Source organism: Anarhichas minor, unplaced genomic scaffold (genome assembly GCF_050575085.1).
Source record: "Anarhichas minor isolate MPS153535 unplaced genomic scaffold, ASM5057508v1 ptg000033l, whole genome shotgun sequence".
Classification (NCBI taxonomy): domain Eukaryota; kingdom Metazoa; phylum Chordata; class Actinopteri; order Perciformes; family Anarhichadidae; genus Anarhichas; species Anarhichas minor.
In genome coordinates, this window is record NW_027466479.1 from 8201305 (window position 1) to 8273393 (window position 72089).

The 72089-nt window shown below is 43.9% G+C and overlaps 2 protein-coding genes across 2 annotated transcripts; both read left to right on the forward strand.

Moving 5' to 3' along the window:
• Positions 1-364: 364 nt before the first annotated feature.
• abrab (actin binding Rho activating protein b) lies at positions 365-2440 on the forward strand. Its single transcript, XM_076105611.1, has 2 exons — positions 365-1155; positions 1957-2440. Exons 1-2 carry the CDS (start codon positions 365-367, stop codon positions 2438-2440), a joined length of 1275 nt encoding a protein of 424 aa, XP_075961726.1.
• A 6051-nt stretch (positions 2441-8491) lies between these two features.
• On the forward strand, positions 8492-49569 carry samd12 (sterile alpha motif domain containing 12). Its single transcript, XM_076106263.1, is given in 6 exon segments — positions 8492-8552; positions 26695-26903; positions 36228-36357; positions 47236-47376; positions 49429-49469; positions 49471-49569. Coding segments are annotated over 6 exon segments (681 nt in total).
• The last annotated feature ends 22520 nt before the right edge of the window (positions 49570-72089 follow it).

Here is a 72089-nt window from a genome sequence, read left to right on the forward strand (position 1 = left end):
AGTGGTACATCTTTAATGGTCTTTGCATTGGTGCACTTCATGATGAAGCTTAGCACCCCCGTGGTCTACTGCCTTGTTTACCTCTAGTTACGAGCTCCGCACTCTGTGATGAAACATGAGTCCGTAGGGGTTGCCGGTGTCAGGGAAAGACGATCAGGACGGTAGCCCTGGATGACCCGAATTCTTTCCACCGTCATGTTAGGGCTCTGCTCTCCCCATTTTAGTAGCTGCAAGCGTGAGGGTGGGAAGCAGCAGAGGGAGACAACAACGATTTGAGAAGAGAGGGGATGGATATGTTCAGGCTGTTCTGACAGCTGAAGATCGTTTCGCGGGATTATATGTGCCTGGATTGACACTCATAATAATGTCTGAAAACCAGTCCGGCCAAAGGAAACCATCCACCAACAAGAACATCAAGAAGCTCCGCACTATTAGCATGGTGTGCAGCCTGGCGGGCAGCTGGCAGCAGTGGGTGACGGAGAACCAGCAGAAGCAGGCCAGTGAACCCAGCGGCTGGGCTCCATCTCCGCTGGGAGGACCAGCAGAGGAACAGACAAAGACACGGGTCCCAAAGAAGCCTCCTCTCGCTCAGAGCCAGCCAACAGGAGCTTCTCAAAATCATGTAATCGGTTCTGGAGAGACTCGAACGACCGTAACGCCCCGCAAGGAGACCAAAGATGCATCCAAGACTGAGGAGGCCAAGACCTCAGCTGAGCCCCCGTCTTGCATCAAGGTGAAGGAAGTGGTGAAGACGGTGACCAGCGGGGTTCAGGAGAGAAGTGCTGGCATCGGGCTCCTGACCGAGATGATCAAGAAGGAGTCCCTGCCATCGGGTGAGGAGATCGACAGCCTCCTGAAGAAGAAGTGCTCGCCTACGCGCCGCAGAAAATGCTCCAACATGGTATCGTCTCTGACCAAAAGCTGGAAGCAGGTGGAGAAGGAGCAGAAGCTTGGAAAGGAGGGAGGAGGAGCAGGAGAGGAATGCATCTGTGGTGGTGATGAAGATGGCAGCGGACGTCCTGAGGCAAAGGGGGAGAGACTGGACATAGAGGACGCTCAGAAACACGGGACAAGCTCTTTGAAAGAAGCAGAGCAGGAAGACTCTGAAGGAGACTCTGAGTCAGCAGTGAGGATTAAAAGACCCCCGGTCCCAACGTGAGTACGATCAGTGTGCTGCAGTCTGTTTTTCCAATAAAGAGAGGAAGTTCTTTTAGAACAGAATGGGTTTTAAAATGCTTTAAGGCTAAGATGAAACAGCATATATACATCCTGAATGTGTTACATTCGATATCCAGAGCGTTAATATAGCAGCAAACAACTATGTGCTAAGTAAAGATATATTGGAGTAATGTCTACCCGAGCAGAGAATGAAGTCGCTCTATATATATGCACAATAAACATACTCGGTCCGGCCGTGCGTGCATGTGAGTCCCAGTGTGTGTGCCCGACTGGCTAGCTAACTGTCGCCGCTCTGCGCTGCGGTCATACGGCGGTAATCGCCGAAAGCACCATCACGAACCACAGCGTCGTCGCGGAAGCGTAGCAGCCACCCTCCAGTTCCCCATCACTGTTATCACTGTTACCACACTGTTAGCGCTGTTAGCGCAGCTAGCTGCCGACTCTGCCGTCGGGCATGTTGAGAGCTGTGTGGAGGCGTTCCCTTAATCATATTTTGGCTCTGAATTTGTTTTACGATGACTGAGACAACTTTCATGTTGGCTTTTCATGTTGGCCTCCTCAGAAACTACATTTTTCTGCTTTGTTTTCTATCCCTCATGATCATCTAATTCAGAAACTTGTGAATTAGGCCTGCATTGACCCTTTCATGTGCAATGTGTAACACCTGGCCCCATGCTCCAAAGAAATAGGGAGCAGGATTTCATACTACTGGGTCAAAGTTATTGAGTGTGCTGTGTATTTTTATCCATTTATAATGTAATCTGACTTCCCTCCCAGGTACAGAAAGGAAGCCGGGGATGCCAACAAGATCAACGCCCTCTCCAAGAAATACAGCGCTGTGGGAAACCTCAAGAGCCGCTGGCAGAGCTGGGCCTCAGAGCACACCGTTAACCAGAAACTGAACCCCTTCAGCGAGTACTTCGACCACGATTACTCCATGTCCCTCCGCCTCCAAAAGGGCGAGGAGGGCTACGGACGCCCCAAGGAGGGCACCAAAACCGCGGAGCGGGCCAAACGCGCCGAGCAACACATCCACCGCGAGATAGCCGACATGTGCTACGTGATCAGGATCATGGCCGATCCGGAGCCGGACGGAAAGACCCGCGTTACGTTCGGACAGCTGTTCGACAGATATGTTCGGATCTCCGATAAGGTGGTGGGGATTCTGATGAGAGCCAGGAAACACGGGAAGGTGGCGTTTGAAGGGGAGATGCTGTGGCAAGGCCAGGATGATGGAGTGATCATCACTCTGCTGGTGTGATGCTAACACCCGGGTCAAAGTTGTACTGGAAATCCTCTTGCAGCTACTCAGTCATTATCAAGCAGGGCTGAGGATTTAAACCACAATCTGACCTGGGTCTACTCAGTGGACACTTGCAGAACCATGTGTAAAGAATACGGAAAGTCCAAAGCTTGGTGGATGAGTCGGTGTGGATTATCCAAAAGAATATTGGATATTCCGAGATATTTGAAGACTCATTCTTTCTGTTTTGTGGATATGTGAGTCGCAGCCGTCAAGGACGTGTTTTGAGAAATCTTCAATTGTTGATGCTCTAGCGTTTGGCTGCTGAAGTTTCCATTCAGAGTTGATTCTCTTTTGCACTTTCTTTATGGCTTATGTAAATGATAAACTTCCAGCCGATGTGTTAATGTACCAAATAACCAGCAGCTTTGCAGCGTAGTGCAGCACAGTAATTCACACATGGATTGGGTTTCATTGCCTGAATACCTGCAGCTCAGCAGTCATTACACTGCACCGGGCACAATGCAGAGGAACAGAGCAGACCACAGCACTTTCAAATCTTGTGGCCTTTTAGACCGAGCCTGTAAGGATTCATGTAAAGGCTGGCTATGACTGTCTGGGGAGAAAAGGAAAACTTCTCTTTTCCACATCCAGTTATTGAGTGTTTGTAGAATCTATCATACAGAAAAGAAATGATAACGGATATTTGTAAATATGGCAAACTGTCTGAAGATGCTATTTGTTTCTTTAAACCATTTCAGCAGAAAGCATGACATATTGAGCCATGGTGTACATCTTAGGTATATGCTTGCATCCTCATTAAGAAGCAATAAAGCTCTCATCTATACAGTATACAGGAAACCGGGGAAATACCGGATATCAACAAGTCGCTATACGCAATGGCGTCTCCTTACAATATGCTTGCGATGAATGCAAGCTCTCCTAAAAAGTGTACAGCTTTCTGATTTAACCTTTACCTTCTATGTACATTCATTTTGACAACGATGTCCAGAAGTTCAGGAAGAGCCTGAGCAGCTCCAAGCTGCTCCAACAGTAGGTTTAACAATTTCTGTACTTTGTCATTAAAAAGTATGATATCGCCGCTTCAAACAATTGCACACAATTTAATGATGAAAAATGTTCTCCCTCCTCCTCCGTATCTTTACATGTGCAGGCGTTTAAATGTCCTTCTCATGCTAGTGCCGACATTTTGTTTCAGGATACGAGTAATCTTACGTCGATCATGATATTCTGATTTGACCTGATAAGGACATGGTGATGTGATGAGTCTTGGACGCTGGATTATCAAGATTTGTTTTCACCTGTAACAGCGTACTGTACAGGTGACGGACCTAATAATATCCTGAAGACAGTTTATAGTCGTTAAATAGACTCCAACAACAGTCCTGGTCCTATGGCTGTTTGTTTTCATCATGCACTACATGTATCAACAAAAAAAACATTAACATTTTTAAAATAAATCTTTTCAATTTGAATTTATTTGTTTATTTTTTGTTCAAGAACACATTTTCAATAAAACAAAGTAAAAAAAATTAGAATTTATGTGAAATTGAAATTGTTTTTATATTTACTTGTGGTTTCCACTAATCCCAAAGATACAGACCATGATTATAATGCAAACAAAAGTGGTCGAACAGAGAAACTGTTATTTCCGTTAAAGATGTATTTTGATTGAGAAAGAAACAAATCCGACAGGTGAGACTCAATCATCATTTATGCAATAAAACAGTCTTTGCTTTGCTCTTTGCTCTTCATGCAGCCTCTGCTTTAACCAACTGTAAGTGTCCAGACTTCATCTCTCATGAGCTGTGGACCTACAGACAGCAGTGAGCAGGATTTGAAAGTAGTACAATTCTAGGGCACTTTATCTTATCCGGACTCCAATATGTTTGTCATTTCTGTCAGCGATTGGTCAGTCCGAGAAGTTAGTCTGCTTGTATCACACCAGGAACCACACAACTTTAAAGAGACGGTTAAATGAGAAGATTGATACCACTGTGTCCTGACTAGAGCCAGGAGATGATTAGCTTTGCTTAGCTTAGCATAACGACTGGAGGACAGGGAGAAACAGCTAGCCTGGCAACAAGTTAAAGTTAATGTGGAGTTACATGCAGCTATATCTACCCCTAGAGCACGCGACTCCTCGTAAAATCTGAGCTCGTAGTTTTCAGATTTCTGTTCGCGTACGAATTAAACAAACGACAAAGAACATAGTGAGATTTAGAGGTGCTGATAGGTGGGATTGTTTTTTTAGGCTACCTGTTTCCCTCTTTCCAGTCATTATAATAAACTAAGCTAATTGAATTCCTTTAATCTGGACTCCAATGTGGAGCTTTTCTTTTTGCGTTTTTGATATATATATATATGTTTTAGTTTGATATCAGTTTAGGGATGACAGGAGGTGTCAGGGCTCACTGTCTGTAGAAAAGAAAACCTTTCCTCCATTGTGGTCAATACAAAAAAAAACGTTTAAATCTACATTGCAACATAAGTGTTTTTGGTTGTTTAACTTCCTTACCTTTAACACAAATTGAAGTTATACTTGTTTAATAATTGCCATTTATTCCCAAAAATATAATATTCTTTTCATTTTTCACTTTGTCTCTATTTTTAGTCTGCTTGAACTCATGACTCATGATATTTCCCTCTTCAAAAACTCATTACCACAAGAATGAAAATGAAGCACACACACACACACATACACACTTACTGTACGTGATGGTTGTCAGATAAAGACAGACAAACCCCTCAGACAGGCTGAGCAGACCTTAAAACAAAAGAACAAGAACATGCTGTGGGTTTGCATACCGACGGACACACCTGTTACGCACCACACAGAAGAAATATGTGCTGGAAACAACGCTCAGACTTCCTCGTACTGTGACCTACATTATCTGTTCATCGCTGCAGGATATTAGTAATAGAAATGTCGCAATCAAAAACCATGATGCAGTTCCGTGAGCATGCTGGATCCCTCTGTCTATCCGTCTACTACCTGGCCTGTGCTCCGTGCCTTCCTCTGGACATATTCTACCCGTGACTTACTCCCAGGTGGTACACATGCTTCCTCCTTATGCTCACTTTCAATGCAATGACCTCATGACCTGGGTACACTGGCTTTGTGTCAGCAACGTCACACAGGCGAGTCACAATGATATCACACGTTACAGACAAGGAAGAGAAGTTGCTTGTTCAATTGACACAGAGTAGGTGAGTCATGTTGAAAGCGTGTAGTTCATTCAGCATACCAGAGAGGATTTACGGTCTTTAGTGGTGCTGCCAGTTTGAAGACTTGATAATTATGGTATGCCCATTCAGACACAGTCGTTGTAAAGCTACTTTCTGTTTCTCGCATTGCACCAGTGGAGTGCATAAAGTTCAACCTCCAGTAGATGGTAGACAGGTTTTCAACCTGAAACAAGTGAGGAGTGATTCAAAATAATGAGCTTTAGAGGTGTTGCCTTCAACAGAGACAGGCTATCTGTTCGCTACGCTAATCGGCTGCTGGCCGTATGTATTATATTTAAACTATTCCACCAGATGGTGTTTTTTTAACTTGGTTGGTCTAACTAACCAAGAATATGATCCAGATCTGGGTGCTTTTGGGTATTTTGGCCCTGTTGCCTTGGAGAAAGTGCTTGATGACCATCACATCTGTGTCCATGCGTAAAAGTCAAATGAAAACCTCTCTGATTTCTCTTGTTAGTTACCATGTGTGTATGTATGTGTGTAGTTTTGTTGCATTTCCTTGCAATTTATTTATTAAGCAATATAATAAATAACTGTGTCATTAGATGTTATAGTTAGCATCATTGTACTAAATATAATAAGAAAAAAAGTTGCATCTGCCTTAATTTATCCCCATGCCACACCCGGCCTGCACACTACGTGATCCAGATCGTTCAACAGCTGCATTCTGGGTCTTGCTAACATGCTAAATGCTAAAATGCTCATGGTGGACCCTCCAGTGACCATTGGTGACGTATGTGTTCACTATGGAACTTTTACCTTCAGTAAGTTAGACCTTTCTACTGATTGGAACTGTTTATGCCTGTCACAGTGACTGCAGAGCCTCACTCAGCTCAAAATATTAGAAACCTTTGAGGAGCCCAGTGGGGCAGAAAGTCTGGGACTGGTTATAGTGGGACAGGGAGAGACTACAGTGAGTGGACTGGTTATAGTGGGACAGGGAGAGACTACAGTGAGTGGACTGGTTATAGTGGGACAGAGAGACTACAGTGAGTGGACTGGTTATATTATGCTTTGAGAATGAAGGCACGGTGACCTTTGCCATCGTGGCAAAATGTGGTCCTGGAGACACCTACTGTAGGAAAGAACTTCCACAAAGGCAGTTTTCAGTAGTGCCAGGTGTTTATATTTCCGTGGACAGCTTTTAACACCACGAGCGTCACAACCATGCAAGACGCAATCATAAAACCTTAAAGGTCTGTAGATTGAGATCTAAATGAAGGCAGAGTTGGGTGTGGTCCGTGCAAGGGTGGTGAGTGGAAAGTGTGGAAGCCCCCTAACTTTACATTTATTCTGCTATTCAGGCTATTCAATTTATGTGGCTTAGCATGTTGTACCCACTGGTGATCACTAAGACACTAAGATTGTCAGTCATTTTTGTTTAATTGTCTGTTTCTTCCCCCTTATTTTCTAAATAAGTTTCATCAGGCTACACTGAGGAGGATTGTTGTATAACTGATAATCCGTTGCATGCACAGGCTGCAAAGTGCCCTCTTTAGAAATATACTGTTGGTTTGGACATACGGGCTCAATGGTGTGATGTTTAGCTTACACATTGAAATCTTTATGCACTGCATTTTAAATACTAAATGTCTTCTTTAAAAACGTAACACAGTGAAGTCATTTTACTTTTACTTTAAGTAAAATTTGGTCAAAGGAACGTTACTTTTATTTCAGTAAAGTATTCTTTTTGCCATCCCTGTGCCTTACTTATAGGATTATTTGTGTGCTTGGTGATTTTCCATGAGCGTGCTCGCGCGTGCAAACACGCGCACACACACACACACACACACACACACACACACACACACACACACACACACAGTGAGAGAGGGAGAGTGAGGTGCCTTCAAACTGCCTTCTCTGCAAATACTGACGAAACTCTCTTTCCGCTCGCATCCCCAGAAAGCGCTGAGCCTACACTTCCCGGCATCCTTTGAGGCGCGGCAGCAGCTGTGCGCTCCGGCTCGCCCGCAGCCAAGTGACAACACGCCGAACAAGGTGCGATGCGAGAGGCAGCGTTGACTTTTACATTTTCGCCTGCTCCCCTCGCGAGTGATGCTCACATCTGAGGAGTAGCGCTATGGCCGTCGAAGGTAAGGCTCCTCGCCTCGCGCCGTCCGTGACGGCACTTCCATTACTGTGTTGTGTTTTGTTAAAGATGCAGACATTAGTTGGAGTTGCCGTGATGATAGCAGGTGTGTGCACGGCTTACAGCCCAGACGCAGTCGGGTTCACCTGTGACAACCTCTGATGTAGCAGCCTCTGCTCGCTCCGCATTACGTCCCGGTCATCTTCTACTGTTGTTGTTGTTGTTACACTGCACTGTGGAAACGATGCTTGGTATTCACTGTGATGGCACACGGTCACACGGGCTCGCATGCACTGGTTAACAGGTCTGCGACCGTGGAGCGTCCACTTCTCTTGCATAATTGTGTCCGGGCGCGCCGTGCACTCTCTCTCTCTCTCTCTCTCTCTCTCTCTCTCTCTCTCTCTGTTCTCCGGAGCCCCGCAGTGTCGCCGAAATTAACATCACGGACTCTTTTTTTTCTTTCTGAGAATTTATCTTAGATAATACCCATATATCTTTTCGCGCGCGCTCAGCGTCGTTCCACAACACCGGTCTCCGGTTGAGGCTGCTCATCTGGCAGCAGGTGGTGTAACATGTGGACCGGGGAAGTCACCCGCTTCTCCCCGTGATTGTCGGGAAAACGGTTAAGGCGGTATAGGTAGGAAGGCGGTGAGGCGCGAGCTCAGGCACGGTACAGAGGTGAGGAAAGTGGCCGACAGTGACACGGGATGCTCGGCCAGTCCCCTCACCTTATCGGGGGCATCTTGTGGATCCAGAATCCAATGAGAGGTATGTTGGAGGAGGTGGAGGAGGAAGACTAGGTATGATTGGTATGAGACTGTGGCACTCCTACAGATCAAGTTATTCGAAATGTCTTATCAAGAGATGATCATCTCTTGATAAGACATTTCAGACACATTGTCCACACGTTGTCCTGTTCGACCTGAATCCGTCTCTCCTGCTCCTCTCCCGAAGGTACCCTTGTCATGTTGTGTGTGTTGTTCCGCTACTGCATGACCTCTCATGTCCTCACATGTTAAGGACCCCCCCCCCCCCCCCCCAAAAAAAGAGACAAGTGTGTAACTGCTAAACCCAGAATCCTGACATTGTCTCAGATTTTAGTGCAACCTTTGTTCCGTGGGAAAGGGCCGAATCAGCAGATCAATATTTTAACCTGAGGACCACGTGAAAGCCTCTCAAGCTCCCACGGATGTCTCTAACTTTAACAACAACTTCTCTATTTGGGCCTCTTATTTTTTAGGAGATCAAGAGATGTCTTGTGTTGCTTACTCATGGTGCTGACAGCTGACCTGCAGGTGTAAAAATATATTGCCACCTGTGTCAAAGCTTGAAATGCATCTTTAATGACGTACAGCGCGAGCACAACAGCAGCAGCAGCAGCATCTATAACACAGCCGTCCCTCTGTATGGTTTCATTCATGCATCTCTTGAGATTCGTCTTTCACAGCCCAAAAAAATGGGAAGGCGGCTGCTGCAGATGCTCTTTGTTCCCAGAGCCGAATGGTTTATCTGTTATCCAGCTTCATCCCTTTTTTCATATCAAGGCTAACAAAATAATATAAATATAATATATAAAGATAAATAAAAATGATCTCTTATATATAATAGTTAAGGATAGATATACTTTATCCTCTCCACACCCATACGATTCCATAATTATGATCGGACTTTAATCATTTTCCCTTTTATTTATTTCACATACAGAATAATCTCCCAACTACTGTAAGATAGCTGATAGAGTGTAATGCAAAGATGCCATTTTACCAGGAGAACACGATTATTGAAAGCTTTGTCTCTTTTGTCATCGCTGCGGGAAATGCAAACACAAAGCGTGGACTGCGCGCTCAATACAATTTGTGACTTCAGCAGCTCAAGGAGCTATAGGACAACCCGGTGCACTCAGTCGTGATTCACTGACTTGTGTCATTGAGAGAGATGAGTTATGAGAGTCCGTGTCCCCCCCCCCCCCCCCCCCCCTAAATACTTCGTGCTTGAAAACAGTTCTGGTCATGCTCACCACCTCAGAGAGAAAAGTAGATATAGGATTCATTGGTGGTACGTTTACTGAAGCACTGTGCTGAAATACAGTTTTCAGGTACTTGTACTTTATTTGAGTATTTCAGTGTTATGCGACTTGTCTACCTCTACACCACACCCTTTTCAGGTTTAGATAGATATCAGCATATAGAGTACACTATCTTTACAAACCCTTGTCCTGTTTCAGATGTCAGTGCTGTTAGCAGCTTCACCGAAGAAACGTTTCCTGTCTAAAGTCCTCAGAGGGTTACATTTTAAAAACTTGAGGGAACAGGTATTTTTAGGGCCCGAGCACCGACGTCGGGCCGCGAGGTCCCTATTGAAACTGTAGGAATCATTATTATTATTCTCTCGAATGAATCGCCTTTTTGGGGGCTTTATCATATCCGAAAACTCACCAAAGTCGGCATGCATATCAGGACTGCTGAAAAATTTTATATTTTATGGGTCCCACGCTCGAACATGAAAAAATTGCTCGCTAGCGCCCCCTAGAATTTAGGCCCCTTATCCCGTATGTCCAATTAACTTGAAATTTTACACAGGCATGCAACCAAATGAGGTCTACAAAAAGCCTCTTGGACCCCTAAGCTCCGCCTACCAACACTTTCCGCCATTTTGAATTTTGTGAAAAACCCATTTTTGCAACCTCCTCCTACACGCTGAGTCCGATTGCTACTAAATTTGCTGGGGATCAGTATTGGATCTATTTAACACAATTTTATCAAAAGATGTTTATCTCATTACGTTTAGAAGATATGGACCAATGAACTTCATAAGACGTGGCTTAGTTTTTCAATACTCATAACTTCACAACCACGCTGGAAAAATACGTTGAACTCCGAGATGTGTTGTTTGATGGTCAAAGACATTTGCGGCCGCGTCTGCCGGCGTCCCGCCAGTACCCCCGAGACGCGGGAAGGTGCGAGGGCCCGTACAGCGCTGCATCTAATTTCAGATTAGATTTTAGAGGAAATGGTGCATAGTTAAAATCATTTCACGACAGGTTAATAGCAGACCACCTCAATGTGTCACTCAGAGAGAACCAGGACATTCTGATGTAGCATTTCAAAAATTAAAGCCTTTCAAAATCTCATTCATGAGCTAACTTCAAATCACATTCATCAGACAATTTGTCTAATTAGGGCCCGAGCACCGACGTAGGGCCGCGAGGTCCCTATTGAAACTGTAGGAATTATTATTATTATTCTCTCGAATGAATCGCCTTTTTTGGGGTTTTATCAAAACCCGAAAACTCACCAAAGTCGGCATGCATATCAGGACTGCTGAAAAATTTGCCACAGTTAACTTAAAAGTCCCGTTTCATTTTTTCTTTTTAAATTAATCTGTAACTAAAACCGGTCGTGTTTGTTTCTCTGCACTACAAGCAAAGCTCTCCCAGTGGATTCGTCACAGCTGCCGGCAGCACCATGTCTTTTAATATAAGATGTGACGTTTGAGAGAAATCACAACAAGTCTGCAGTGTCACCGTTTCCTGTTCCAGTGCTCCACCAACCCCCTCTAAGACAAGAGAATATAGGTCAAGTATTTAAGAATTTATAACACATGAAAAGACAATAAGCTCTTTGAGAAACTAGCACTTTGGAGAGTGCCTGCCACCATTTGAGCGTTATTTTGGAGGGCACTTTCACTTAGCTGTTTTCCATTTGTGCGAGACGGCAAAAAAAAATAACACAAATATCCACAAAGCTCCGTACTGACGATACTTACCCGAGAGCTGTTTTTAGTTCAAACTCTACAGCAATCTGTTTTTTGCTTCTTTGTGCACGCATCTTTTTTCTGCTTGTGTAAAAATGAATACCAAATTGCATATTCTTTTTGAAGTCTGGCCCGTAAATTAAATGCTTGAAGAACACTTCACTTGTTTTACAGTCCTGTTATCTGTTTTGTTGTGCACTTTATTTTATATTTTATTGTAAATTTTAATATGTTTCTATTTCTCGCACTGTGTTGATTGCTGATAGTTTAATGTTATTGTTTATTGTTAAATGTTACGCACCAACCGCCACGACAAATTCCTTGTAGGTGCAAACTTCCTTGGCAATAAATGGTTCTGATTCTGATTCTGAAAGTGTTGTGCTGGCGTGTCAGAAAATGTGTGCCTCTCCCTGACACATGGCTCTCTGCCTGCAAGAGGTGTGACACAAGAGTCTTGGGGATTGTTGCATCATGTCGTACGGTAAATCTCTTTTCATTCGGATTACATCATCGGTAAGTGAAGGCGCGTGGCTTGGTCAAGCCCCCCTTACCCAGCAGTTGCACTATACATACTTGACAAAGGCTCCTGGTGACGGAGCTTATGTCCTCAGCACAGCTGGAGACATTTATAGTCTGTTGCGTCATAACAGCTAAAATCGATGACATAATGTCAGATGCTATATTTAGCTCTACCAATATTGACTGAAGGCTGGTTTGTACTACAAAAGATCTGGCATGTACCAAGTCAAAAGTGTTAATGGCTGTTCTGATTGGCCACCCTCGAAGGCGGAGAGAAAAGCCGACCGCCATGGGACACATTTTCAGATAGCAGTCTCTCCTGGGAGGAATCTTGTTGTACTCAGTTGAACACATGAAAAGTGACAGAAGCCGGTTTAGTTAAAAGGAAAAAAGAAAGCTGGAGATAGCAGTTCAAACCCCACTTCTTTCACTTCCACACGGCGGGTTAATCCGGGCGTGAGTGTCAGATTGTCCGTTTCGGAAAGTTACACAAGTTGTCCATCTGTCACTAACCCACTGTTATCCGACGTCGGAAAAGTGTGAGAGAAGCTGTTTGGCAATCAGACAAGCAGTTCAGATGGAGTATACTGTGAAGGAAAATCTGTTGCAAAGTGCGAGAGCTTTGCAGAATACGATGTGAGAACTTGCGGAACAAAAATCTTCACTTTTATTAAATATTTCCCCACATGTGAGCTGAATTTGGAGTAGCATAAAAAATATTCACAAATGTGTAGGTTGAATGAATACAACGGCAGCTTCAAACTCTTAATCCAACATTTAACTCCTATGAGACGCGGCAGCAGCTGTGCACTCCGGCTCGCTATGGGGGGGCGGAGGGAATGCGGGCTGCACTAGCTAGCTAATTCTTGTCTCATTTGTGGTCTGTTAAACAATAAATTCATCAAATTCAATGCCCCATATCACTATTTTCCAAGCTATATTAACCGACATATTTCCCGTGAGAGGCTTCGTCATATGGAAGTGGGCGTGGTTTCGTCTAAACGATAGATGCAGAGCAAAAGAGCACTACAACTTTTCAATTTCTCCACACATAAGAGTTCAGATTTCTGTTCAAGCTCTCGCATCAAGTCCACAAGCTTTCGCATTTTGCAACATATTTACTTTCACATCTGCTGGCATCGCAAAGCTGCATTCAAACCAAATATTGCATCGTGTCAAAGAAGTACTGTCCTCATCCATTCCACCGCGCTGGCATTGCCATCTGGCAGTGCACTTGGTGGGACAATCATTTAAACACACATTGCAAGTACCTTGTAACTTGAGAAGCGTAGCATAATGTTAATTATACTGTTTACTTTGAGGATGTCTGGACAGAGGAGCAAATTACTGCTGCTGTGATGTTGAAACTTTCCAGAGTTGCCTCAAAGGAGTACAATTATGTTCATGGGCACCTGTAGCAACATACCCCATTTGTATAACACGGTGCTATTTGAGGTCTGTTTTGGATTTATTGGACTCTTGTCCACATGGAGACAAGCGGGACAGAAGGGGAAAGAGAGAGGGACATGTGACAAAGGCCTCTGGTGGAATTAGACCAGACCTGGCAGAGGCCGCTGAGGTAGTCAAAAAGCTCCTCGGTGGCAAGGCGCCGGGGGTGGATGAGATCCGCCCTGAGATGCTGAAAGCGCTGGACATAGTTGGGCTGTCCTGGCTGACACGCCTCTTCAATGTCGCATGGGGGTCGGGATCAGTGCCCATGGACTGGCAGACCGGGGTGGTGGTTCCCATTTTCAAAAAGGGGGACCGGAGAGTGTGCTCGAATTACCGGGGTATCACACTACTCACACTACTAAGGCTTATGCCAGGGTGCTGGAAAGGAGGCTCCGACCGTTTGTCGAACCTCAGATTCAAGAGGAGCAATGCGTATTCCGTCGCGGCCGTGGAACAGTGGACCAGCTCTTTACCCTCGCAAGACTACTGGAGGGGTTCTGGGAGTTTGCCCAACCAGTCTACATGTGCTTTGTGGACTTGGAGAAGGCTTTCGACCGGGTCCCTCGGGGGTTCTTGTGGGGGGTGCTGCGGGAGTATGGGGTGCCGGACCCATTACAACGGGCGATCCGGTCTCTGTACGACTGCAGTAGGAGCTGTGTCCGTATTCTCGGCAATAAGTCAGACACGTTCCCGGTGGGTGTTGGCCTCCGCCAGGGCTGCCCTTTGTCTCCGGTCCTGTTCATGACTTTCATGGACAGGATATCTAGGCGCAGCCGGGGGGTGGAGAACGTCAGGTTCGGGGGTGTCGGGATCGCCTCTCTGCTGTTTGCAGATGATGTGGTCCTGTTAGCCTCCTCGGATCGTGACCTCCAGCATTCACTGGGGCGGTTTGCAGCCGAGTGTGAAGCGGCGGGGATGAGAGTTAGCACCTCCAAATCTGAGTCCATGGTGCTCTGCCGGAAACCGGTGGATTGCTCCCTCCAGGTGGGGATGGAGTGCCTACCTCAAGCAAAGGAGTTCAAGTACCTTGGGGTCTTGTTCACGAGTGAGGGTAAGATGGAGCGGGAGATCGACAGACGGATCGGTGCGGCTGCAGCAGTAAAACAGGCGCTGCACCGGACCGTCTTGGTGAAGAGGGAGCTGAGCCGGAAAGCTCTCAATTTACCACTCGGTCTACGTTCCTACCCTCACCTATGGTCACGAACTCTGGGTCGTGACCGAAAGGACAAGGTCGCGGCTACAAGCGGCCGAAATGAGCTTCCTCCGTAGGGTGGCCGGGCTCAGCCTTAGAGATAGGGTAAGGAGCTCGGTCATCAGGAGGGAGCTTGGAGTCGAGCCGCTACTCCTTCGCGTCGAAAGGAGTCAGCTGAGGTGGTTCGGGCATCTAATTAGGATGCCTCCTGGACGCCTCCCACTGGAGGTTTTCCAGGCACGTCCAACTGGGAAGAGACCCCGGGGAAGACCCAGAGCACGCTGGAGGGATTACATCTCCCAGCTGGCCTGGGAACGCCTCGGGATCCCCCAGAATGAGCTGGAACATGTTGCCGGTGAGAGGGAAGTCTGGGTCAGCCTGCTTGGCCTGTTGCCACCGCGACCCGACCCCGGATAAGCGGAGGAAAATGGATGGATGGAATGAGACCAGCACTGTTTGTGTTTGTGTGGTGTGCGTCTTAACCACCCGTTCACCAGCATGCAGTGTTATTTTCAGTCTGAATTCATGTCATATTAGACTGGATATGAAAGGCTACGTGTCTTTAGGGCCATAATGAAGAGCAGGGTTTCACATAAACATGCAGCAGAAGCATGTGTTTATACGTGTAGATACACGCGCACATAGAAAAGACCCAAGAACTGGACCCCGTGTCCAACCGCAGCAGCAGTCAGTGTTTACCCCTGTGGCAGAAGTTGTTCATTTCACTCGTCCTCTCTTGCCTCCCTTCGTCAAGCCTCCTTGATACGTCCTGCCCTGCTCTGCATGCCTGTGCACCCATTCAGAAAACTCCAATCCGGCCCAGGAATAGAATTAGCAGAATAAACGTGTTTATTCGCGTCGGTGGAATAGGATTACATTTTAGTCAGGCTAATCAGGAGTTGCTACGGCGAGGAGGAGGGGGCCATCTTTACCAACCTTACTCAGCAGGAACGGGATTAAGATGACAGAAGATGCAGCAAATGTCATAGGAGAGTGGTGTTGTGTAATCATCCCTTGGGTGGACCTACAGCCATCTTTGATGCACCGTACTAAAGTGCTGCCGTCTGGAATTTACAATGAGAGCAAAGCAGAAAATAAAAATAGAGAATAAAATGAGAAGAGAAGTAGTAGTGGGCACAGAGTTGTCCTGTAGCAATGTCAGCATTCACATATTCGACTTTCATCAACAGACTTGCATCTCCTAACTTGTACCTGGAGAGAATCTGTCTAACAAATGTCAAGGGTTTACTCATTACAGTTCTGTCAGATCTGTCCCTGGCCGGAGTGCTGAAGGCTTTCCTCGATGGAAAAGATGTTTTCGCTCTTCTCCTGACTGGCTTCCGCAAGCGTTTGCTTGACAGATGATTCATCCAATCGTCCATCCATACAAGTATCTCTTTTTTTTTTTTTTTTGAAGTGCCTGACCTTTTCTAACCAGTTTCCAACGACTGCTTCTCAGATGAAACCATCCTGCGGGTCAGGTTGGGGCAAAGCAAGAAATTTGAAGACAGCACTCTGAGCTCTCGGAAATTAGAAACAGAGTTGCTTTAATCAAGAAGGTAATCGATAGATTAATCAATAGTGTGACATTTTGGGTACTGTGCTTATTAACTGTCTCTCAGAGAGTTTGATGGAGATGATACCACTCTCATATATATATGAAGCTACAGCTAGCCATTAGCGCTTAGCACAAAGACTGGAAACGAGGGGATACAACTAGTGCCCCTTAAACATGTGATGTGCCAATAGATGGATTTTGTTTACTTCAGACAGAGCCAGGCTAGCTGTTTCCCAGTTTCTACTCTTTATGCTAAGCTAAGCTAACTGGCCTTCTGGCTTCAGCTTCATATTTAGAGTACAGACATGAGAGTGGTATCAGACTTTTCACCTAACTCTTAGTAAGAAAGGGAATTAACTTATTTCACAAAATTCCTATTCCAAAACTATTCCTCATTCTTCAGAGGAGACCGATAACGGTGTCGATACTGTACCATAAACTACAGAAGGGGCCAGTCCAAGTAAGTTGGATGTAACTGACACTGAGCAGAACTACATTTTTAGGATTCAAAAGAGAAGTTAGCTGACATAACCACAGCCCCGCTATATAGCGCAGCTACGAGTTCAATTCAATTTAAAAGCGGCGGTGTTCCAATTTGTAGTTATTTTCACATTCACGTCACGTCTCCACCTCTCACTCACTGTGTTAGAGTGTCACCTGTAGCCTCGGGATGCTCTGTGCTACGGCTCAATCAACTTCAATCGAAAGCCATTTGCCGTTTTTTTTGCACTTGGCACACACTGAGCCGGATTCACAGCGATCAAAGAGGGAAAATGTGCAGATTTTCCACATTTAGATCTGAGGAATATGCAGATTAGCGAAGGCAAAAAGGTTGAGAGGAGTGTGGAGTTGTGTTGCCTTTGTTACAAGCAAAGACTGCAGCGTCCGACCTCTGTACAGGACTTTTTTTTTTACTAGCTGACAGCGTGTGGCACAAAACAGGACAGAACAAGATATTCCGTACACGGTATCTTTGTCGACTTTCATGACGAATGAGCATGAGGCAAATTAAACTCTGGGGGAAGAGACGTACGTTGCATAATTTCCCAGTCGTTTCATCGATCTCTTCACCGTTGTAAAGCGCTTCCAAGCCTTTTGTGCGGCCTCTCTTCTCCCCCGCAAACGACGACCTCTGTTTTCTTTCCGTGAAATGCCCTGCGGCATTTGGCACTCCTGTTTTTGGCACTCCGGCAGCGTGTCCCTGAAGACCGCGAGGTTCTCTGGGCTCTGTTCCTGCTCACTGAAGTCCGTGGCAGTCTGTGTGTCCCCGAGTGGGCACAGATGGGTGGGAGTCAATGTCAGGGGAAAACGGTCGTTGTGTAGCAGGGCTGCAAGAATTGATGCCTTTTGACATCGTTTTCAAAGGTGGCCTGTGATGTTGAAACACTGAGGACTCAAATGCATGACTCGGCGGGCAAAAGCGGAGATTACTGTGTTGATGGTCGAAACAAAAACAGGATGCAACAGCAGACGGGCAGACAGAGCGAAAAAGGGCAACAGACGGGCAAAAGGTCACAACAAGTGAGGCAGGGAACGAGACGGCTGGACGGCCGAAGCTCAGCAGACGATCTGGCAGGGAAAGGAGCAGGGGAATGAGGGCTGAATCCAAATTTCTAGGCAGACTTAACGATCAATATGGATGTGATGATGTACTATAATATTTTATATTTCTTACTATATTTAAAGAATTTATTGATGTTTGACTGGAAATGCATTGTTGAGTAGCTTATGCGAAGGGAAATTTCCCTGTTATACTGTATAAATTGCCAGTATTACTACTATATTATTAAAAAGCGTTTGGAAACTGGCTGTCACCGTGACATTGGATCTTGTTTCATCCTCACACGACACAGAAGAACATATTTTCAACTTTACTCGTGCCGTGCCTTAATGCTGATACGGCAGTTATTTTTCTCCATGCGGCGCTGACATTGAGATACTCTGGTCTGATCACTGTAAAAAACAAGACAATGCATGTGACATTGAAGTTTAGCTAATAAAGAACATGCGGTTGTGAAAATGAGTCTGCAGTTGTCGGTAATGCATGCACTGGCCCAGAGAAATAAACTCAACTCTCCAGCGGTTCCCGGTCACCCAAAAGAGCAAGTTTGCGTCTCTTATCAAATATTTATAGATGCTACTTGGCTCTAAATGAAGACAATCTATTTTTTGTCGCCTCTTCACCGTCTGCCTTTGAAGCAGAGCACGTTAAAAGCTTTATGCCTGGGATGCATGCTTCACGGTGAGCGGCCGATTATATTTAGCTCACATGCGTCTGTGCAGCAAAGTGGGTCATTTCGCTCTGTCGTCGTCTCACTGACTCATTTTTCTCTGTCTTTCTCACAATATATCCCTCCCCACAACTTTTTTTTTTTTTAATCCTCCCTCACTCTCTGCAGCTGAGAAATGTTCAAAGCCGAGCACATCTGCGCCTCCGTGACACAGAACCGACCAATCACAGCCGATCGAGCCCCGCGGGTCGGAGAGGGCAGTGTCTGAAGTTGCAGCACAGTTAACTTTTGATAGGATGTCAGGGTGAATTAAGAGCCCCCGCAGAGAGTCGAGCTGGCCGGATAACTTGTTACATGACTTCACTTTGATAGTTAGCCGTGCAGCCATTCCTCTTTGTCTCAGCGGCAGACATATGAACAGATAAGATAACCTAATGAGCGCGTAAGCGGAAGAGTTGAAGGCCAAAAAATGGTAAATTCAGGCTTCTAAGTGAACGCGGGCGCTTGTATGGTTTATTGTGTTTTAAGCATCCAGTAATTGTGCAGGTTTTCCTTGAATCTCTGCTCTGTCAGTTCAGACTATAGTGAGATTCTGGTGCAGGCTCTCGTATGCATTAACGAGTGCACTTAAGCCAGTAAGCTTAAAAGGACCTTGACAAGAATTCCTCCAGATGTCATGTGCTGTTAGTAATGGCTCATTACACGTGTATTACCAGGCTACGCTTATGTGACAGCTTCATCTTGGTTTACAGCCGATAGGTCTGTACAACAAGCCTTAAACTCACTGACAGTCAAAGTCAAATCTGACTTTTCTTTTTCTAAACACATTATACAAGTTCAAAAATAAATATTTTTTGAAAATTTGTGAAAAGACTGAACTATATTGTACTGAATTGTGGAGTTAGACCCTTTTAAAAAAAAAACTCCCCTAGGGCTATACAAAACCTAGAGCGCAGCTCTCTGTCACAATTTAATCAATTCTGTCCGATAACATTTAGAAAGTCTAGAAGAGCTGCGCCATTGAATTATTGTGTCCCTATTCCAGTTAGCGTAGTGCTAAACAGGAAGTTAGCCGGCTCGGCCGGTGTCGAGTTTCCGGTGTGAGAGCATGCACGTTAACACTCTGCAAAAGAAGTGCAGTTAGATGTCCACCATGTACTGTAACTGGACATATGTAATCAACCCTCACCCACGACTGGGGGCCGTTTAAACTTTTAGCCAACTAATGAAGCGTCCAACCAATTCATTCAAATCTCTGCTTTCAAAACCAGCGACATCAGAGTCGACCCACTGATTCACAGTGAATGATACCTGAGATCACCATCACCTCTTGAACAGGCCCGCAGCGCCGCCTCATGAATTTTAAGAAGCCATAAACGGCGGCTCTATTAATGACCCGTGGATCCGTCAGGGTAACGGATGCCCTACTTATTTCAGTGTTTGAAGCAGAGACACCTAAAACCTTGCAAGGCTTAAAGTGGAATACCTTACATAATCATGCGCGCTCGTTCCTCTGACAGCAGCGACACCCATTCTGTCTGACACTCTTAGTAATCTTCAGATTGCTGCAACACGTTGTAGGGACACTGACACGGCATGGAAGCGGCTCAATTTGTACGCAGCCTTTCTCTCCGAGCGCAACATAACGTTAACTTAGTTTAATTCTGCCTTTTTGTGTCTGCAGCTCCACTTCAACTCAAGGACAGCAGAGACTGTTGCTGCAGGTGCCGTTGAGCAGCGCTAGTAACTCTTTATTGCTCCAGTGGAGCTGCTCATTAGCTGATACAAGAAGGGTATAAATGGCAGCTTCAGGTGTGATTAACGACAACTGCTTTCGTACTGAAAAAGTCCCGCACCTGCACAGCAAATGAAGTAGCTCTAAGTGGCATTTGTGACACAAATATTTGATGATGGTCTTTAGGGCTTGGGATTTTTTATTCATTTTATACTTAAGGAATGAATATAGCAACAGAGGACACATTTCCCAAATGTTGAATGTTTTCTAAACACAAGCAGACTTAATTAAACTTTGCTTATGAAATGGTGTGAATTTAGCAATATAATACTATCATTTTTAAAATCAGGAATTTTTGAAGCAAATGTATCTTTTTCGTATCGAGAGCTGCCACTTCTATGCAGGAAAACGAGGACTGAAATATTGTATCGTGAATGTTTTTTCACTTTGACTCTCTACTCTGCGCACAAATCCTTCCTCCTCCAGTTTATCTCAAATTACTTTGTTGCCTTTATTTAGCATATTCTGTATGTTCCCCTCGGCCCAGATGTCACGCAGCCTTCTGCAGAAGTCTTAGTAAGTCCTCTCCCACTCATGTTAACCTTTCGTTCAATCCAATCTCAACAAATGCCGGCGCAGGCACCTTGCGTTTTGATCACTTCCTGCAATGAGGTCGGATTATCTTCTCACTGCAGTCGAACTGCTCTAGGCTTTTCTTGGAAACGGAGACCACCTCTCCCAGGCGGTCTCAGACAGGTTGCTTTGGTTCACACCGGAGCCCCAACGGACCGCACCAGAGTTTTGAATGAAACCGACTAAATGTTGACTTGTGAAAGCACCAGAAGACCCCAAAAGAGACTTCTCTTCTAAAGAACTTTTAAAAAGAACAAACAACAGCGAACAGATCATCCATACACCTCCGTCTCCTGAATTTAATCTCCAAAAACTACAGCCCAAAGCTCTCTCTGTCTCTTTCCGCCCTTCAAAGATATTCTAATTGGTACTCTGGTAAGCGTGTAATTGTGTCTTCTGTCCCCCCACTGATGGAGATACTCTGTGCAGGGTCCTCAGGGTAGACAGATGAGCAGACGCACTCTTCCTCGCACATTTAGTTCTAATTTTGGAGAGCGGGGGACGGACTCCGTTGACACCCCGAGTAGATCTGCTAGGTGTGCTCACTTTCTCAGAGCAGACTGGGTGAGAATCGGCAACGCCTTCAGTGTTAGGGTGGCAAGTTTTACAGCGTCTTTGCCTGCGTCTGTGCACGGTGTACGAGTGCATGTAAATCATTGCGGATGCATGCGTGAGCTGATTGGAGCGAGATCACATGGAGAAAGCTGACCGACTGTGAAAAATACAAAGTGCCAATCCACACATTCATTCCCCGAACCGCTTAGTTATTTTTAGTGTTGGGACTGATTTCAGATTTAGCTCCAAGCCACTGTTGACATATAAAAAGAGAAGCAGCTGCGCGGGTGACTGAAATGTCATTTTGTGGAGATCCTGCCAGTTTTGGTGCCAGGGCCAGCTCTTCAAATTCAAAAACAAGTGTCAGCTGGAACAGCTTTGGTTATGGGAACTCATGCGCCCACGTCCTTACATGCCCATTAGCGGATTGGGATTAGCTTCACCTTTCTGCTAAACGTCGCTGGAAGTAAGGCAAAAGAACAAAGGCGGCACGGCTGCAGTGCAGACTTGGTACGATCTCCGCATTCATCTGGCCCGGCTTACCCTGGCTGCTTCCCCCAGGCTTGGTTTCTGGGTCACACCGTGGATTCTATTCGCAAACAATTCATTCTGCTCCACTTTGAGAGTCAGCCAGAGAGAAAGAGATAACTATGAGCCTGAGCGCCCACACAGAGCAAACTTCACTTTTCATTATGGACCCGCTAGTGGTTTCACTTTGAACCAGCTCGCGCTGTGAAACACGGGCTCAGGAGGTAGTGCAGGAAGAAAACAGCACGTGGCTGCTCCCATTGCTCTGGTTTGAAAGATTTTTTTTCTCTCAGCTGGGTTTCTGCAATTTTATACTATAGACTTGTAGTGCTCATTTAATATAATATATGATTATTGAAAGCTCACAGCTCCTGCTTAGCTAAGTAACGAAGCTAACAGCTAACGTTAACAGAGGTTGCATTGAGACACATGATGCGTTCAAGCTCTGTTCAATAAACATGAGTATTGGGGTTAAGGTCAATTATCATGTAATTTTGATATGTTGGAATGTAATTTTGTAAAGTTTAGTTTTTGCCAAAAGCTTGAGGCCCATCACTAGGGATTAATAATATGTTTGCAAAAACCTGTATGCAAACGCTAATAGAGGAGTGTGTGTTGAAGTACACGGGATTTATTGGGGGTTTTTCATTGTATGAAATTGGTTATCAAGAATTGTGGAATTTCACTGGTATTTCGACAACTACATTTCTGGTTTCCTGACATCCCTATCTAGTACTCGCCTTAAGTACAATTTTGAGGTACTTGGAGTATTTTGTAAGTCCGAACAGGACTTTCCTCAACAATAAGAGCGTTGTACATCTCAGCAAAGCTAAATAAAGGTAAAAAGAAAACAACACCTTTTACACTCAGTATTCATTGGGTGGGAGCTGGCGTAGCACAGAAAGTCCCGTAACTCATCTGGTCCAGAACCCCAGCCTAACATTACAAGATAAAAATGATTAAGCAGTATATCCTGACTACGTGGGGACACAATGTTCCCGTCTGCCGGTATTTCTCAAATACGACTGGTTGGTAATGGCTCCATGTTCGCAAACCATGTCCACTAATTAAGAGAGACTGAGTTATGTAAAATTAATCCAATTCTTTATTAATCTTCTAATCTCAGGATGCATTTGGCTGTGCAGGGATGGTGCTATTCTCCAGCACCGCCATTCATTTCATCCTCCCTGTTTTACTGAATGTCATTGAGAGAGAAAAACCAAAAAAACCAAAAAGGAGGCAGACATCCTCCATCATCTGTCTCTCTTCCCTCGCGATGCTTGCTCGGCGCATGTCAGGGAGGAGAGAGAGGGAAGAATGTAATGGTGCTATTTATAGCAACTGTTGCCGTTTAAATAAAAAATAAAAAAATCTGTATCTCATAGCCTGCTACACACCCACCCCTCCTCCCTTTTTTAAAAGGGTTGAGAGAAATGCAACTGTCCTTCCTCCTTTTGTGTGCCTCCACTTTCCATTACCCCATCATCATTTTGTCATCCGTCCATCCATCCAACTATTCCTTTTAGTGCGCTGGTGCCATTGTTTAGATGCAGAGGATGTATAATTAATTTCTCCTCCAGAGTTGTGGCACATCATTCATGAATGGAGGAGAGGGGCAAGAGTGAGCTCCATAGAGATGAGGGAGGAATAAAGAGGCAGTGAGGGGGAGCAACGCTTCGTGCTACGCATCTCAAGTCGGCTTTGTTTAAAACATGGCCCGCTCATGTATATTCGTTCTATGTTTTGCAACGGGGGCATATCAAGACCTCTGTTTCTTATCAGGGATCAGAACGGAGCAGGTCTGCAGCTGTGCTGTTTGTGATATGACTTCAAATAGTGATCTGTGATCCACAATCAAACCTGTTGGTCACTGTTACTCTGCTAAATACTCTGGAAAACAAGCCCTCGGGATGTGCTGTTTTCATCAATTCTGGATATCCTTTCTACTCACTGAGAAAAGTACATAAGTAAGAACATTTTGTACAGTGGTGGAAGTATTCAGATCCTTTACTTCAGTACCAGTAAAACATTCCATTACAAGTAAACGTCCTACATTCAAACCATCAGTACCGGAGGATTATGTAAAATGTACCTGAGGTATTAACACTCGTTGTGCATTAAAAATGTTTTTACAGTGGTGGAGGTGGAGCTAGTTCTTCAGTAACCACTTTATATACAGTTTAGGCAGGTTAGTCCTTTAGTCCATCGATTTCCAACCTAGGGGTCGGGTCCCCTTCGATGGGTCATAAGATAAAACTGACGGGTCATGAAGGGTTTCTTTAATTTTTTGTTTTATTTGTGCATCTTTCTTCGGTGGGACACAATCCAACAGAAACCTGTGCGGGGTTCAGAGCTGAAAGTGTAGAGTTGCGAAACAATTTCAACACAATCCTGAGAGGACGGTGTGATTTGAGGTCCTGAGGGAGGACGTTTCTCCGGAAGGTTTTGCTTTGGCCTGCGGCGCATTCGTTCACTGAATCATACTGAGTTCCTTCTTTTGTTTCCCAGGTGTGCATGTCCTCGGAGGAGGTAGTTTACACCCTCCTGCTCCTGTTAGATTAGAGCAGGAGGTTTAGAGCTGTTTAGAGCTAAAACAGCACCGATGTTGTCGTCGTTGTCTTGTTCCAATCCTTCTGAGCCGTGTCAGAGTTGTCGTAACTGCTCGGTGACAGTGGCCTGACAGAATTCGGCCTAATTGGGTGTTTTCCTGGGCGTGCCAGCAAACAGGCTGAAAGTATCGTTTTGGCCAATACATGGCTGTCATCTTTGTTTTTCATCCCACCCGACACAAATGTGTCCATCGGGGACGTCGAAACATTCATTTATTGTAAGCATTTGTACAAGTCCCTGCCTCCAACTTCACTGTCCTGTTTCGTTACGGACCGTTGATGTCTGTCAGTGTGTCTTGATCCGTGTATGCGTTGCTGCTTTTCTTGCAGATCTTCCATTGTGTTTTCAAGTTTATTCTCGCTCTTTTGAGACCATTCACAATGTGCGCCCTTTGAAAAACAACCTTTAATCCCCAGCAGCAGCAGCAGCAGCAGCAGCAGCCTTCAGGTGTGATGAAAAGAGTCTTTGGCTCCGGTTCCACATAAAAAGAACCGTCCGTGTTTTTTTTGGAACAAGTGGGCGGATTGCGCGATGACAAACAACCTATTTCCGTGACACCTCACAACCCACTGCTCGCCGTCGCTTCTGAGCTTGCATCAGTGGCTGATGAGACTGAAATAGTGCCAGAGTCTGACGCTTCACATGAAGAACCAAACAAAAAATAATCACCTCATGGAGGAAATGGCAAAGTAGTGCGATACGAGTTTATAAGAAGGAATCAAAGCCATCTGCTGATGTGACTATTGTCCCTCCTCTCCCCAAGGCTCCAGTCTATAGAATAGTCTCCACTCAAATACAACTACTCCAACTCAATTGATTCAGTGGATTTTAAATCTTTAGTCGTCCGCCTGAGATTTGAACTTAACTGACAATTTGTTGCAACAAGTAAGCGTTTTACAAGGATTTAGAGCTGTAAAGCTGTTGATCTCTCAATAAGGTCCAGTTGTTGTTTTTGCTTTTCTGCTGCAGTTTTTCTAAATTCTAACAAAACACAACAGCACTCTCTCTAAAAAGATGCTTCCTTCTGGCTGAAGATGAAACCTGTTGTGTTGTCATCAGTTATGGGTTACGTTGGCTGCGAAAGCTCCGCCTTTTGTGATGGGAATGGTTGAAAATTGCAAATTCACAAACAAAAGTGTATTTAATTTGTATTTGTGAATTTGATAACTATGCCGTGTAATGTAATGATGTGTTGACACCGAAAAGGGGACAAAATACACAAAGATGATAGTGTGCAAACTAAATTCTCTTGATTGAGTGTGATGTTGGTGGACACTATTGTCTCACTTTGGGATGCACAACAGAAATGGAGGAACTCCTCGCAACTCAACTCACCTCTGGTGAAATGAGGCTTTACAGTAGAGCCATAAAGCCAGCAGACTGACTCTGCAATGTCTGTTACACAGTAGTGTCTATCTAAAGTTAGCTAGCAATAGCTAACATTAGCCACTGGTCATACCAGACCAGGTCAGCAGGAAAACACCAGAGTGGGTTGAATTGAGCCAGAGTGTTTTTTTTGTTGCTCATGAATTTACCTTTTCATTTGTAATAAGTAGAAAGTTACAGAGTCTTGCTTCAAGATTCCTATTTTTCAATTAGAGGTCTCACTTTAAATGAGTTGTGTCTTTATTATTATTGCTGGTGTCCTCTGATGGTCAAATACATTGAGTTCTTGTAGACCGTTAACTGTGGAACACACTGGTATTATTGTTGTATCGAGACTCCGCTCATCCACCATTATCTGCTGACATCTAGTGGACTTTTAGCAGCATCGCATTCAATGTGAGGACCTGTTGTGATTCCACATGCTCACAGATGTATCATATATATATATATATATATATATATATATATCTCATCAGTAGACCTCGCAGCATGAACTTATAAATCCCCTTAATTAAGAAATCCTTTTAAAATGTATCTATTCAGCACCTCATAGTGTTATTTTGGAAGCCTAAAGTACTGAAAATAATTTAAATTGTATAATTTCCACAGTAAACTACATTTGAGTTTAGCAGTTTTAGTACAGTGCTTCTAGATACATAAAAGGTAGAAAGTACTAATTCAGCATACTATCTGAAAATATACTATTCTATTAAATTATATCATTCTGAAATTTATTTTTTTCCTTCTTGTCCACACAGCTGTTCACTGCAACCTGAGCCAGAATGGCATCGACCACCAGATGTGCCCGGAGGACATGATGTCACAGCTGGAGGAAGGGGAGGAGTCGGTGGACGCGGGGGCTGCCCTGCTGGACGACGACAGCCCGAGCTACCGGGACGTCAGCCCGCCCATGTACCAGCGCCGCCCGCCGCCACACCGCTCCGTCTCCGAGTCGGAGCTGTCGCGGGTAAGAGTTGGCCCTGAAAGCGTCGTACGCAGGAAAAGGCTCAATCGGTTCAATCCAGATCATCATTACAACTGATTTATCATCTTTCGCGTCCCAGCGCAGAGCGCTCTACTCGAAATAATTGTCAATAACATTCAGCGCTTAACTTTGGGAACGTTGCTGTCTAAGGCCATGATGTGTAAACAAGTTTTTATTCTAGCATCTTTCAACCTGTTCTGATTTCAGTGCTTGTTTATAGAAGTGTCCCTCTGCTGTACTAGGTACCAGTTACTTCTCCAATTCGATTATTAAAACTAAATAGAATCAGTAAATACATTATGATGTATTATTACAGTGTATAAAGTAGTTTACATTGGCGTCAACTTTACCAGCTGAAACATTAAAGTGATTTTTACACATTAATGCATCAATAGGTATAATCCAATTTCATAATATTTTATTCTGAGGCGGGTTGTTCTGCATAATACGTACTGATACTTTTGATAAGTTAGATCCCAGATAGAAGACTTTTGTACTTCTACTCAAATTATGAATGCAGGACATTTACTTGTAACGGAGTATTTCTACAATGTTGTATTGGTACTTTTACAATCTCAGTACTTTACTCACAACACTGTTTGAGTCAGACAACAGAAACAGTCTCTTGTTGCCGATGCAGTGCCACTGTAACAGCCATTTACCACTGTAAGTTACAGGATGGCCTAAACTTCTCATTTGTATTCATTCTTCAAAAATCATAAAAGCGGTGTTCATTTGTGAAGGTCATCTCGCCGAAGAAAAACGTGTAAGTGTCACAAACGTTTGTTTGCCACAGAGCTTATTTTCTGCAACAATCCAAAAAAAACCATTCGTTTTTTGTCGAGGAAACCGATGCGACGCTGACTTCCGGGGGTTGGCCTACGAGAACGCGTCATCCCTGCGGCGCTCGGCTCCGAGCGTGTTAGCGCGCCAACGTTAGCATTTAGTTCAGAACACCGTTGTGGTCAGATTTACAGTCAGAAAAACATCCCGCTTGCAACACACACACAAGAAACAAGTCAACCACCATCTTCATAATAATCCCCTATGCTCCCCCACATCCACCTCATCAGTAAAGACAAATAATTTAACAGGGAACGGGCGATGCAAGCTGTTGTTTCAACTCTCCCGCTGTGTTTCTGATAATAGATCAAAGGATCCGTCGTCAGCGATGCAGAATAAATTCCTGACTTCCTCTCCAGAAATAGACTGCGCGGTTGGGACAGTGGGAGGAGACGGGATTGATTGCTCCCAACACAATCTCTCTCTCTCTCTCTTTCTCTCACTCTCACTCACGCACGCACATCCTCGTTTCTCCGTGTGAAATCTGTGATAATCAGCTGTCAATCAAAGTGGAAGAACTTTGAGTCGGACGTAGTCCTGTGTGTAAACACCAGACAGCCAGGCCTCGGTTCAATTAGTACAAACAAACACCTACAGCGCGCACACACACACACACACACACACACACACACACACTTGGAGAGGCTCTGTATTGTGCTGTAACTGTAAGTTAATATGTGCCGATCCTGTCTCAGTATCTCTAACATACCATCTGCGCTTTGTGGTTTTTGCAGGTATCATCATGTAATTTTATATCGCAGCATCTCTCCGTTTACAGCTGATTGCATTAGAGACCTGGGGGGGGGGGGAGGGAGTACTGCATTAGCCGAAATAAATTAACTGACTGCGCTTTCAGTCTCAGTGTTGTGTCTCTGGATTGCACTTAATAAGAATTAGTTTCTTTTCTCTTTGGGGGGGAAGTTCAAAAGATCAAGTACAGAAAAGGCTGTAATTACATTGAACGGCAATCTATTCTATCATGCAACACAGCCAAGGCACACATAGTATTTATTAATATGTTGATTAAGAGCTTGATGAGGAGGTTTGCGGTGTTGCCATTGACTTCACTGTTAGCAGTTAAAGTCACAGTGAAACAGCAGTTAGAGCGTTTACAGCCTCAGTAATGTCATGTACATCCAAGTGAAAGGGAATCTCTATGTGATATGAGATCTTAATCTTGTCATACACATTTAATTGGGTCACACAGTGCCATCTAATATCCAGACACACACACACACACATATTTATATAGGAAGAGAAGTATAAATATTGTAAAAGTACAATAAAAAAGAAAGTAAGGCAAATTCTGTTTTGAATCAGGAAGATGTCAGAACTCAAGCAGCTGAGGATTGTTTTGTTATTGGAAAATCAAAGACATTAAAGCTCACTCTTCTGTTTTCATGGCATAATGAATCTGGATGGACATGTAATCCGTTACATGTATTAATGTAACGGATTAATTAATACAGGAAATTTTCATCTCCCGCCAGCTCTGAGAGAGCGAGAGAGAGAGAGAGAGAGAGAGAGAGAGAGATATTAATTAGCTGAGCAGTGGAGATGGGGGCCGACGACCCTGGCCTCCATGTCTCAAACAGCCATTCACTCAGTCAACATGACACTAATGGCAGTGGTCCCCCCCCCCCCTCCCCTCTCCCTGTCCAGTCCCTCTCAGAGAGCGGTTGCAGTGTCTAGTTGGAACACTAGGGGGCAGTATATAACAGTGTTACAATAGACAGGAAAAGGATCACAGTCGAATGCAGCCTTGCGGTTTCCCTGGTAGGAATGTAAGCGGAGTCAGAATTTCTGTGCGATGGATTTACACACTGACAAGTTAGAGCAGAATGTATGAGTCAGACAGTGAAGCATGATTTCTTTAGCATAGCTAAGCTTCCATACATAACAGGATCCTGGTATATAAAAGGATAACGAATGAGAAAATAACAGTAATGTAGAATATGTCTTCATAGAAGAAGTTATAATTATTGTAAACACTGTACAGGACTAAACACTAGTCCTCGTCTTCTATAAGTACATTATATATAAAACATTAATAATTGATTACATGTTCAGCAGAGTGTGTCAAGTAGTCATAATAGATATTGTCTTTTGGTTAGGCGCCCATGCAAATAATGAGAGTTTAGAGCACACATGTCAAACTCAAGGCCCGCGGGCCGAATCCGACCCGCCACGTCATTTTATGTGGCCCGCGAATCCGGCAGCAAAAACATTTTTTTTTAATTTTTATTTTTTTTGAAATCTTAATTTTGGAAAAAAAATGAAAAGTTAGACTTGAAAATAAAAGTATCCCCATAGTCAAAATTATGAGATAGAAAGTTGAAATTATGAGATAGCATGTTGTCTGTGTACCGACATTAAAACTATCACAACAGGTGGACAGGAGAGGGAACAGCCCGTAAAGAGGTTTTCCAACAAGTGATTGAGTTGAAAAAGATCGACAAATAATCCCAAAATGTCCACGAAGAGAAAAATTGATGCAGAGGGAAGAAAATGTAATGAAAGATGGGAAAGCGAATACATGTTTGTGCTTCTGTGTTATGAGGCAGTGTCGGTGATGAAGGAATACAATTCACGTCGGCATTTTGACACCAAACACGGAGCTAAGTATGCTATAATAACAGAAATGTGCTTAATCGCGATTAATCGCATGGATTTTTTGCGATTAATCGCGATTAATCGCATTGTTATGGCAAAGTTCAATAATGAATTCAAAAGTAGTGTATTACGCACTTTTATTTTAAAAGTACTGCTATATGAACAAAAAGGCAATACCATTTGGTTTGTAAACACTTTAAACACATCAGGTTCTTGTTAGCAGCAGTATTCCCTTTACACAGCAGCAGTTCTATCTCTTCACTATCTGTGCTCAGTGTGTGACTGGATGTGAAACGTTCCACTGCTGTGCAACAGGAATAAAATGTTTCAGCACGTTTCATCTAAATGTGTGTCTTGTGTCTTCATGACAGTCAGAGCATGTGAATGCAGCTCTACTGTTCATCAATATAATGCTGTAACTCCGAGGTAATGATGGTTACCCAGCGATCAAAGAATAAAGACACTTTACGCACAATTTAGGTGTATTTTCCCTTTAACTCACGAGATGCAGGTAGCATGTTTTATACTTAATGTGAATATAATTCATACTTTGTTGGCATCTAATTATGAAAACCGGATGTTCGTCTGAAGAAACCGGATGTTGTCTCACGTTAATCTTTCCGCTAACTTTCAAAGTCCTTCGCTCGCTCCCGATCTGTGCCGTTTAAATGCGTTTACCGTGAATTTCAGCATATAGGTGCACTAACATGTAAGTGTCTGCTGACTTTACCGCAGCGATGTCCAGTAGTCTCCATTCCTCCACCGCTGCCAGTGAGCAACGGACTTTCAAAATAAAAAAATAATTTTAAATGCGTTAACGCGCTATAAAATAATTGTCACCGTTAATTAATGAATGCGTTAACGCGATAATAACGCGTTAACTTGCCCAGCACTCATTTTTACATTTATATAACTGCATGTACAATATTTTTACACTTGAATAAACAATAATCAAATGCAGAGAGTCATTTAACAATATGTCAGGAGTCGTTACAGTTATACAGTCTTACAGTTACAACCGGCCCTTTGAGAGCGACCGTGATGCTGATGTGGCCCAGAGTGAAAATGAGTTTGACACCCCTGGTTTAGAGCTTAAAGCGGCTTGGATCATCATGATGGAAGTATATCATAAGTTGTTGCAGCAATTTTTAAGTTGAAACCTTTTTGTTACACATATTTGGTGCTCAATTTAACAACATTTTCTAAAAATGATTAAAAAACGAGACACCAAGAGCTTGAAAATCACCATAGAAACATTATGCTGTGATATCAATAACTTTTAAAATTTTGAGATTGCAAAGTTTCAGTTATTGTTTCTTGTATGTTTATACATATTTTTTTTTTTTTAATCTCTGCATCACTCGAAGAAATTCCTATTCCCCTGCATTTCCAAATGCTTCTGCTTTGATGCATCTCTCACTAGTCTGGAAACCTTCTCCCCTCGCAGATGGTATTAAACATAGGCTGTAGAACATTAGGATTTAGGAAATGATCTGTTCCCACTTTTAATGAAAATGTAGTTGAATTGTCCCCATTTCTCTGTTAAATGAAAAGACATTTCAAGAAAAAGTCTGTAGAATGACTTACTTTTAACTTAAATACTCAAACTCATCATGCTCACCTCCCTTGTCTTTGAAAAAAAGAAAAAGAATAGTGTATACAAATGTGTAGTTCACTAACTATTGCTTTATAACTGATGCATTACACCTCTAGAAACGGAGCTATATGTAGAAACTGAACCCGTCCTCGTTTGCTGATATACTTTCCACTCTGACGTCGCATGTGTTTCTGATTGGGACTGTTTTGAACGCAGCCGCGTTTCATCCCCAACAAACAATATCTCTGCTAATGGCAGCTGTAACGCTTCTCATAAAAAAATCAAAGAGGAATTGATTGTTTTTTTTTTTTTGTTCGCCCTTGTTCAATAAATGAAAACGCTGCCCTCTTCTGTTGTCTGGGAAAATATCCAGGGTCGAGGTTCATTTGTGGGTATTTTTTGGGGGAAGTAAACACAACCATGAAATATGTGTGACATTCTAAGGTCTTTCGTGGCCAGTTTAATAACAAATACAGCACAGCAGCATTGACGAAGCGCCGTCATGTGCTAATTGCGGCTGTAGTTAACACTTTTAATTGAGTGTGCAGCCGTTTGACCCTGCAATCAGCCCAGCAATCGTGGAGACCAAATGAAGGGAGGGGGGGTTGTCGCCGCTCTCCTTCACAACTACACGGCCGTGTTCCAACACAACTGCCAAACTCACTCCCAGTCACACAACGTTTTGTTTTTTGTTGCCGGAGCGCTTTAAATTCCCAGCTCCGCTTTTGTATTCCCGCACCGCCTCCACAAAAAAAGGGGGGGCATGTGATTGCCTCTTGTTTAATTTAGTCGAGTGCATCCATATTGGATCCTTTAAATGCTTATCAGCGATTACATGCTTCATTATGTTAGTAATAGTTCTCCACTCTGGTCGTTAATGTGTGGATGTTTATTCCAAGACTCAGAAGTTTTTGTTTTGGGTTGTGCCCCCCCCTCCCCAAGGCTTTATTCCTCGTCTTTTTAATTTCTGAGGTTGTCCTTGCTCTGTTGCTAAGGTAACGATGAAGAATACTGGTTGCTGCGCTGGGCTTTCAGCTATCAATTAAAGGCGAGGACGGCAACGCGCTGCACGCACGTTGGCACACATGGTGATCGGATGCTTTCTCTGCCCGGGCTGCACATGTGGATATATATATTTATGGGTGTGTGTGTGTGTGTGTGTTTTTTTTTGCCTGTTCCCCAGACGTATCCCACTTAGAAATAAAGCAGGCTTCTCCTCTCACCCCTGCACTGTCACTCAAACCTCTAATTGGCCCGGAGTCTCTTGAACACAGCTCTTTGAGCGTGATTGTGCTTGTGTTTTCTTCCCTCTGCTGTTTTCTCTCCGCCGACCGGCTGGCTGGCTGGCTGGCTGTCAGTCTGTCTGGCTGTCTGGCAGGCAGGAAAGGCACCGGTTCACCTATTGTGCCCCGGCCCCGGGAACACCGCTACGGGCTAAACCAGTGGAGAATGTAAAACACAGATGGCCATTGACTCACAAATTAATTCATGGAAAAATGAGAGCGCCTCTTGGGTCAAATTCTGCAGTGTCCATTCCGGAGCACTAGCTATTTTTTTGCTTCTTTCCCTCTACCCTCCATCTTTTATTCCTCTGCCTCATCTGTCAGTCCAGCCATCCTTCACACTCCCAGCATCCTCTCCTCCTTACCCGCTACTCTCCCAAACTCTCCTTTCCTCTCACACACACACACTCCTCCTCTCTCTCTCTCTCTCTCTCTCTCTCTCTCTCTCTCTCTCCTGTAGCCTCAGGCCTCTAGTCAGGGTTAATTAGCTTTAAGTTGATATGTGTTTAAAGGTTAATGTGGTTTTCTTCCTGCGATGCCACTCTCTTCCCCCCCCCCCCCCCCCCCCCGCGGATTCACCCAACCACGCATGCTACCCGAGCAATCGCGCGAAGAGCGGCGGCCTCGCCTACCTGCTCGCTTTGACTGTCAAAACCAGCTGAAACCAGTGCGCACATCTCCCCCAATTTTCCTTTCTCTCCGGGACGCTAGATATAGCGAGTGAGTGGGAAGGAGCTGTGGAGAGACAGAGCGAGGGAGAGAAAAGGGTGAGGCGGTGCCATATAATACGAAACAGGTGAGAGGGAGATGGGAAAGATGAGAGCGCCAGTATGTGGGGAGAGGAAGTGCGAAAGACAGTGTGATAGATCTGACAGGGACTGAGCGAGATCGAATATGGGGGAGAGATGAGAGATTGGGAGGGGGCGGGGGGGGGAGGCAAAGCAAAGCAGAGGAAATGCTGCCAGTACCTGTTATTCTGCTCTCCTCCGGGCGGAGAAGAGAAGGGCTTCCATTGCTATGCCGCACCACACGGCAGCCTAGAGAGCAGGCTGAAGTGGAGGGGAGTGGATGTGTGAAATTTTAATCACCTCTCTCCGTTTGTAATTTTTAGCAGCCCCCTCAATCAAAATCAAAAAGCATCGCCAGCACTTTCAAGAGCGATGCTCCAGCAGGATATTTCAACTTGTAACCAGAGTAGTGCAATGCGGACGCATGCATATGTGTACTGTATGTTTAGCTGTTACATTCATTCTCATATACATATATATATTATATTACACGTCATACTTTGGTGCAGATTGGATTAAAGGCTCACAAGTGTTACAGCTGCATTGGTGGAGTTTGTCCGTCCGTCAGTTCCATTCTTGTAAATGCGATATATCTCTGGGAACGCCCACTTGGACTCAAGGATGAACTGCTTAGAATTTGGAGGTCAAAGGTCACTGTGATCTAACAAAACACGTGTTTGGCCATAACTCAAGAATTGATATGCTGATGATTGATATTAATCATGCAAATTTTACACAAATGTAATGATATTTTGGAGCGATGTGGATGTAGACCGCAACATGACTGGTTGACGGAGGCCTAAGACCGTCAGGCGGTAATTTTAGTTTCCCCACATCTTTAATTGATTCATTGTTTGAGTAAAATACTCCAAATATCTTTGATTCTGGCTTCTCCATGTTTTATTAAGTCTTGTTTTTTTTTTTTACTGTTCGTCGGACAAAACAAGACATTTGTAGGCGTCAATTTGGGCTCTGGGAAATTTTGATGGACATTTTTCCCTATTTTCTAGTTATATATAAAATATTTATTGCGAAAATAACAACAACAAAATACACACGTCTGCTGGATTTGGTCTCCACGGTATTCGACAGAGTTATGGTCTGGTTTTCACAATGTTTTTATGTGTTGTTTTTACTAGTTAATAAAAAAACGACGTGTTGGTGGTAATGAGCTGTTCAAGGTAGCAGTCTGTCAATAAAAGCTGCTATAAATTATGCAGGTTGTAAAACATTCCGACTTTTTTCTGACAAAAGAAAACACAATTTCGGGCCTGAGGGCTACAATGCAATTTGGGGAGCGAAAAAGTGAATGTCAACAAAAACATTTACTTGTAATGGGTACCTTAATGCTGGGCAGGCGTGGTTTGGATCAAGCACGTTATCAATCATTTAGGTAAACTGCATAGCAACATTTTTATGAAACATTTTTCTCCTATAATCAGGACATTGTGATTATAAAGGAGAGCAGTATACACGGCTGCCATCCTTATTTAAACATCCACGCCTGAGTTGAAATCATTAACCCCACCAACCTCTCACCAATGTTGTTCATCAGCAAACTTAACAAATTCTCTGAAGAAGCACAAGCCAATCAGAGGCAGAGTGAGGCGGGTCATATGGATGGGGGGGGGGGGAATCAAGCAAACTATGGTGAAGAACAGGCTGCGCAGCTGCCAATGGCTGTGAAAGAGGTCATTTAGCATGCAGATGAAAGGGCATTTCAACATTTCTCATTTTTTTTATTTTTATTTTTTATTTTTTTTTTGCTTGTATGTCACTGCACTTGTACTTTAAAAAGATGAATACTTTATTGATCCTGGAGGAGGGAAAATGTCACACAGCAGCCAGTAAATATAATATGACAAGATCAGTCAGGCGGAAGGTGTCACTCGACTGCACTCCGACCCGTCGGTGGAAAACAACTTGTATTTTATTAGACGGTTACTGCAGTCCTGTCAACTCGTGCTCTGACTGAAATGTGTGAGTTGTCGTCCAAAAGCAGTGCCCTAAACAGGACCTCTAAACAAGAACAGTGGAGCCACAGTTCATCAAGCTTGTTAAAACAAAAATAAAGGGTCTTGTCCAACTGCATCAGCACATGTTAAGGTTGATCCTGAAGTGAAAACATGAGTATAAGTGATTATGAAATGTTTCTAATTTTACATTTCCTTGTTTGTCTCAGCCAGGATATGTGAAGCTGTCCAAGCCCGTGGCCCTGTGGACCCAACAGGACGTTTGCAAGTGGCTGAAGAAACACTGTCCCAACCAGCACCAGATCTACAGCGACTCCTTCAAACAGCACGACATCACAGGTACTGATTCACACCTGGGACACACTGTCTGTCGTGGGAGATGGTTTTCCACCATTCATTTATTCGTAGGTTTTTCACGCCGCCGCGACGGCAACAGATATGTTCTTTGGGCCATAGCATTCCGGACGGACATGGACGTAAACTGCAACATGACTTTTGATTATTCTTTATCAGGTAATCAAAAAACATGGGATTAGTGCCATTACAAGGTGATTAGTTGTAAATGCTTGCAGTTACATTGTTGGAAATGACCTCCCAATCCAATGCACAACTATATACGTGAGGGTTATTTGCAATCGTCAGTGTAGGAGAATTCATATTTGTGACATTGAGTCCCATGCAGCAACATTCTCTTAAATTTCTTTTAAATTTTTTCTAAAGAGAAACAATAACAGAAGTCAACTCCAGATGCACGAAACATCCTTAACCATCCAAACCTACTCTTGCTCAGGTGTGCTGAGTGATTAATCCCACATGATCAACACTGGAGGCCTGTAGCTCATTGTGAATTATTAGCATAGGTAACGCCCCCTCACTATATAAGGATAGCTGTGTGTCGTGTGCAAACACAACACAACAGCACATGCCCGAGAATTGGAGAGATGCCACTGGAAAAAAAAAGGCTGTAAGAATAAGAACTTCAGTGGTAGTGAAGTTGAGGTACTGTTAAATAAACTGAAACAAAGCAAACAGAATTTTCCAAAGCATCGGTACTGACGTTACAGGAAGAGCAGTATGTACAGGAAGGCATTCAGAAGCTACATGGAGTCTTAATTGGGATGAGTGGACCAAAAGTGTTTCTTAAGTCCACAAATTTAATCGTCCAATCATAATAATTTCTCTAAACCATATAATAATCCAAATTAGATTAATAGATTTTATGCTATTCATGTGTTTTTCTTTTATATTCCTAAAATTTAAAAACTCATGTTTCCTTGTGTTGGACAAAAAAAAAAAGTTTGCAGTGAAAACGCGAGGCATCATTCTCTGCCTCTGAACTATTTGTCACGCCTTCATGTCGATGAGGCCACGACTCATCCACAACATCCCAGGTGCGCTCTCTGCACCCACTGTCTGCCTCCCGGCCCACCCGTCTGTCCGCCCGCGCCCCGCTCGCTGCCGGCGTCACCGCTGCCGACAGCCGCCGCGTCAATCAATCCCCGCTAACGAGGCTCCTCAAGGTCACCCCGCCGCTAACGACGCTCCGGTCCGCGCAGACGCCCATTAATTGCCGTTGCTCTCTGCCCCCCGGAGCACGACTGATCACATTTACATGTTTATCTGTTGCTTTTCGAGGACCTCCTCGACTCGCATCGCTCGGCGATTTTTTACCTTGTGATGCATTTTGGGAAAATGTTTTTCTTTTTAAGTTCGAGGTGCGGTTGAAGCACCTGCTGCGATTATTTTTGTCTTCTACTTATTTGGGTGCGGTAATAATTCAGATGAAATACAAGGCACATACACAACAAGTGCTTCCAGAGGATAGCCATGAAAACACACCTCTCACCTCTTATCTCACCCGCGCAGTGTTTGTTGCATTAAAAAAAAGAAATCCTATCAAGTGCAGTCATTCAGCTGGTAGAGAATTTCTCAAGAGGGCCATATCTAATTAAGGAAAATTAATCTTAACTTTAATATTAAATGCCTCAGTGTTCCTGACAAGCCTAATGCATTCAGTTACAGTCTGTAAATAAATAATATTTTCTTGTATTAGTCCTTCAGTGATTAAAACATTAGAACTTAGCCTCCTAATGGCGTGTTGACTTAATGATATGTGTTTGTTATTAAGGTGTAAGGATTTTTACAGGATTATACAACAGAAGAAAGGGTTAACCAAATAGGCATGCACATACAGTACAATCTCACACACACACACACACACACACACACACACACACACACACACACACACACGTGTGATTTTCCTACTGGCACAATTAGGAGATAATAATATGCGCAAAAACCTGCAAGTAATTCAGTTTGTCTTCACATCGAGCATTAATTAACAGAACCCAATTAAAACAGGCCAGGCCACACCAATTGGGCTCACGAGGCAATTTGCATCCCAATCAATCTCTGAAATATTATGCAGATGGCTTCTTTTTTTTTTCTACTGTTCCTACACCCTGTTAGAATAAACAAGGGGCAAACAAATGATGAACGGAATATTGTTGTGGAAAACAATCATGCGTGGAGAAACAAACAGTGAGTGTGAATATGTTTATAACGGCATCTGAGCATATCTACTTGTTCAGTGTGCTCGTCGTACACTAGCTGCAACCCTTTGAAAAGTGTGTGTGTGTGTGTGTGTGTGTGTGTGTGTGTGTGTGTGTGTGTGTGTGTGTGTGTGTGTGTGTGTGTGTGTGTGTGTGTGTGTAGATTTGGTTTGCAGAACATCGGATTCTCCAACCCAGAGCGTCTCTTTGCTGTATTTCCCGTCCGATCCGTCAACAGAATACTGGAATACTCACTTCTGTTGGCAGACTACTCGTCCCTCCATAAAGTACCGAAATCAATAAGCGCTCTCAATTCCAGATCATAATTCAAGCAGGCATTTGCGTCAGCCCTCCTTCAACATGACAACAGCGGCGAAGGAATCGCATTTCGCCGCTTCCCAGGGCCGGCGCAACATTTCGACGCCGAGCGACTTCAGTATGCAGCAGCTGGCTCCCTGGTGGGCTCCTGTAACCTCAGCCAAAAAAAATAAATCAATGTTTCCCATCCTCCCTCACGCACGCACTGCCAAGAAACCCGCTGCTCTCCCCCCCCCCCCCCCCCCCCCCCCCCCCCCCCGGTCCTCACCTCCCACCCCCAACAGAGACGGCGGCGAAATTTGACTTCAGCACCAGAGCTGCCATTAAAAAGGCATTAAGGCATAATTAGATATTAGTCCCTAATCCGTTGTAATTACAAGGCCGAAGCTCTTTTGGGTGGGAGAGTAGCTTGGCATGAAGAATTAGTTAAGTGCACAATTTGCGATACCTTAGATGTAATCAGCGCGAGAGGGGTGATGAAGTAATCAAAAGCAAGAGGACGGAAGAGGGCGAGTCACCGTTAAGTTGTAGTTTCTGTCAGAGAGGCCCATTGCATCACGTTGTGGAAATCAGAATCTCTCTTAAGGCATTGAAAGGCAGAATTGGATGCAGCTGCGGAGGCTGGCTGCAGGGGCGGCTTTACAAACCTTTGAGTAATTTGTAAATGAGTTAAAAAATGCGTCGGCGCTCACATTTACAGCTCTGGTTCTTGGCCATAACGAAGTCTACATTATTAAAAATGCCATTCCTTATTTGTTACTCAGTATATATGATTGCCAGATTAACAACTTTAGATATTCTAGTATTAAATGATGTCGATAGATATCCCACAGCCGTGGATAGATTGAGACGACGACTCCCTGGACACAGGTAGTATAAAAGGCCCCCCATCCCCCTCCTACATACTGTAAGAGCAAGACACACAGACTGAAAGAGACACGGATTCTTCGGCTTTGATTAAAAAAAAGAAACGGAGACAGCGGTGCAGTGTGAATTGGGAATACCACTTCAACCATCCATCGATGACGCTGTTTTTCCTCGCACAGGAACACTCAAGCAGCCTCGTAATACCGTTTGACGTATGGTGTCATAAGACCTCGCTCTAAATAATTAATAGCCTGTAATATTAGCGGTTTAATGAAGAGTGGCCGGTATCCAGCAGCCCGCACTCGACCGCTTCAGTTCTTCTAAAGGTCCGCGTTCAACCCCCTTCCGGTTGGCGGATCCATCATCCCCTCCGCTTTGAAAGCAGCGGCGGCCGCGATCACCCTCGTCCTCCCAAGGGCCTCACGCTGGGTACAAATTGTATTTGATGTGCCGCACAACAGGATAAAAAGGTGACAAACGCTTTTTATTCCAAGAACCGGCGGCGAGGACACCCAGCAACACAGGCCTAAACAGCACATGAGGGATGAGACAATGAATTCTGCCGGCACTGGTGCCCATTGTTTTGTGTAATTTCCAAAAGGGAAATTTGAACAGCTCGCTGCTGATGAGCTTGTTCGGGGGACAATTTGATCCGCAGACGGAATGAATCGCGCTTAACGATGCCATTGGCAAGGTGATTATATAGCAATGTGTAATATAAAATTAATTACGGCTCTGCCAATTGCATGTTTTGAAAGTGTCGCCCTCGCTTTTCCATATGGAGGGTTTGGAAATGAAATGAATGACGAAGCAGCAGAGCAGTTACATAAACAAAGTGTAGTTAGGCTCATTATACAGTACGCACTCTTTAGTTTCACCGAAACGAGATGCGCATAACAGACCAGAAATGTAGTTATGGCGCAGTTACAGTGCAGCTAGTAATGAGATGCCCCAATTTCAATAAAGAAAATAAGAGCGCAGTAGAGAAACCCATCAATCAAAGGAGTTACCAACGACAACATGATATGATTCGGGGATTCAAGGATAATTTTATTGTTGTTGTGCTACACAGGGTTGCACAAAGAAATGGAGCTGTAGCCCATTTGCTACAGAAGAAAAAACATTGAATTTGCATCAGGAGGAATGTAACAAAACAACCCTCTGGCTCGGGGCTGTCTGGGTGATCAGGCTGATGGGTGTTCGGAAGATGCCGCGGACTGTGATCGTCTCAAGTGTCCGCCGCACTATACAATACCCTTGCTTCCTCCTCCAATGTGTGAGTGAATTGGCATGAATGAGTGAATTGGCATGAATTCCACATGCCATACGTTCTCCAGTGACAAATGGGACAAATTACCACAAAGATTCGCAAAGTTCGTGGGAGCTACCGGCCTCTGAACCTTACATGCTGAAAGTAGACGATAGAAGATGTTGCATCACCTCCCAGCCACACTTGGTGTCTCGCTCAGCGAGGCCCGTGTTTATGCGACATGTCGGCCGACAGTGAGCACTCGCATGACAAGGATCGCGGCAGGTTGCTCCAAGCACGACTTGAGTCGTCGGGAAGTCCGCGGGCACATTCATTCGTTGTGATTTCCTTCGCACATGACAGTGTTAGGGCGCTGGAATCACAGCCAGCAGTCCTCCCCTTAATGACCAGGGAGATTCAGGGCGGCCTGTCTAACTCAGGACAGCTAGTTAGCTCCACAGTAAGCCCTCCAGTGATTTCAGTTATCTGTACCGACGCCACGGCGCTATGGAGTCCCGGCTGTCTGCAGGTTGTTAGCCACGGCTAACCAACAGAGGTGCGGTATAATGATCCGCAAACTGAAATAGATCAGTAGCGGTGAAATCAGCATGAGGCTGTGACAAGTGGAGGACTGAGGCAGCTTATTATCCGCGGCGTGGGCGTGTGTTTGTGTCTCTCCGGCCGGCTGGACCAGTTTCATTACTTCCACTGAACCCTTCTCTCTCTCTCTCTCTCTCTCTCTCTCTCTCTCTCTCTCTCTCTCTCTCTCTCTCTCTCTCTCTCTCTCTCTCTCTCGGCCTCATAACTGGCCTCCTCTCTCTCGCAGTCAGGGACAAGCATTAGCATCGGATCACAGGTGCTCAGTTGCTTCAGTAACATTTTTTTTTTTTTTTTTAGCTGTAGGGCAACAAGCCACCGAGACAATCAGTCACCATGTACTTTAAGGGCCGCAAGCTTCTCCGTGATATCACGGCGAAAGCCAGCGAGGAATCCGGCCCGGCCCTGCAGTACGTTTTGTCGGCGGCGGCTTGTTGAATCCGAAGCTTGACAGAGTGCAGTGCAAGTTCGGAGTGCAGTTCGCCAGATTGCAGCTCTCATAGACACGTATCTCCCCCCCCCCCCCCCCCCCCCCCTTTCAGAGGACACGTGTATGTGTGCACAGCTGCGCGGGAGATTTGAGAAATAGGTGTGACTGGTGTGGAAGATTTTACCCGAGGAGAATACATTCTTGCGCCGCATCACCGGCGTCAAGCGCAGCTGCCAAAGCACGTCGGGCCTGAGGAGCGTGATTGTAGAGGAAGAGGAAGAGGAGGGTTAATTTGCACCCTTTGTGCTCCCGTCTCTTACCCGCGGTCGCCCCCGCACGCCGCCATAATTAGCGCGGCATTTTAGCTCCATGTGTGAAATGAAGTGCAGCATCAGTATCTGTTTGTGTAGGTGCGACCAGTTGGCAAATATCCCCCAGCTTGCGCATGCTTTTATATCCGATGTGTCGTGTGTATATGTCGTATGTGTGTGTGTGTGTTTGTACAGATTCATTTGTACAGATCCCATTCATCAAAGCCGTGGTTGACTGTGCCAGGCTATAGCTGTGGATTAATCTGCTTCAGCCCAACACTGCTCCTCACCCACCTCTCATTAATCTAACTCCCGGGACGATGTGTTTGTGTGTGTGTGTGTGTGTAGTCTGCTCACATCAGTGTGCTTCTGTAAAAAGTAGTTTGGCTTGGCTGCGAAAATACATTCGGAACAATTTGACCGATCATGCGTGTTTTAGTGTAGTTACAATATAGCTCTTGTCTAATAAAATACAGATTCTTGGATGTGAATCAGAGAAGCAGGTGGAGCTCTTTTTTTAGAGTTCAGTGAAAGCAGCAGTGGGAGCTCATCTTCCTGGGAGTTTGGATCCACTAGCCCCCTTTATAGAAATAGGAAATGGAATTATTCAGCTCATTCCAGCAGGAGCAGTGTGGTAGTCAAGATGCTACCTAAATGGGTAAGTGACAGTCAGGAAGAAGGGAGCTGGGTAGGCTTGAGAAAAGGAAGGAATGGGGCTACAAGATTTTGGTATGTGCAGAAAGCAGATAGACGGGAATGTATGTTAGCTTAGTTTTCTATGAAGGCAAATCACCGAGAGCGCAAATGAGATCCATGCGCGCGTGAAAATCAAACAGCCGCGCGTGTATTTTACTTTGACGAGCGCTTTTTCGTCACTCCGCGAGCAGAATTCACTCTCGAATTCAGGTTAAAGTTTCGCGAGCGAGCAGGATTAAGCTTCGCGAGCACGATTTTTGCTCGCGGAGTGACGCAAAAGCGCTCGTTAAAGTAAAATGCGCGCGCGGCATTTGCGCTCTCGGATTTTGACAGTGATTTGCCTTCATAGTTTTCCACCCCAAAGTGTTAAATGGGGTGATATGGGCTGATGGCACCAGATTTTTCCTAATACACCTTGACGGCACTGCTTCTATTAGCTGTTGCAGAAAAAAAAACATGCCAAGTTACATGCCACCATAAAGCCCCCGAACTAAGGAATAACAAGGGCATGATTTTCAGGGGTGTACCCAAAATATCAGTATCCCCAGTAGAGCCACCAGATGGGGACACCACAGTGATAAAGAGGCAGAACACGAATGTCATTTCAGCAGCAAGGAAATACCATAATGTATCAAGAGTTACTGGTGCTAAATGAATGAGTGGAGTACAGTAGATTAAAGCAAATTGGAATACATCAATCAATAACAAATACTAAAGGGGGGGGCATTCACAGCTGTTAACGGGCTAAAATCACATGTTTCAAAAGCCGGTGGAATAAGCGACGTAAAATATATCTGTTTGTGCCACATCTGGTAAACCTCTGTCCTTATGGAGGCAAAGTAAACCTGGAAATTAAAGAGGGCAAAGATGATTTACATTGACACCAGTGACTTTGTGAAACAAGCTCATATTTTTCCAAGATTACCCAATAAGGAAGTAAAAAAACTTTTTTTACTTTTTTTTAGAATTATGTGATCCGCACATGGGATTGTTGATGAAAACATTAAATTTTGCCCAATTTTTAAAGATTTGCCTTAATAGCATTGTAAAAAGTCTGGATCTGTCAGATGTCAGAGGAGAGCCCTGTCATGGTGCTGTAACCTAAGAATTAACCATGCAGCAAGATGACTCATCATATTTTGTCTCTACCACCACATTGGCCCAGTTGTGGTCTTTTTTTGTCATTTCCGATACCTTTTACAGCTGATTCGACATTTTTCTTTCACTTCCAACTTTTCGGCAAGTATCTCTCCCTCTCTTTCCTCATTTATTTCTTCTTGATCAATTTCCTCATCCCCCCTCCTCCTCCTCCTCCTCTCCTTGTGGCCATGCAACACTGCTCAGTGTATTAATTGTGGTTTGAAAAATTCCCGGCTGAGGCTTGATGGGATTGTCGAAGCCAATGACTCAGAACTGCAGAGCGAGAGAGTAAAGGCGTGGACTCTTCACAGAAGCTGTTCCACCCGTTGGCATCCACCGCCCGGAACTGGCAGTTTGCTCGTAGTCATCGTCGAGCTTCTTATATTCCAGTCACTTGCAATGCACTTCTTGTTTTAAGATGTGAGGGCACATCAGGCCTCTACAGAAAAACTTCTTTAGCGAGTGAAACATTCATGCTAAATGCTCTTATTGACCAATTCTAAATCATAACCGGAAGGTTTCATTAATCCTCTTGTTCTGTTTTGGGGTCCAGGAGGACTGGGTTCTCTTTAAAAGCTTAAAAAAACCACTTTAAGCTCGGGTATGGTTTTTTCAATTTAGAAACCATGTTTGTTATATTTCTTGAAATTCCCTTTAAATCCTGACAACAATTCAATGAATCCAATGCTGACCAAAAAAAAGAGAAAATAATCCGTTATCTGTGGCTGTCGCAGGACTGTAATAAACCCAAAGAATCATTTCATTTGGCCGGCGCGTCACCGGAGTCTTCCAATGCTAGCTGCTAGCTTAACAGCGGAGTACGAACAATAGCCACTTTAGTTTCTTACGTTCACGATGATACTTTTGGGGGAGTGGCTTTGGCGGGAGGCCTGAAAGGACGGGCTGTCGGTGTTGACAACTCGATGACTTTTTTGAAAGATGTAGCGACCTTTTGAGCTAGTGCTGCTAGCTAGCTTCATTGGAAAAGAGTCGGCAACACTAAGCCGGGTTTTTCAGTTGCATCATTTTTAGAATCTAACGTACTCTCGCAGGTTTTTTGCAATGTTACTGACCCAAGCTTAGTACTAGCTTAGTATTTAGGCTAAGCTAAACTAGCCGGCCGCTGGAATTAGCTTCATATTTAATGGATAGACACAAGAGTGGTATCAATCTTCTAAATGAACTGTTGGTAAGAAAGTAAAAAAGTGTATTTCCCAAAATGGTGAACCCTCACTTTTTAAATAAAGTCTAACATCTAACATGGAGTCACACCTTTGTGAAGTCTATTTGACCACAAACATGAGTAACGTCACTGAAAGTGTAACAAACGGTACCTTTCTTTGTCTGTGAATGACTTTGTGCCAAACAAAAGGCACATATAAAATATATACTCACGCTTAGCCCATATACGATGTAAAACAGGAAATATTTACTTATTTGGTGTAATGACAGTATGCTGTGGTTATATCAGTATTCTGTCAACTTCATTGAATGTGCAGCAGAGGGGAAAGCTGTTGATTTTGCATCCCGAGCTTCTGCCTTGTGAATCACACTGTGAATCTCCTGGTCTGAGAGCCGTGTTTCATCTCTTGTATCTGCCGTTATTTAAGAAAGACATTACTGAAGCGGAGAAAAAAGTCAACCTCTGTTGCCATGCCGATCTATCTTTGGTCACACAACGAGGTGCCCAGTGTCGGTTGGCCAATATTTATAGACTCATAACAGCATGCGCACGCCGGTTTTTCTTCTGTCAATTTGCACGTCTCCCTTTTCTACCCAACTTTCCGCCCTTCCGCCCCGTCTTCGATTCATCTGTCCTGTTTCCACCTCACTAATCTTTTTCTTCCCATCTCCCCATTTAATATCCTCCTCTCAACTCGGAGCCTTTATGACTCCACTTTGCTCTCCAGTGTTGGCACATAATGTAATGGGCACTTTCAGCGCCATTTTGCGTCGGAGCGTCTTAACGGTGTCTGATATTTTACCCCCATCTGGCCGTAGCGGCGAGCGAAGAGCTGCTTTTGTTGAGGCGGTAGACAATTGGCCTAACGCTGTCAACGTTATACCGCTAACACTTAAGGGTACTTAGCTTTCCCAACTACTCCCTTCTGTGCTGTGGAAGTGGGAGGCTCAACATGCACCGACGACCAACAATAGATCGCCTAAACAAGTCACGAGACGTGCAATTATAAAGTCTGCCTATAAATTCTGTTGTAGGTCTGTTGTGTAAAAAAAAAAGGCACTGAATAAGAGTGATTTAAAACTGCATTTCTTGCATCAGGGATGTTAGCTTTGATGATCTGAAAAAAAAAAATTAGAAATTGGAGGGGATGTTAAGAGGAGAACGAGGGCGAAGAATGCAACAGACTAACTTCCATCAGCCTATCGGCACTGATCTTTCCCCCTTGGCCGTCAACCAATCACAGCCAGTTTCATGCCCAAGGAGTCATCAGGGCAACGGAGCAAAGGGGCCTGTCGGGGTCCAAGCTAACACGTAGTAATTACCCTGAATTTTCACCCTGTCTACTTAGCGTCCCACATGTTACAAAGGCAGTCGTAACAAGCGTTGATAATTACATCATACTCGACTCGCGTTTTTTTTACCAGCAGCCCAAATCCCCCTCATCGACACTGATTGGATGATTAAATTATGGATTGTATACAAGGATTTGCAATTAAAGAAGAAGCCGTGAGGGATTATTGCTTAAGGGACGTACAGTGCTGATATTTATGTAAAACTGCGTTTCAGAAGAATGTGCTTCACATTGAGTTGTGCTGGGCTTAAGACTAATTGACATTCACATAATAGGCAAAGGTTCCTTGAACCTTGAAAAACCCTCTTACTAACATTCAATGCACAATTCGTGCGGCTGTAATCTTCCCACCACATTTGTTTGTGTGCGTGTTCCTCGCTCTGTTCCTCCACTGACATAAATGCTTTATCTGTGGCCTTTTAGAGGGTCTCCAGCTGTGCATATTGAATTCCCATTGGCTTCCCGCTCCTTCTCCACGTTAACCCTCAGCCTGGTTGCTTTTTTCCATCTCTCTGCTCAGGGCGGGCTCTGATGAGATTGACAGACAGAAAGCTGGAGAGAATGGGCATCATGCAGGAAGCCCAGAGGCAGCACATCCTGCAGCAGGTCCTGCAGCTTCGCGTCCGGGAGGAAGTCAGGACCCTTCAACTTCTCACACAAGGTAGACTTTTTAAGCAACCGTTTTCACCCTCAGTCCACCATGAAATACATAGAACACACTACACATTTCACCGTGACATTATTTGTCTCTTTCAGCATATTAATTTGCTCACGCAAGCTTCAAAACAGACGCTACTGTATCTGTATCTCTCCCGGGTAAAGATTATTCACAAGGACACCGACTTCTCACACTCTGATAAATATTCAAATAATTTACTGTGCAGCATCTATGTGCAATGCCATCTGTAGTCATGGCAATCACTGCATGTTTTAAAGCACACAGGAAGTGATGAATCAGAAATGGTTATGCAACTCCAAGAGTCGAGCACAGATTTTCTCCTTTTGTGGTATCTGTCGGCGCACCGTGATCACAGAGCGGTCATCGTGTATGCTGACTTCTTAGTGTTAAAGTCCGCAGTTATGTCTTGCTGTCATTTAAATTCTAAATACCTGGTGCAGCTTTAAGGCCTGGACACACCAGGGTTTAAAACACTGAAATTTGGAAGTGAAATCAATTCATTCCAGCGGAATCGGAAGGATCGGTTTGGGAAAACCCGTTGTGACCCGTAGAGTGCAAATTTGATACACTTTGACACGCATATTTTCACCGTTAACCAATAGGAAGCCATCTTGCCAGTGCTCTATGAGCCAGGGGGCCAAACATAGAAGGAACTATTGTTGCTTTTTAACCTCCTCTGTCTGAGTAAAAACGGTCCCACAAAAGAGCAATGGGTTATCAGGCATTATGAGGGTCCCATTAGCAACCGAGCTAAGCTAACAAGCTGGCGAGGTTTCTAAATGACCGTTAGCCAGCTCGTTAACTCTGAGAGCTTTATTTTTCCCTCTTTGATAACGTTTTATTGAAATAGACGGTGTGTTGTGGCAATGACCAAAATGCCAGGGGGGAAGTAAACAGAACAGTCAAGGAAAAATAGAAAGAAGCTGCTACTTAAAGTGGGCCTGTGGTGTTTTAAAAAAAAGTATTTTGTACATTCATTGTTTTTCATCAAAATGTATTTTTTGAAAAAAGAAATTGAACCCTACATTGTTAACATCCACCTGTCTTTGTCATGCTTGCCTTTGTTGGCTCATTGCAACAGTTCTTGGCAGAACAGTGTGAAAACAGCCCTGCGTATCATGTCACATGCATGTTAGTGTGTGTATGTGCATCCATAGCACAACTAGTTATATATAAAACGTCCCAGTGAACCTCGATGATCTACGACTTCACAGTTTGTGAAGTGATATCTCTCCCTGTAAAAACAATAAGCTTATTATTAGAACGTGTTATAGATTGACTTGGAACCACTTCTCTTACACTAACGAGGTTTGTCCAATAACAGACGGACTTCATAACTCACCCAGCTTCCTCAAGCCACAGATCAAAGTTGTGACAGTAATCACTTCAATAAAGAAACACAGAGGGCATTAGCTAATGAAGATTTGTATTGGTATATAATAGCTATTCGTAATATTTAATTAGAAAGTCATTATTACATACATACACTATCATAGTGTATGTATGGATATGTACAGTATATATATATGTGTATATATAAGATACAAGCTTCCTTCAATAATTAAAGGTAAAGAGCAGCGAGTAATCTCTGGACAAAATGATCATTTTGTGGGTACGGTATTCCTTTAAGTGCTGTACTTGAGTAAACATAGTTACTTTAGGTTACTCTGTTACTTTCCACCACTGTCAATAAGTATGAATCTATTTTTCTTTATATTCACACAATATCCAACATACTCATCCAACTGATTTACCTCTATTGAATTTGACCCTTTTACCAACGATGCATGGCATGGGCTATAAGAACACATTTGTTGCCTGTTTCACAAGGGACCACCATCACCCTTCCTGCATCGTATTTTGTCCATATGCACACCATGGCACCCTGCAGCTTCTCACCCTAACCTCATTTCTTTTGCTGTCTACGCAACACACTTCTTCTCACTTTGCGCAACGCATCATCCGTAGCATGTTTCATGACAGCAGCCAGGCGCTGTCGCTTTCCATCCCCAGCTTCCCTCGTCTCTACCTCAGCAGTTCTAGCAGCTGCCCACCTCCATCACCGCTATCGGCAGCCGTACACACCACCGCCGCTACTACTACCTCCGTCAGCACTCGTCTGCCCACAGACTCTCAAGCAGGGCTTTGCCGCAGGGGCTGAGAAACAAATTCTAGCGATCTTTGACACTTTGCAATATTCTTGGAAAACATTTGGAGTGTAATAAAACGGCTTCTATCCCCCCGCTGCTGTTTGGGTCCCCTGGCAGGAGGAAAATAGAAAGAGAAAGAGAGAGACCAAGGGGAGAGTTTAGGTGAGTGATGACACTTTGCTAAAGGCCACTCTCAGCCTTCCCCCCTCCCTTTTCCTCCTCGTGCTTTCTGTTTAATCTTCGCCACTCTTCTTCTCCACTCCTCTCCTCCGTATTGATGATATGGGAAGCAACGGCCCACCTTGCCTCAGCAGCGATAGGCCGCTGGCCTCAGCAGGAAGCAGTCTGTTAATAGAGCCTGCTCGGGGAGAGAGGACGGAGAGGACAGATAGGACTGAAATATTGGTGGAAGTAGGGAATGTGGAAACGTGGAGGAGGAGGAGGAATGTAGAGAATGTCTTTTATTTGAGAAAATTGGAAGTACATGCTGTTTTGCATGACATGAATTATGTATGAACTCTTTGGCATAAGTGAGGATAGGGCCTTGCAAGAAATCATACGCATAAATTCCCAAAAATATAAACAGTTCGAATTGAACTATTGTTTGTGTGATGGCGAGAAATGTGGAACAGTGAGAAAGGGAGGAGGAGAAGGAAGCAGAAGTATGTTTAAGTCTCCAAAGCTGTCGCTCCTGGAGATGCTTTTGGCAGGGCGCGAGAAATTGGAATCAGAAATGATGGTGGAGGACGTCCAGGCCCAGGGCGCTCTTCCACGAGCTGTTGAGAGAGAGAGAGAGAGAGAGAGAGAGAGAGAGAGAGAGAGAGAGAGAGAGAGAGAGAGAGAGAGAGAGAGAGAGAGAGAGAGAGAGAGAGAGAGAGAGAGAGAGAGAGAGAGAGAGAGAGAGAGAGAGAGAGAGAGAGAGAGAGAGAGAGAGAGAGAGAGAGAGAGAGAGAGAGAATGAAAGGAGGACGAGTGGGGAGACAATAGGTGTCACGAAGGTAGCAAGAGAAGGAGAGAGGGGCGGTGAGGAGATGGAGTAAAAATGGAAAGTGAAGAGGTGAGAAAGAGGAGGTGAGAAAAGGAAACCCTGCTGCCTCTGAGATCTGACGCATGACAAAATGCCTTTCTGTATCTATGAAATACGTATGTAAAATAAAAAGTGTAAACATCTATATATATACTGCAAATGCTAGAACGAATTACTAAAGACTAATTGGAAAGCATTTTTTTTTTTTGTCATTATTTCACCTCTACTTCGTTGTTTTAAGGTTTTATTCAGTTGTTGCCAGTTAAACCCAACACTTCCTGTAGATGTTTCATATTAAAAGGCTCCCAGGCTTGTACACCATTTGAGCTTCTGGAAGGCTTTAAATGTGACACATCTGTATTCAAACACCTATCAAAAAGAAAACCTCCCAACAAAACCTGTATTTCTGTTAAAAAAGAGAAACCGCAAAGTGACGAATATGATTGGACTGTGTGGTTGTGGCTGATTAGTGTTGCGGGAATGTGGATTATGCTAAATGTATCAAGACAGCAGGTAAACATCAGCTGGCCAGATGGAGGCCCCACGCACTATTTTAAATGTTCCGTATGTGTCTATCGTCGGAGAGCGAAGAACAGAGAGAGCGGTGCACCAGCTTCATATGACGACAAACATGACAGAGACACAGACATCCACTATCTATAAAGAGACACAGGGTGCTGAAGAGAGCGCCGGTGCGAGCAAGGTGCTCAATGGAGGAAAAAAGGCGCGAGAGAGAGCGAGGTGTTGTAATTACTGCAGTGTACCCAGACAGAATTAGCTAGACGGACAGTGATTAACCTTTAAGGCTTGCTGAGCCATGGGAGGAAAATAATTAGATTCCCCTTCTCCCTCTCTCTCTCTTTGCCACGGGGACGGCGGAGAGTCATCGCTCGTTGCCTGCAGTCTACAGAGACGGGGGGGGGGGGGGCCGAGGCACTCCAAATAGAAAGCGACACCCAAACAAACAACAGCCTTCAGCGTTGAGTGTGCGACCTGATAATGCCTTTTTGGAGTGCAGTGCAGGGTGCAAAGCCAGGGTGCTTATGGTTCCACCGTTCCCATCGCTACTTACATCTCTGCTGGTGACAGAGGCAGAGAGAGAGCATGATAAAGAAGGTAGAATCATGCTTACCTTGCCAGCTGGGCACACTTTGCCCAATTGCTTGTCAAGTCGTCATTTTCAGGAAGTTAGAAAAAGTATTGAATGAAGCCATTGTAAGTTGCTATATGAATCAAGTTCAAATGTGGACACTAATTGCACATGGCGCTGTTCTCATTGATTGCACGTACTGTGTCTTGACATAATAATGGCAGGTGGTGAATGAGCCTCATAAGTGTACCGAGCAAACACGTCCGTCAAAACCGAACTCATGACGGACCAGAACTTGCCTGCTCGTGTTTAAAAAAAACTTCAGCAAAGTTAAGCTTTCTCATTTGGCACAACAGCAACTCGTATGAGCGGTGAGATGTTCTATGGGTCGTACAGTCGCTGCCCGTGTCGCTAGCTAGCTTAGCAACAGTCCTACTGGTTAGCCGGCGCTTGCCTGTCGGACCGTCGTGTGCGGTGATATCGGAGACGCAGATGACGTTTCTGAAACACAAATTACGAGCCTGTGTAATACAACGTATGTCAATTTGATGAGAAACGTAGTTCTAGAGATATTATGGTTAGTTGTTGTGTCCTTCTAGCCAAACGGCTGCGGCGGTGCTAAGGTAGCATGGGGTGGCTCTCGCGCTAACAAACTGCGGCGGTGCTCGGCTTCCGATTGGGTCAGGCCGGTATATGGGCGGGACCTTGATACGACAGCTCCGGCCCCCGATCACTACTGCCCATATTGTACCGCCAAATGCACAAGAAGGCAGCACGCGTATGCAGAAGTGCAGACGCATTTAGGGTCTATGGTTTAAACCAAGCCAGTTAATTGCATGTTTTATTATCTGAAATACATATTTGACACATACAGTGTATTCATATTGTATTTATACACACACACAGACACAGGTTCATATAGAAATGTCATTGCTGTAAGCGGAAAACAGATTCTCTCCTAAAGGAAATGACATAAAAATATAATCAAATGTAAATGCTTTCTCTACAATGGTGAAATGTGTCTTTCCATCCATTAACTTTCCAATTCACCAAGGAAGAAACGGATCGTATTCTCCGTTGATTACAGCTCGCATATCAAACTGCCATCTCAAAAGTTGTCAAATTTCTTCAAGTCATCAGGGAAGCAGCGGCTGACGTTAAAATGTGACAATCAACAAAACCGGAGCTATAAAGTTTTCTTTCTAAAACAGTATTGAACTCCTTAATGCATCTTTTGATGTAAAATAAAAGGCTGTTTTTGACAGTTATTAGTAAGACTTTCTTTTTATTGAAAAGCTCTTGTCAAGTACAGCTGTGCCCTGAAAGGGAGGAAATGAAAACAAAAGATACAATCAAAAGAAAAGAAAAAAGGCTTTTCTCAAATGTCAACGCATGTGAAAAACAAGTAGAATATAAACAAGGACATTTAATAAAAGATCAACACATCGAAGAAAATTGATGATTAAAAACACCCTACAGGTTTAAATCAGTGTTTTTTCTTATATACGTCTGCGTCTGAGACACACCTGCTCGTTTATATTTAGCTTTAATGAGTGTATCCATAGAAACGAGCAATGATCTTTCCCCACATGAGACAGAATGTAGAGAGCTGGGTGTTTAGCGACAGCGTCTCTCTCTCTCTCTCTCTCTCTCGACTGGCGAATTAAAGTGAGTTATGGCTTCATATTAACCCCACTGACAGCTTAAAAAGTCCGTCTTGGAGACAATGAAGAGGGAACGAGAGTGTTTTGATTAATTAGGTTGTTTTCCTGATAATGGCATTTAAACCGTTCAAATAGCTGTGCGTAAAGGCCTCTACTGACTGCACTGACTCTCTCTGAATTAACTCCAATACAAAGATTGGAAGGCGTTAAGAAGACTCATTTCTCCACTCCTAAAAAAAAAAAAAAAGAAGAAGAAAAATCTCATTTTACTCTTCTTCTATTGCTATTACGCTATGCTGTTACTGGCTTGTGAAATGATCACTTTTAAAAGAAACTTGAATTACACAGCTGACAGAGCTCTATGAAAGTGGTTTTCTGAGTGCATAGCGCTAATCTGTGAATGTAGACACAGGCCCGCTGTTTGTGCTTCATTTACTGCAATGGAGCCTCATTTATAGGAGAAGTCAGAGACAACTTTAAAGGAAATTAGACATAGATGCTTCACAGTTTCCTTCACTTTGTGCATTTGTGCCTGCTGTCTCCAGCAGAATTCTGACATTTGTTTGTTTGTTTGCGCCGATCCATGATTTAACTTCTTCTAGCTCTTTGGAAGAGGTATTTTTAATCCTTGCAGTGCTGTCGCCAATTGATCACAGAGCAAACATAAAAAAAATGTAATAAATAATGAAAAAGTCCGGTCCCACCTACAGGTTTTTTTTTTACTCTTCACATGTGTAGGTGTTGTTCCTGATTAAAATATGCTTTCATATAACGAGAGCTGCAGCCATTTTTCTAAGCATGAGTCTCAGACACAACAGTCTATAGATGTCTTATTCAGGTCCCAGGGTGGAAATGTTAAAAACAGCTTATGTAGAGGACTGAGGCCCCGGGGCCGTAAACGAAGGAAGCTTTTCCTGTTGTGCTTTAGTGGACCTCGGTTCTCTTGCTCCAGGCACCTTAATGAATTAGCTCTCTCCGCTTCATGGCTTCATAAAGGAAATCTCTTCAGTCCGAGAGCTTCACTGAACAGGATGTCCTCCTCTGTCTTTTATTTTCCCATGGTTTCTAACTAGATCAACATGTGAAGTTCGCTGACATGACGATCCTGAGCGACTAGGGAAACTTGACTGAGCTAAGCAGAAATAACGGCAAGAATTGTACACTCTGCATTCTACGTTTTTCCCCAGCTAGCAGATCAACACTTCATTTTACCGTCTGGTGATTGTGGGATAACGAGCGGCCAAATCAATAACTTTTTAATGCTAACAGGCCTGAAGAGAGAACATTGTTGGCTTGCTGTAGAAGCTAGGCACCCAGTGAGCATGTTGCACGATCTCCCCATGTCTGCTAGAAGATCCTTTAGCTTTTTACTATTCTGGATAAGTCCATAGAGAATACACTATTTACTTTGCAGATATCTGAAAAGGTTCAAGTTTTATGTGTTGCACCTCTGACCCGTTCTCGCACCCAAATTGTTATATACAGCAGCTTGGTCGGTGGCCCTGTGTTTACCACGCTCTAGCCTACATGGCCCTCGGTGGAAGTCCTGTGACGTAGTGGTGGATGGACCGATCCAAAAAGACCGGACTTTCACCCAAGAGGCCGCTGTTTGTGTCCCGTGTGAAACCAAAAACCCAAATCACAATCTGTTTCATAACCTAACCAAGGAGTTTTGGTGCCTAAACCTAACCAAAAATGCAATTTGTTAAAATTCTGAAGACGCTCATTATAGAACATTAATCCAACTAGTCTGTGGAAACTGACAGCCACTAAGGGCTCACAGCAGCACCGGGTCTGAAAGGGGTTAAAATGTTGAAACTTTTATAAGACTATCTCATCTGATGAGCATAAAATAAAAAAATAAAAACTCAGTTCATTTGACCAGTGTGGAAGGCCAACAGCGCACCTTTTTCTGAGCAAAAATGTGTCCTGTCGGCCATCACGGGGGAATAGCGTATCTTTTACTCCAAAGTCTTTATTGAAACCATTCACTCTGAAGACTTAAGGAGCTACGGGTGACGGCTGTCCTTCCTTTGGGCTTCTCGGTGAATCAGATGTCTTGCCCCAGTGTGTGTGTGTGTGTGTGTGTGTGTGTGTGTGTGCGGAGCTGAGCGCTCTCATTATCTGAAGCTCTCTCCTCAGGATCCTGCCCTCTGTGGAGGGGGGCTCCCCCCCCCCCTTAAACCTCCCTGGACTCCATCCATCCGCCCTCCTCTCTCTCTCTCTCTCTCTCTCTCTCTCTCTCCCTCTCGTTCTCTTGCTGCTAGCAAAGGTCGAATTAATTCTTTTTCATAATTTCCTGTCAGCAAGATTCCTCCCTCAGAGGCTCCATCTATGGCTCGGGGCCTGAAAGATGTGATTAAGGGTGAAGACGAAGTGAATACCTGTGTCTGAAAAAGTGAATTACGTTTTTTTCCCATCCTTATCCATATATATATATATATATATATATATATATATATATATATATATATATATATATATATATATATATATATATATATATATATATATATATATATATATATATATATATATATATATATATATATATATATATATATATATATATATATATATATATATATATATATATATATATATATATATATACACACACACAGTGTATGGTAATATCACTTTTAATAAAGCTTCACTTTTGCTGTGTGACACGCCGCATTAGGAGCTAATATGGGCTCATGCTCACAAAGGAAATGTCATTTAGGAGCAAATGGCTTCACTGCTCCGACACTGCGGCGCGCCCTAACCTTGCTCATTAACGCCGTGGGTCTCCCGAGGGTCTCAAAGCCTAAATGCAGACATCCACAACATAACTGCACACCTCAGATTGTAATAATGTTATGAAGTAGGGAGAGTAATTGCGTCCCCCTGCTGTGAAAGCAAAGGTTCCTTTCATTAAGGCTTGAATTGGAACTGGCCGTGGTAATGAAGGTCGAGCAGACGCCCCGTAGGTGGCGTGGCATTCATTCAATCAGTAGATGGAGTTCGGTTGGATCGTGAAATAGGGAGGGAGAGAGGAATAAAGGAAGGTGAATGAGCATAACTAATGCAGCATATTGGAAAGAACCCCCCTCCTCTCTCCCTAAAACCATACTTTTTTTTATTACCTCCAAGCTATAATTCTCCTTGACATGCAGAGAAGACTCCCCGCTCGGGGCCCGCAATTACAGATACTCTCTCTCCGAGCGCCTCATACTGGACTGCCATTCGTCGGCCATTTTCTTTTTTTCTGCAGGAAGCAAAAAAACAACAAAAAAAAGTAAGCGGAGAGAGGCCGTTTGAGCAACGTCAAGGTTGAGGCGAAGCACATTTCCTCCAGTTTCAACTGGGGAGAAGCGAGGGGGGGGGGGTGCATGAATGCAACAAAACCCGCTCTTCGCCCTCCATCGCTAGGCTCTCAAGGACGCCGGAGCATGGACGCAGCAGAGTACCGACAACATGTGCAGATCTCTTAATGAAGCCGAAGGAAAGAGGGCACCGGCAGGATTCAACAAACGTGAATTTGAGCGAGACGGATGGGAGGGGGGGTGGGTGGGGTGGGGGGGGGGGGGGGGGGTGAAAAGGTATAAAGAGAGAGCTTATGAAGAAAGATAAACAGTGAGGCAGAGGAAGAAAAGGTGCACAGGTGGAATCACTGCAGGCACAGCACCGCCACTAGTCGTGTGTGATATGTTGTGTGTGTGTGTGTGTGTGTGTGTGTGTGTGTATACACTCTGTGTTCTGGCTTCTGACTCGTGGTGGGGGATGGGGGTGGGGGTGGGGGGTGGGGGGGGGGGGGAAACAGATTGCTTTGACAGGTCCACAGACACCGCATGAGATGTTCTGCTCTTTTGCCAGAGTCTCCGGAGAGTCCCCTGGCTGCCAGATATCCAGTAGAGTTCCAGGCATTACTGTAGCTCGTGTCCTATTTTAAAAAATACTGAATAATAAAGGGAAGTTCGCAGAGAGCTTCGCCGTCAATATCACCATATGTTTAGATGTGATCTCGCCGCCACGAATGGCAAGTCTCGGGAGACCCCGGATCCCGTCAGTCATGTAAACTTAATGAAGCTCATGCGTCTCGCAGAGCCTCAACTGTAGATGGTATGCCGGTGCGGTATCGCAACCTGAACCCTCTACATAACAAAAGCGACCCCGTCGGTCGAAGAACACCCGCGACGCTCAATAGTTTTGCCCTTTTATGCCTTTTTCAAACCAGAAGCGACGGGTCGGGTTTCGCCGCGCGGAGCCACACTCATTAGTTTACAGTGATATGAGAAGCCATTAAAAAGTCCTCGCAAAGTCGTCGCCCCGGCATGCACGGCTGGTTCCACTCAGTCTGCCGCCGTCTCCGGCCTCCCCTGACCACCTCCGGACATCCAGGAGCCCAGACGGCGTGGACAGACCAGACTCCTGGAGCACTTCGGCTTCCCAGCAACTCGCTCATGATCTTACCAACCTGGATCAATAGCCGTAGGACACTTACTGTACTCTGAGACCGGCCATTACACCATAAACATGCCGGAGCGGCGCTGGCTCCAGACTCGCTGTGCGGACGTGTAATGGAGAGGAGAAAAAATAAAAATAAAAAACGCCACTCGACGGTTTACGCGGTTTTGAGGTGACGCGGTGGTAGGCTCATGAGTTAATGCATTAGAGCAGACACCATGATGCGTTAATATTAAATAATAATGTTCCCTGGTACTTAACTTACTAATAACATAATGCCACCGCTTTGAGGGTCCCCAGCCTACCTTCTGCTTAGAACACAATCACTTACTTTACAATTATAATCAACTTTTAGTCAATTAGGGATTTTGCACATACAAAGTAAGAGTGTGGTTCATTTAGTTATTAAAAATGTGTTTATGCTATTTATATTTTACTACTGATATTTAAAAAAGGGTTATGTTCATATACTTAATGGATTCAAATGGGCCTTTGGTGGAAAAGCAGAACCACAACCACCAATGTATTGTTTATCCTGTATTAACAGTGTGTATAACATAACACAGCATCACATTCATGCAGCTGTGGCAGCAGCAAGATACGTTAGCTTCCTGTTAACTGACGGCCCCGTCTTCTGTTGACGTGTTAACATAATAATAATAATAATAATGGCATATAAGCTTTACATCAGCCTATTGGTGGTTTTCTGTTCAGGGTACTAGGTGTTAAACATTTCGTCTGGGACCCCCTGAGACCCTCCGTGTTGTTTGTTTCACACACCGGTTTTTAGTTCATCTGCGGTGTAAATGCACATCCTGTTTCATCTCCAGCGGTCTGCTCTTTCACGTTATCTTCCTTGATACAGTCGAGACGGTAGCGCTCCAGGGAAGGCCACTGCGTACGTCCGGAACGCTGCAATTACACTGGAAACGTTTCCGCAGCTCCATCAACAACGTAGACGCTCTAATTAAAGTTCAGTTTTCTATAGTGCTCAACCGTTACAAGACTCGTTCCCCTCGCGAGCCGTCGCCGTGTGTTTTATGTGCGCGTCGAGCAGAGACGTGCAGCTAAGCCAGGAGCCAGATAAATTTATATTTAAAAAAAAAAAAAAATATGTATTCACTGAATCACCTCAGAACGCACGGTGCCGCAGATGTATAGAGATGAAACATAAAGGAGAGTGAGAGAAAGGTGTGGAGGGGGAAGAGAGAGAGAGGGATACCAAGGACATTTTGAGAGAAATGGGGTGCAACGAGTGGGTGCATAAAAGGAAATTATGTTTATTACGCCGGCGCGGGGATCACGGTTTGTGTGTGGAGGATTCATGGCGGCACAGCACCTGATCGTCCGTTATTATTGTAACATCTCTCACTTCGGGGCCAGACGTGATTGATGGGGAGCCGTTAATGACTTTGGGTCGAGACGTCACGTCTGAAAAGAACATCATTTTGGAAACTGATTAGTAATAGAAATGGATCATGGGGAAATAATTTTACAATTAGAAAAGAATAAGCAAACTTGTGTGACACTTGAGCTTTCCCTTTTTTACTTTGTGTCATCCTAAGTATACATTTCTACCCAAATATGCATGTTTATATTCTACTTACATAGTGTACTGGACAGTTTTTTATACAAAGTACTCTCTTTGCTCTATACTCTGTTTCTAAAGGGGTTCAAATGATGAGCCGCACTGCCCGTTGCTGTTGCACCCACTGAGCACTTTTACTCTTATTAATGTGAGCGTGAGCCCTCCCCTCTCACAATCACTGTAGAGACATACATGGCATGGGATTCACTGTAAAACACAATTTGAAAAAAATAATTGAAAATCAAAAGGAAGCCTTGTGTAAGAAACACTGATTAACCCTCCCCACATCACTTGTAATTGGTGCCATTCGTCATTTTGTGCTTGATTGCCTGCCAAAATGTCAGCCTGTCTCTATTTCCCCCTTTTGACGCTTTTCATTTTTCCCCTCTGAACCGTCGGTAATTAAAAGTGATTGTCTCAGTGCCAAGTGGGAGACACTTTTTATTTTATTTTATTTTAAGCACACCCTCAGCGCAGGTGTGTGTGTCGGGTCATAATGGAAGCAATTAAACACGACAGAGAAATAGCACTCTGTCCCGATTGACTCATGCTCAACATTTTACTGACCCTGGTGGAAAATTAGCCTCTCGGTAAAGCATCCGCGGCTAAATATAAAGCAAATATACACGATGAATTATTATTGACAAATGGAGAGAGCAGAATTTGCTCGTTCTGCTCTCATCAAACACTCCTGCTAGCTCTGGGGGGGGGGGGGGGGGGGGGCAGTTATTATTTTTTAAATAAACTAGAATATGGCTTTGAGCGTAATTCTGATAAATTGCACTGCATTGCTCATTTTAGTATAAACACTCGATGTTGACTACATTTTGTGAAATGATATGTCTTAACATCTTGGCTCAGAATTTATTTTTACCATTTCTGCCTGTTCTATTTTTTTACATCTTAATATTAGATGTTATATTATATTTTTTTTAAGTCGGTGCTTCGGCCACGAACAGAAACCAATATTTGGTAATAATGTCCGCCTGTTTTAACTTGACGAATTTACAGATTTACGCAAAACAACATGACATTTCTATTGGACACGTGGGCCATTCACTGTATTAGAGTTAAAAAATATTGAATTAATGTATATCTAATTTAAGAGCAGAAGATACAGAATACTTTTTGTAATATGTGGGCACACCAATGAACGACTGTGATGTCAAACTGTTCATAGTGTCGAGGTATTTTGTAACGTGGAGTTTTCTGGTTGATAACTACACATTCACCATTGTTTGGCCCCTTGACTCCTTCCATTTGTCTTTATACAGCCCACATTCATGTTCCTGTGGTTTGTGTCGACTGTCTGTCTGTCTGTCGTTTGGTCGGTTTAAATATTTTAGTCCAAACTGAAATATATCAGCTGTTCAGTGGATTGCCATATTCAGTGCATGGGTTTTACACACACAAACTATATGATGATGAACTACACAGTATATATACCAACAATATTAGTAGATCATTGAAAACTATTGACAATCTGCTATTTTAATACTCCGATCAGACGTCTATTCTGTTTGTTTCGGTGTTATAGGTCAGGTGGATTCTTTCTCGATATATTATGACTCTATTCTCATTAAATTGCGACTTTATTCCGGTAAGAGTCTGTTTGTGTTCTCGACATATACGCAAATACGTGTGGAAAGTTTTGAACATCAGCAGAATTCTTGCTGAAACACACACGAGTTATTGAAGTCCAGGGGTTTATAAAATGATTCAAATGAATTCATGCATCATCATCATCATCATCATCATCATCATCAGAGGAGGAGGAGGGAAAGAGTAAATCATGCCAGCATGCGTGCTGACTCAGCAGAGATGACATTAAATGACGGAAGTTGATCTACAGGAGAATACATTTTTGAAAGCAATACAGAATGCCCGATCGCCTTATGTTCCATAATATTTTTTATATTTTGAATTATCACCTGGCAAACTTTGTGTTTTTCTTAAAGACACGGGAGCAACATTTGTTTTTTTTTCCCGTTCCAGGTTGTGATATTAATGCTTATTTATGAGGTTGAGGTGCCCTCTAGTAAAGCATTCACGCTCCCCGGTGATCGTTAGCTCACATTTAACTTTAATGCATTGGAGACGGCGTTGGTTTAAGCTTTGGGTTTTAAACAGAATTAATTGTAACCGAGCCATGTGCTTTTTATCCACACCACCACCACAGGACTTCAAGCTTCAGAGGCTTTTTCAACTTTTATTTGAATTACTTAATAAATATTTAGAGGCAAGGGTTGCCAGAGGGATGAAATATAAATTAGGCTTTCCTGTTTTGGGTAAATAGCTTATGATATAACTGCACATAGGCAGTTTGTTCCTCTCTGACTGTCGCTTGTGACCGTCTGCACGCGTGTAGGTGAGACGCATTCGCACTTGCACCAAATCGGCGTTTGAAAGTTTTTTTTCTCTCTTAACTCTCCCATGCCTCCTACCCGTGCCGCATGCTGCAACAGAGCGGGGTTTTGGCTGAACTTGCCCTCCATTAAAGATTTAGCTCGTTCACAGAGGGGAGTTATTAGAGGCAGGGGCCCCTGCTCCTCGGGAAGAAGTTTCACATCAGGACCAGTTTGTTGCATTGTCAGAAGATGAAAGCAAGTTTGTTGAAAGGCCTTTTTGCTATTCCACTTGATTGATCTTCAACCCCCCCCCCCCCCCCCTCTTCCATACACCAGCTCCGAATGCCAAGCTGGTCTCCTTGTCCCTCCTTCTCTCTCTTGTATTTTGTCTTTTCGCAGCTAGTTTTGTGCATCTATTTACATGTCAATGGCGCATGTATTTCGTTGTCTCTCCTCGACTGTCCTAACCCTCCCACATTGCCGGTTTCATTATCACAAAGAGCGCCGCTTCTCAAGAGCTCGAGGATTCGTGCTTTCTTCACACTTTCCTCTCCTCGTGTTTTCTTTGCTCCATTCCCCTCTGTCTGTCTTTCGTCTCTTTTTCTCGCCGTCTCTATCTGTAAGTCGGCCGTGTTACGCGTCTGCCACCGGTCAGCGATTCCTTCTTGGCCCCTGCCGGTTGCCCCGCTTGAGGGACATTCCTGATGTAATTACAGCTTTTGATTATCCTCCAGACTGACCCCGGGATGCCCTGGGCCCCGTTGCAGCACCAGTCTGCCAGCCGCTACAACCGCTGCAGCTAATGAGGGACCTAACCGCTGGCTATCTCTGTAATTTACAGCTTTCACTCGCTACTTACCTGTGGCTGCATTCCGGTATATTAGGGAACGGTAAATAATGAAGTTTACTCCACGACTGATGTACCCCTCCTGCTGTCTCTTGCAGACAAGCATGCCGATGGCAAACAGCAGCGGGTGTCTAGCGGGGATGCAGCGTGTAGGTGTCGTTAGCAAATAGGTTTTACCGCAGCCTCACATGGTGACATTAGAGCCTGACATATAGCGCATTCTGAAAATCAATCAGAGTTAAGCCTGATGATGAGATGCACAGACGGTAACATGCGCTCCAGAGGGCTGTGGTCGGGCTGGAGTGGCGTAAGTGTCCTACATTTACTGCCTTCTCGCTGCAGCTTCAAGGACCGTCACTAAAGAGGGTGCGTTCTGGAGATAAAATACATCCTGGGCTTCATACTTCTTCAGGCTTCCATCCCATGACCGCGGAACTTAATTATGTTTCTGTCATTTTGGGATATTTTAGGGCAAAACTGTAAATTTCATTATCAGTTAATCCGTTGGATTATTTTTTTCAATCATTTGTTTGGTCTGCAAAATGTCAGTAACTTTGAACTACTGTTGGTCTGCCCGAACCATTTTCTAAGTGCACATACTCTACTTAAAGGGATAGTTTGGATGTTTTGAGGTGGGGTTGTATGAGGTTCTGTTCCACAGTCGGTGTATTACCTACAGTAGAAGGCACTCTGCACGACTCCAGTTTGGAGAAACAGACAGGAGTTACCGGCACAGCAGAAAAATATTGTTCTGCTGTGGACAGTGCCAGCATCAAGACGTCTCCAGGCTCTTTTGACAAAAATAAAACTATTACCTGTGGTCCACCGCTGCTTCGATCGGTTAGATTGTTTGTGCTATTTTGTGACTTTGGTGTTTTAAAGGTTTAGCTCAGGTTCACCAATGTCACTAAACACAATATTACTGTTTTTGTGGCTTTGAAGAGAGCGTAGATAACGGCTGCAGTTCCCCGTCGGTAAGGACTGTCTGACGGCACAGTTAAGCTCTAAATGTAGCGTACACTTAAACTGATACAAAAAAGTATTGGATGGCCCTTTCTTTTGGGTTACTAAAATACATTTTGCTGCTGCCCCGTTCCCATCAATATATTGCTGTGCTTCTGTGCAGGTACTCCTGTCTGCTTCTCCAAACTAAGGGCGTGCTGACCTTCATCCACTGTAGATAATACACTCTCGATGGATAAGTGCCTCATACAAACCCACTTCAAAACACCCGAACTGTCCCTTTAAGCACAATTTTGAGGTACTTCTACTTTCATTTGAGTATTTCCATTTTCGGCTACTTTGTACTCCACTAAGTTTCAAAGTCAAATGTTATACTTCTTACTCCCCTCCATGAATTTGACAGTTTTGATTCAACTAATCACTATTATATATCTATAGAAAATATAAGCAACAATTTAACTAAGACGTATTGGGATAAGATAAGACAATAGATAAGATAATAAAATGGGCCATTCTTCAGTACGAGTACTTTTACTTATGAAACTTTATGTATGTTTTGATGCTGACACTCCTGTAGTTTTACTCAAGACATGTTTGTAAACGCAGGTATTACTAATTGTTACTTCAATAAACCTTCTGCCGACTAACCCTCCACAACCTAAACATATTCAAATGGGGCAAATCCTCAAATTTGCGAATGTGTGCCATTTTCCCTGAATTGATGATTCCGCGGTTTTGACCAAAAAACATTATTCATCCGTCAGTCAGCAGAGCCGACGGCCGCTCGATGCACCACTCCACTGCTGTCGATCAGAACGTTTCTCATTGGAATGATTGACTTTAGGTGTCAAACCAGCGGACCGTAAAGTTGTCAGTGCGGCGGACGCGAGGAAAAATATATGCTCCTACCAATGCAGAGTAGTATTGATATACAGTCCACTCCTATTTTTCCCCCTCATTTCTTGAGTGATTTCCACTTCTGCGTACGCTGCAGCTTCGACTGAATCATGCGTTTGTGCACTTCTCTTGAATACAGTGGCGGTCGTGACATTTGACCCGTGCATATTTTGTTTTTACCTTTTTTTATTCAATCAAAAACCCTCACAGCCGAACACGGGTGTTTGTGTGTTATTCTTCACATTCCCTGCTAAAATATGCATAACTTCTCCAAGGCTGTCGCTGCCGTTCCTCGCAGCGCACGTGTGCCTTTGTGTTCGGCTTCACATTATCACACCTGAACAGATGAGGCAGTAACACCAGAGCATATAGCGTGTCAGTGTGTTTAGAAACACAGGCACGAGGTTGTGGAGGAATCAGAGGTGAATTTGAGGGCCGGAACAAGAAAGAAAACTAAGATTTGATTGAGATCACCCAGTGACTCTTTAACGAGCCGCCATCCAATGATACAGCCACCCATCACAGTTTTACCACAGTTGTAATTTCCAACTTGAATATGGCCACTGCTTTTAGTTTTAGTTTTTTTAGCTGTGTGTGTGTGTGTGTGTGTGTGTGTGTGTGTGTGTGTGTGTGTGTGTGTGTGTGTGTGTGTGTGTGTGTGTGTGTGTGTGTGTGTGTGTGTGTGTGTGTGTGTGTGTGTGTGTGTGTGTGTGTGTGTGTGTGTGTGTGTGTGTGTGTGTGTGTGTGTGTGTGTGTGTGTGTGTGTGTGTGTGTGCGTGCGTGCGTGCGTGCGTGCGTGCGTGCGTGCGTGCGTGCGTGCGTGCGTGCGTGCGTGCGTGCGTGCGTGCGTGCGTGCGTGCGTGCGTGCGTGCGTGCGTGCGTGCGTGCGTGCGTGCGTGCGTGTGTGCAAAGAAGGCACTAAACGGTGTGTACTGTCTTGTGTGGACGTACCAGCTCTCCCTCTTTTACTCATCTGTCATGTACACAAGCTCTTTGTAATTAAAACATCTTGTTGTACTTGTGTGTGTGCGCTGATTGTGGTGGGAAACATGGTCTGTGTTTCTAACCTCGGCATATCAAAGGAAACCTCTGTGACCTCCTGAAAATCGGTCGGATGTACAAACACACACACTGCCTGATCCATAAACACACACACACACACGACTGCTTGGTGTCCTGACCGTAATTATGCAGGTGGAGAGAAAGCAAGTGGCTCGCGAGCAACACTTTAATTTGAATTTCTCCTTTCACCCTCCGTCTTTCACTAATGGTTCCATTTAGTCATTTTATCCGCCTCCGGCAATGACTCATAACAAAGACATTTGGGTGTAGAACAAATGTACAACGCACACACACATTCTTTTTTGTCCCCTCCTTGATTCTTTACACATTTTTACTTTCCCCCTTTTCTTCCACTTCTCTCACAATCTCCTCCTCCACCTTTTTCTAGACCATCAACGTCACGGCTTCTGGCTGCAGAACGTGTAGAATTATGGCATGTCAGTGTTTTAAGTGCTGCCACTATAAAATGTGCACAGAGATCCCATAAGCAGGTAGAAGGAGGCGGGCAGGCAGACCGTGCTCCCGCTATGCCAGCCATTTACTGCCCTGGTAACGTGGTGACACAGTGCACACTTGGGGCACATGACACCAAATCTACCCAGAAGATATTTACGAGGGATATATTAGTTTTCATTATGCACACATTAAATCATCGGTGGAAATATTAGGGGGGGGGGGGGGTCTCGCTGGCTCGCTCTTTTTATGTTTTCATCTGAATGATTCCACCCTAGAGCCTAAAAACATTCGCAGGATCGCCCTTTTTTTGCTTTCAAGCTTTATTCGCCCATTACCGCATGTGGCTTTGGAAGTAGTTCACTTTTGAGTGCCTTTAACTCCCAAAGCTGTCGGTTTGACTCTGACGGACACGGCGCATTACATTGCTGCGTAACCAGTTCCCAGTGGAGAGCTGGCCGCTGTTTTGAGGATGCAGCCGCTATACTTGATCTTTTCTGGGACATCCTAGTTCTGGTGTTTGACGACAGCAGTGATACCTGAGACGGCAGCCAGGGGACTGAGGACGTCGGCGTCATCAAAGTACCCGTAATCACAGCAAAGTACATCCAGATTTATCCCGTCGTAATCCACGTCGCACAGCTAGCTTCCTGGTCCCCACAATAGACGGCGTCGACGTGTTTTCAGTTTCTCTGCCGGTCGGATTGTATAAATATCTCCCCAACAGTTTGACAAGTTTCACATCGATCGGTATACGAGATGCTCTCGTTTGCTAAATGTTCCGCACGAACCTTCACCGCTGCATCTCGTCTTGTTTGTACGCCCACATGGCACTCGCTGACCCTTCCCGGGTCAAAGGTTGCTCTGCAGCAACGGTGCCTTGCCTCCCCCCCTGTCACACATGAGCGTCTCACAGCGAGGGAAGCTGACACGTAGGTGTGAGTGAGTCACTGTTTGCTCCGCCGAGCACACTGTTGATCCGTGCATACTCATTTGGACCGTGGACCCACAGGACCGCGCGTTCAGTTTCCCAGAATAAGAATGTTAATCTCGGATCGCTGGCCTGGTTTCCTTCAGCATGTAATTCATGCAGTGATGTGAAGCCTCTCGGAGGGGGAATAACGATTTACATTTTGTCTAAATGTAGCTTTAGTTTCAAGGCCCCTCAAGTATTTTTGGGGCTGAATAAATTACAGCTATATTCTATATCCAGTACCCATTTTGTGTGCTTCTCAGTAGTAATTTAGCATAAATTCAAACCTTCATTTACAAGTTTTAATCAATTTATAATTCATTAGACAACATTAGAGCAACATTAGCATTCATATGGATTCATGTTATTGGCCAGCTAGCAAACATAAGTCTAATATTCACTCTACTTTTTAGCTCTGTTTTAGTCTCCTCCTCCTCCTCAGAGAAATATCTGGCTCTTTAGATGCTTCACTATGTTCACCGTAGTGCTGGGCAATTAGCCCACAGTGTCCGAGTTCCCATGCAAATGTGTCACATACTTTAACTGGATGTCAAGAAAATAAGCAAAAGCAAACGATAACTTGTTTCTGTCCACTACCTTTATGCATCTATTAGGAGTTGCTTCACCCGGATAAGCAGTAGGTGGCGCTAATTCTCCATGTCGAAACATCGTAATACCATTGCAGAAGACGCGAGCGCAACAAGACGAAGTAATTAAGGCTATATCAAAAATGTTCACGATAAAATATTCCATAATAGCTATGATCAAGGTATTGGGTACAAGGTAATAGTCCTGAATACTCTTAAAACTGTAAATTGAGCATTGTTATTATTATTATTAAATACATAGCATGATAATTATTGACCTTCTTCGCTAAATCCGTTTCCAATGCACTTTTTTCCATTTTGCTTTTATCGCTGCAACAGCGTTTCCACCTCAGCCAAGCTTAACGGGGTTTTTGCGATATCTCAAGATTTTTATTTTTTTTATTCTCTGTTTCCACTCAGGTCTTTTTTTTCTTCTTCTTTTTTTATGCACGTATTGAGAATAGGCATAAAAATAGGTCGATGGAAACGCACCTTTACCTGAGCTTTTATGCTGGAAGCCAGCTGCCTGCTGGAGCTGGAAACGACGCTAATGAGTGCAGAGGAAGAGAATCAAAAAGAGCTGGAGACTGTAAGACCAACACAATGAACTGACACATGCTAATGGCTTTGTAGAGCTGAGGGGGACTCTGTTGATAACTCTCTGTGGGTTTGTCACTACAAGGGAGCCCTTGTACATTGTATGCACGGATCATTCGATATACGTTGTCATTCGGCAAACTATTGAGAAGAGCAGCATTAAATGGACTAAAACACCTTAAATCGACATTTTGACGCTTCAAAGATGTGTTAGAAAAGTTTCTGCTTAGAAGTGATTCCATGTAGAAGCTCTTTAAACCACTTCTCAAGAATAAACCTCTGTCAGTTTGAGGGCTGCGTTAAGCATGGTCAGCTGTTAACAGCAGAGCCCAGTGAGCATTTTTCCATTGAAAAGACGTTGAAAAGACGTCTACGCCCAACGTTGAAAAGATGTTCAGAATTGGTTCAAAAGTGAAAGTTTTTTAGCCGACTATTTGTAGACGTTGATTAAACGTTCACGCTTAGACCAGATTTCAACGGGATTTGCAATACTACAATTTTCCGTCCTCTACATTGTGCTAATAATATTATATCTTCATTTTAGAGGCTTACTAAGAAACCACATCCACATTTATCAGTTGAAAGCCAATATTGGTGAGAACACCAGGACACACATGGAGATCTCTGTCAAGCTACATATTAGCCAAAGTGAACATCTTGTCTTGTACATAGTTGTCCTCAGTCTCATCTGCTTAACTTGGTCATGGAGGCATCAACATTTAATTGAGATGGTAAATTAACAGTGAAAACTCATCATAGCTTAATTTAACATCAGTATTCATAATGTTAGGTTTTTAAGAACAAAGGATGAAGGAGCCTGCAGGCCGCAGGTACTCTTCTGCTGCGAGCTTCTTACTGCGCACGCGCATCAGAAGAATGAGCTGAATCCGGTTCAAATTAAAAACAATATTTAATGTACTACACAAAGTTCACTTACAAACTGAATTAACTATCAATAGTAATGTTCTCGAGAGCAGAGACCACATACACGCATCTCCTCACAGTCCGGCGCAGCCAGTTAGCTGAAAATGAGAGCTGCAGTGATCTGAGGTAAACTCCCTAAAACATTATCTTTTGTATCCCCTGAGAGTCGGAAAGTGTCCGATACTGTCATAAAACGTGTGAATGACCCTCCGTGGCGATTAGTGATTGGCTTCATTCAAATTCTGTCCCCTCCCTGGATCGATCCCTTAGCAAAACATCTTGGCTCCACCTCTCCGTCGTGGTCAGCTTTGGCATTTGACCGTCCCACTGGCCCCATCCTCCATCGATGAGGTCGCCTCCATTTGCTGCTGCATGTCTGTGAAACCTCACTCAGAATCCCTATCTGACCCTCAAGTCTTACAGTGTTTTAATACCTACAGTGACTATACTTCTATAATCTAATACATTCAATGAGTTAATATGCTGTAACATATAATATCCTCTATAAGTGAGAATATTTGTAAACATAATACATTCCATATGGAAACATATTGTGACTAACATATTTATTATTGTGACACTTCTACTCACCACTAGGGGTGTTATTAAGTCCTACTAATAATGCGTTTAATACTGAAATTCTCCACAATAATTACACTTTATGTTTACTTCTCCTGATGTTTACCTCCTATAACAAGGTCCATAGGGGCATCTCAATAAATAAACATGTTATATTATATAATATTTTATATATATAGATATACTGTGTATATATCTATATATGTATGTGTGTTTTATATTATACTGAATATTATTATATGATATATATTATACTGTATATTTATATTTATATATTTATATATTTATATATATATTTCTTTTTTAATAAATTTGCAAAAATTTCTACATTTCTGTTTTTTTCTGTCAAGATGGGGTGCTGAGTGTACATTAATGAGAAATAAAATGAACTTTTTTGATTTTAGCAATGGCTGCAATGAAACAAAGAGTGAAAAATTTAAAGGGGTCTGAATACTTTCCGTACCCACTGTAAATTGGTGGATCCAAATGTTATTAAAAAAAAACATATATGATGTAATTTCTTTGTAATCATCCAAAATAATGTTAAGTGTATGGGTATTTTTCCAAGTAGGCCACTGACTGGTCGATACGTGCGATGCATTGAGTGGGCAACGCGCCGTGTATTGAGTGGGCCGGTCTGACAGTAACTCCCGGGCCACTTTTTCCCCCCAGTCAGCCCCTGGTCCAAAGTCACCTACCTTCACTCACCTCATCTGAGGATTAGTAGTCATGCACATACAACCACCTGAACCTGTGTAAAGTTAGTATGTGTTTGTTTGTATGGAGGCGTGGGTTCAAATCTCACTTCTGACTGCTAGTGATTTTATTCTGTAAACTGCCTCTGAACAGCAGATCAACCACTATACTAATTGATTCACAATTGTATGTATATATATACACAGTATATGATACCTAAGTTTTTAAATTTACATGTTTAAACACATAAATGACGACTAAGGTTTCGAATGCAGGACTTTTACTCGTCGTGGAAACAGTTAATATACAAAGAGCGGTTAGGGTTAGGGGCTCCAGATCCTTGACCGGATAAAGGATCTGGAGCCAGGGTTAAGAACCACTGTTTGTATATTAACTGTTTGCCAAACTCACTTACAAGTAATTAGTGGAGGAAAAATTATTCAGATCCTTCACTACAGTAAAAGTACTAATACCATACTGATGAAACAATTCACGACGAGTAAAAGTCCTGCATTCGAAACCTTAGTCGAGTATGTTATAATCAGCAAGATAAAGTAGAAGTACCCTTGCAGTAAATAACCCCATGACATTCTTTTATATCTGAATTGGTTCTTGTGGAGTTGTAGGATCACAGGTGTATGCTACCATCGACCATCAAATCATAGGCAGCATTTGGATAAGAATAGGTATCCTTGTGATCTTCCATGTGAGCCATTGTAACAAAACAATGGTCTAGGGCTTCACTGGGGGTGATTCTGGTTGCAGCATTTGGATCGAGCAACCGTTTTAGGAGATTTAAAAATGCCATTACGTCTTCATGTTCAACACAAGTATTTGCTTTTGAGTTGAACTCTACTACTTCATCCAAAGTTCCGACAGTGTCGAAGATCCAATTTGAAATTGTCTGGATACCGGTTGCGTCCTTGTACTCTTTTGATGTCTTTAGTCTCCATCTTGAATTGGGAGAGCAGTAATCCCTTTTGAAATACTGGTTGGTGTACTTTCCAGCATTCAGCAGGTGGTCTTCTGGCTGGCCGAGTAGATGGCAAACAGTTTTCATTACGTTGTATGTTGAGTCGTCAGTGAAGAGGCCCCGGCCAAAAAACAGTTCTGCCAGGAGACAGCCCAGTGCCCACATGTCGATGGCTTCAGATATAGAGAGGCCCAAGGTCACCTCTGGAGCTCTGTATGCACAAGGTTGCATAATCATCCCTTCTCTTACTTCTGAGGCTGGAATGGCCAAACCAAAGTCAATTAATTTCACCTTGAAGGGCTCATCCTGGTGGTTGACGAGCATGACATTGTCAGGTTTCAGGTCTGTGTGAAGGAGGTCGATACCCTTCAGGGCTTTAAATGCTACAAGTAGCTGACGTGCAATGGGGCGGATTTCATTCAGGGTCAGTACTGCCTGTCTCTCATACATCAAATCCCAAAGGCTCCTGTCCAGCATCTGGAAGGCGATGCAAGACATGCCTTTGAATATGAAACTGTCTTCGAATCTTACCAAGTTGTTTACCTCTGGGTCAAGGGTCCTGAGTTGTTCCAGCATTTTCACTTCTTCGACGTGATCTATCAACTCTTTGTTGATCTTGATGGCCACAGTCTCGGATGTATTTAAATTGATACACTTGGCAACTTTGCCAAAACATCCTTCTCCAATGAAGTCTAAAACACGGTATTGTACAGACTTGTTGCAGAGTATGTCATGCTTTTTTAGCTGAAACTCCTTGTTCATTTCAGTTTGCGACATTTTTCCTATCAAGCGTTTCCAAATAGTATCCAAGTTGAGTATATTTGTATA

Bases quoted from the DNA above. Each gene is read 5' to 3' on its own strand.
- abrab (XM_076105611.1), top strand. From the start codon at position 365: ATGTCTGAAAACCAGTCCGGCCAAAGGAAACCATCCACCAACAAGAAC. The intron at 1,156-1,956 runs GTGAGTACGATC...CTTCCCTCCCAG, and splicing joins AAAAGACCCCCGGTCCCAAC to GTACAGAAAGGAAGCCGGGG.